Raw genomic sequence first — 72089 nt, forward strand, 5'->3', positions numbered from 1 at the left:
TTTTGGAAATTTCGAAGGGGGGGGGGGGGGGGGGGGATGACAAAAGAAGAAATGGATATTTGTTCCAGCCTTCTAAGAAACAAATTAAGGATCAGTTTTTTTTATTTCATGTAGATTTATTAGCTCATCAGTGATCAATGATTGAATACACTCAAAATTCAACCCAACTTCATTTCAAAACTCATAAACATCATATTACCAAATCTAGAGGTGACAGACAAAATCTGACAAAAGATGAGAGTTCAGGGCACTAAAATCTACCAAATTTTTGAAGTCATAAGCTCAAATTTCCTTTAGTGGTCAATAAATTCATAAGTTTTTGAAATGTCAAGAAGTATTTATTAAAAAATTTCCTTCTGAATTGTTAGAAAAAAACTTATTCTTTCATTTTCATATTTTGTTTTGATTTTCAAAAAAAATTTCCGAATTTTATAATATCGTTTTTTTTTAGTTTAACCGATTTTTTTAAGCCAGACTTTTTTTTATTTTTTTGTAATATTTTTAATAATTTTGTCTTTGTTTTAAAATCTTGAATTTTTGTGTTACAAAAATAATTTTCTCGGAAGCCTTTTAATCTTCATTTATAATAAGAAAAACATAATTTCTTTAATTTGTTCTAGGACTCAATATTCCAAAAGACGAGGACAAAATGTTCAGAGCTAAAAAATTTAAACTACAAAACTCTTGCACAAAAATTGAAAATGTTTCACTGTTTTTTTTTATTATCAAATCATCTTTCTTGAATCGATTATATTTTTTAAAATAATCTATGCAAAGTTCGTAAAATGAATTCGGAATTGCAGCTGTAAATCTAAGAATAATGGGCAATGTTAAGCAAATTAGTATTTGATTCGTGCTCTCAATATTTATTACACAACTGGGATATCCTCATTTATATTTTAATCAGTTTCTTATTGCACAATTCAAGGAAACCGATTATCCAACCTGTACATTGTCAGATTAATCTTTAAATGATTAACGGAAGTCTGAAATTTATTTTATAATTAGGTTTTGATTTCTTTTAAAATCTGGTGTTATATTCTATATACTCTATTTCTGTGCACTGATTCTTATGTCCGAAACTTTTAATTCTAGTTTTATTCGAAATTTCAATTCGATTTTTTTCTGCTGTTTCTGAAATTTTGATTCCAATTATGTTAACTATACTGCTTAAAATTTATTTTGTAGGAAATTTCTAGTATAGAGTAAGGATCATCATTTTGAGAAATTTATCAATAATATATCGGAAATCGCAATAAATTAAAGCATTGATTCTAATTGGTTTGGAATTGTATCACTTTATTTTAACATTTTTTCTAGTCAACGATTGTATATTATAGGTATAGAATATTATACCTAGCTGACTTTAAATTTCGGAACTCCTCTCACAACCCCCTCCCCCTCCCCTTGCCCCCCTGGACGGGTCCTTCGCACGGGCCTGATTAAAGATATTATTTCGCTGAGGCTTAGTTATCTCACAAATAAGATTTCAACACCCATGTACTCCTAGTATCCGAGCTTTCTCAATTACCTTTTTTGTCAAGATTATATTCTTTGAACATTTCATGTCATTCCTGACCTCATATTTCCAATGAAACTGGATGACATGCCCGAACTCGAGACTCAAATTGTTAAGAGCCAGAGTAGGTGATAAATATTTAAAAAATGTCTAGTCCTTGTTTTCAGTATACATTATTTTTTTTTTTTTACATAGTATTCCGTCTCACGACATAACTTGACGAACATAATTCCTAAAATTCACTCGGTCCATGGCAACCGTTCTCCAATTCCTCGGGCACCCCACGTTCGCCAGATCACGCTCCACTTGGTCTAACCACCTCGCTCGTTGCGCCCCCGCTCGTCTTGTTCCTACCGGATTCGTAGCGAACACCTGTTTTGCAGGACAGTCGTCCGGCATTCTCGCAACATGTCCCGCCCAGCGTATCCGGCCAGCCTTCACCACCTTCTGGATACTGGGTTCGCCGTAGAGGCGCGCGAGCTCGTGGTTCATCCTTCGCCTTCACACTCCGTTCTCCTGTACGCCGCCAAAGATGGTTCTTAACACTCGTCGCTCGAATACTCCGAGTGTACGCAGGTCCTCCTCGAGCAATATCCATGTCTCGTGCCCGTAGAGACAGTATACAAGAAAACCCAAAATCCCACCAAAATTAAAGCGGCAGATTCAGGATATCAGGATCTCAATTTCGGATACTGGAAGCTTCTACGTTCAGGCATTCGCTACCATATAATATTCAGTAGGTACCAATTAGTCGGTCAGTCAGATTTTTTTTAATTTTTTTAAGTTTAAAATGAAGTAATTTGTTTTTCTATATTTTATTAACCCATACTCTAAACTCTATTTCAACTCTCAACTGTATCCAGAGAAAAGGTAAAACTACTTTTGGGCTATTTTTTTCACCCTTCTCCGTGCGAATATAGGCAAAAATTGATTCGCAAAACGGGCTTGCTCGCCATTCCGTCGCTCCAAAATACTGCCCCTTGAGGTTTGAGCTATTTTGATTGACATTTGCCCAACTAACTGGTAAACCCCTTTAGCACACCATCAATTATGATCGATCGACATCAGGAGGAAGGAGCTAGAGCTAGAAGCTTATTTGTAATGTACATACCTTTTGGATGACAGTTTATCCCATTAGTCCCCCGTTCGGAACCGTGAAGTTGTGAGATGTTGATTCTTGTTTGAGGTTTTTTTTTGTTTGTATGGGGATAAAATCATCCCAAAGCACGCCCCATCTTACGGTGGTCTTACTGTATGAATCAGTGCGGAATGTTTCTTCTATCCAAACAGGACAAATGTGGATGGATGGATGGATGGATAGTTTTTTTTTCGTTCTCTACTAAACTGCCCTACGCAAACATCTGAACCAGCTGACCTCGGAGTCCGTTCAGATTTTGCATCGCTCTAAGGAAAAGAGAAAAAAAAATAACCGATTGAACCAACTTATGCGTCCATGGTGTAACCTGTCATGTTCCGTTGATTGAAGGTGTGCGTGATGCAGTTATTGGCATCGGAGTAGTTATGTTCCGCAGGACGAAGAAAGAAGGTCGATGCTTGGGGAAGGTGTGATGGGTATGTGGCTGGGTTCAACTCACGGCTCACGGATGACAAGAACTGTCGATTTTTTTTTTCATTTTTCATACCATCTGTGGACGGACAGCCTCTCTAGAGCGGCTGTGGACAGGATGTCGACGCAGACTTCAAGTTGACCCACGAGATTTCAACGCACCGAAAGACACCGTAATCGTCATTAAAGTTCCTTCATACCTTAGCTCAGCCACAGGTCGAAGAGGTTTTAGGCTTATGCTTATGCTCTCGAAGGAAAAAAAAACCTGACTTGTCAAGTAAGGAGCGCGCCCTCAGATCCGGACCAAGAAACATTCACACGTACTCGATGGCTGCCGAGCAAATTAATGAAAATCACCCTCATTTTCAGGGTGAACGAGATGAAGTTTGCAACCGGGTACACATTGATATGAGTACGTACAGAAGACTTCTTTTGATTTTTTTTTCATCCATCCATTGAGGCGGTTGTTTTAATTTTACTTTTGCGACTTCTGCAGCGATTTTTTTAACTCTCAAACTGGACATAACGGAACGGAATGAGGTCCGTTCTGCCGATTATGGTCACGATACGGTGGCAACGCGAAAACATCTGGGAAGTTTTTATGGTCAGTTCTTTCTTCCGAAGTGGTCGTCCTTGAGTGACAACAAACCCTGCTCCGCGAGAGTCATCAGGGCAAGTGTTTCTGGTTATCGATTCGTCAGAGGGCTGATGAATTGGTGTGATATGAATCAAATATGTACATAATTTCTCTTCGTTCGTTTTAAGGAAACAAAAACTAATGCAGGATTAGATAAGGCAATCTATTCTAAAATCATTTCTAATATCTAGTATGGCGCCGGTGCCACTTTCGAACTCTTTCTTAAAACCCTTGCCGTCCCAGAAATTTGATTCCAATAAGGCCAGCAAAAATTGAAATTTTTCTTTTGTCACTTGGAGTTGAAACATCACGAGGGGGTTTAGAAAAAATTAGCCAAATTAAAAAAAAAATGGAACAAATTGGACACAATCTTGCATGCAATCAACTTCCATACAATCTGACATATAAAATATCGAAAAATTGAGTTGTTTTAGATTGAAAATTAGAAAATATCTCGAACATAAAACGTGATACAATTCCCTCCTTCAAAAGTTTTGATTTTCGCTCTTTGAAATGTTAATAAAATACCTCAAACTTTGTTTATTCCCTCCTTTGAAATATTTAAAAAAAATCGAAAGGGGGGGAGAGGGTGAAAAAACAAGAATTTGATATGTGTTTCGGCCTAATGAAGTATTGAACAAAGCATTTGAAGGATCTAAAAAATTAAAACCTTAACGAATAAAACACATGAAAGCATTATTGTGAGATCAATAATCTCAACAATTTTGAGTCAATGGATAATAATTCTTATTTTGAAATAAAGTTATAATTTTGATTTTGATTGGTTCTAAAATGTATATTTTTTTTCTTTTCTTTACAGGTACCGTTGGAATCCGAATGTTTATAAGGAACCATCATTATAGTAAGCATATTTTTGAACTCAAAGACCGTTGAATTGAAACACTAGAAATATTCCCTTTGATTCAACCACGGTATAAGAAAAATTCAGATACCGGTATTTCGATAGCAACTTACAATCTTCTTCAGTGAGTGTTCTGGTTGGGTCACAACACATATAAGAGTGAACTAATTGGCTCTCATAGATGTAGATTTTTCCTCAAATAGATTTGATTTTACATGAAAATTCTCTATTCAAAAAGTTTTCCAAACCAAAATGGAGACATAAGTTCTAAAATTGTTGTAACATTTGAGATGTTTTAGTTAATTGCTGAATTAGCGCTACGAGTTTATATTTTGTTCGGAACATTGTACTAACTTTTTTTTTATATATTTTGTTTACATTAATTTATGCCAAAAAACCAAATAGTACCAATCACTATTTTTTCAATTTTAAGTTGGAGATGGCAGCACTATCTTTCTGTCAAACAAAGTTGAGGCCCATTTTCGACTATCCGGGATTAATTAAGATGTGCTGGGTGATTTTTGTCTAGAAATAAGTCCTTAATATCGCGTAAACGCATTGGAAATTCTGTTGAGATAAGAAGAAACTTCGGCAGTGGTATACTCTTGTGGTGGTTAATTTTTGCAAATCCAGATAAGCTTTTTTCAGGCTGAATGAAGGTTGACGAAAAAAATAAATTCTTAAATTCTGTAATTTGAACCTAAAATTCTGTTACGGTTTTCTATGACGCTATTTCTATGAAGTTAATTGAAAAAAAAACAAGTGGTACATCAACAAATTAGAAACTACTTACAGTTTTACAGCAATTTACATTTTTTTTTTTTCATATTTTCATGAATTAAAGTCAGAAATAGAAAGTCCAGAGTGACAAAAAAATTTATAATTTTGGAAATCTGTACAAAATTTAAAAAATCTGTGAATTCCTTGAAAATTTTAAATTCTGTGACACAGATCCTGTGAGGAAATTTTACTCAGTATTCCGTGATAATACAGATATTTTCGTAATTTCGGCAACTTTGCCCTGAACTCCAATAAAATAATGATAGAAAACTACATCAAAATGATGAAGATGGGCCTTAATAAATCCGAAAAATCAATATTGAGATTTAATTTGGTTTTAACTGCAAGATAAGTGCTGTCATTTACGACTTCAACTGGAAAAAGTGTTGTTTAGAAAAAAAAATGTATCATCATTTCACATCATGTTAACAAAAAGAAATTAAGTAGTCTGATAAAGAATTATAGCTCAAATGTTAAATCTCTTAAAAATAAAAAACGCATAAAAATGCTGTGATCTATTCAAATAGTTTGTAGAAGCATTATTATTCACTTTTACACAGTAAATTATAAGATATAATTTTGATTTTTGTAGAAAAAGATAAGTTCACTACATTACCATTCTTATTTCGAACCTCACAATAAAAATGTTTATTCCAATATGTCAATCGTTAGTTATAGTAAAATCTCAATATTTTAAAGTAATCAGTTTTTCAAAATGTATGTTATGGGTTCAATTGTTCCCTTGAGTCTTAAAAGCTACATAAACTCCTTGACCTGATATATTGTAATTTTACAAAAAGGTAATCGTCACTGAATAAAGAAGCAATCACAATAACATTTTTTCTTCTGAATAGATATTGATCATCGCTAAGCACGAAATTATTGATTTCTATCCTATAATTTACGGGTAGAAAGGACTTCTGCTTTCATCTAAAATAAGAAACTGCTCATCAAACAGGGTGGCTAGCGGACCGGGAATAAGAGGAAAAACCAGGAATTCAAAATGGAAGCGGCAAAACCGGGATAAGACCCGGAATTTCGAATCATAACCGGTAAAGTTTTCAAGGGTCGTTTTTCCCGTAGTAAAACCTATTGAATTTTAAAAGTTATTTTTTTATAATTGTTTTCTCAGAAGCTTTTGATCATATAAGCATCTTTCAGGGTGACTACTTATTCGGAAAAAAGCGAAAAAAAAATCGGGATTTAAACTCCATTGGGAGTAACATAATGAGAAGTCGGGATTTTTTTTAAGCGGGATTATTGAGTTCGGCGCATACATTTCAGTTTAGTGAATAGCAAAAATGGTCTTGAAAATGAACAAATAAAATTGATTAAACATGAAGCTTACAGGGTGACAAAAAAGTCCTGTCACACTTTTTTGGGGTCGCCTGTAGCCTACACGTTGCATCTCTCTGGTGCCATCTATATGTCAAATGAAAGGGCTAACTTCGCTGCCCAAAGTGGCAGAGTTTCGTTTCTGTGCAGTTTGTTTACATTGAGTTGTGAGCTATGGCAGAGTTTAGAGCAGCTGTTATCGCTGAATATGTGAAAGGGTTCAAACCCGTACACATATTCAAACATCTAAAACCGCTCGGAATCAACCGGAAATTCGTGTACCGGACCATAAATCGGTACCTAGAGACCGGAGGCACCGAGGACAAGGCACGATCTGGACGACCAAGGTCTGTGAGAACTCCAAGGCTGGTAAAGATTATTCGAGACCGGATTAGACGGAATCCCGCCCAATCTGCACGGAAGCTGGCCAGGAACCTTAAAATGAACCGAGAATCAATCCGCCTGCTTCTGCGCAAGGATTTAAAACGTACACCGTACAAAAAACAGGTGGTTCATGGGGTTACCAAAGCTACAATGGACAAAAGGTACCAACGGTCGCGGGAATTGCTCGGTTGGCGCGCAGATGACGAGATCATTTTTTCGGACGAGAAGCTGTTCGTTTTGGAGCAAATAGTCAATCGTCAAAATGATCGAGTTTGGAGTGTGAGCCTCCAGCAAGCTCCTGCGGACAAGCTGAACGTTTCCCGGTTCCAAAATAAGTCGTCAGTCATGGTTTGGGGAGCCATTTGCAAGAGAGGTAAACTGCCTCTTATTTTTATCGATAATGGGGTCAAAATCAACGCAGCGTACTACTTGGACACGGTTTTGAAGAAAAATGTTCTGCCTCAAGCTGAACTATTGTTTGCAGACGATTACTACTGCTTCCAGCAAGATGGTGCCCCATCCCACACCGCAAAGGTTGTTCAGGCGTGGTGTGAGGAAAATTTGACAGATTTCATTCCAAAGAATGAATGGCTTCCGTCGTCTCCGGATCTGAATCCACTGGATTATTTCGTGTGGGAATATACGATGTCGAAGCTGAACGACTTTAAATTAACAAATTTGGAGCAATTCGAGCGAGTTATCAGGGAAATCTGGGACGAGATGCCGATGGAGCACGTGCACGCCGCCTGCGACGACTTTCCGAGTCTTCTGAAGCTAGTTAGATCAGAGAAAGGTGGTGTAATTCCAAGATACCGTCTGTGAAGTATCTTTGTGAGTTACTGAATAAAGCTATGAAAACCAGATTCCGATTTTCTTCTTATTCTTTGAAATATTAAGATTTGCGTGTGTGACCGGACTTTTTTGTCACCCTGTAGGTACATTAAGTTTTGGAAATTAACTTTTATTGCGTTGGTTAATGTAAGAATATAATATTTTGCACCTTAGTACACTTTTCTTCGAACCTCAGGAAAAAATAGACCTATAAGTTTAGATGAAAAAATAAGTGGAAATAATGATGTGTTTTTAAAATATTGCAAGTTGTAAATTGTGATGTGAATTCATACGCGAAAATCAGTTGATTTTTAACTGAAATCAAATCTCGAATACTAAGATAGACGCTTAACATCTTCTTTATATTTGGAATTAATATATTATTTACTAACCCAGAATAAATGTTGTTCGATTCTTCACCAGATGCTCATTTTTACAGAAAATACATGTTATGATATTGAATTGAAACTTGAGGAAATGAGCAGAAATAAATCAAAAATATTTAAAATGAACAGTTATCAATTTGAAGTTACCGACCAAAAAAATCGATTTAATTTGTGAATCCCAATCCTAAATATTCTGTAGGTCAACAAACTCTAACAAAAAGCAAAGTGTTTAAATATCTTTTAACCAAGGGTTTTTTTTAATAAAATGATTTAAAATAAATAATTTTTAATAAAATAATTTAAAATAAATAATTCAAATTAATGATTGCAAACGAGATTTTTTTCGCAAATTTAATTATTTTCGGACATTTTGAATAGGGTTTCCGAAAGATACTATTCATTAAAAATCACAATACTCAATACACCTTTTAGTCCCAACCAAGTTTCCATTTTATAAAAATATTTTTTTATTGGAATTCTAAAAAAGTCCTTGTTTCTTGGTTTGTGTGATGTTTGTACATATCACACTGAAATTTTTCAAATAGTTTAAATTTAGCATTCAAGGTATTTAAAGATAGTAGATGAAAAAATAGGAATGCATTTACATTTTGGAACGTGGTTAAATTTCGAATAGTTAACCCGAAAAAAATGCTCATTGCGTGTCAAATAACCTACGACACTTCAGTTTTCGGTTATTCAAAGTCTATGAAAAAAATCCGAAAAAACATGCTTCGGCTGTAGATCAGCTCTTGAAAAATTTCACTTAATTCCCAAGAAATCTGAAGCTAGAAACTACACATTGCACATAAGTATATAATTTAACACAGTCCTAAGGAAAGAAAATTCAGCAGAATCTGTTTTTCAGAATTTCAGAGGGAATATTAAAATTACAATATTAGTCAGAAGCAAACTTTACCTGAACAAAGTATCACATGGCATCATGTATCAAAACCATATTTATCAAATCCAACTTAATAAAATACAGGAGTTTCCTTTTCAGAAAAGAAGTCAAAGACTGAAAAAAGGTGACATACTTTACTTTCTGTAGAAATCCCTACAAACATTGCCAGTATCTGAATAACCTTTGAATTGAAAAAAAAAAGTTCTGACAACTTTTAACCCTTTAATGCATAGTGTTGTTTTAAAACAACACTAACCAAAATTCAAATATCTCGAAAACGCGTGGATATTTTTGAATAATGTATTCACAAAAAATATTTTAGAGATTAAAAGAATTTAGCTCACGGTATTTTTATTACGATATTTTGATGTATGTGTGAGATATCGAACAAACTCTGCAAAAAAAATGGCAAAAATCAAATTTATTTATTTTTTTTTGAAAAAAGTAGTTTTTGGAAAATCGCTGTTATTAATTCAGAATTGCAAATTCTAACAATTTTTTCAATTTCAATGAATCACAAACACCTTCCTGCACCCAATTAATAAGGTTTTGAAGGAATTAGCAAACCGTATTTAAATGAACTAAGAATTTAAAAAAATATTTTTCAATTTTGATGGGCTTTAACTTTTGTAATACTAAAAATTATGACCTCAACCTTGTTGAGTTTTGTTTTTCGAATCAAAATCTTATTATTCCGCTGAATCAATATCAGCAATTCTCATTGTAAAAAAGTCATGCATTAAAGGGTTAAGTTCAATTTGAATTTTAACAAATAAATTATGGAACAAAAATTTTATCTTTAAACCACAAAAATAAAAATATCTCAATCGGGAAAACCGAGAAAAAACCGGGAATTCTAAAATGGAAAATCGCTGGCTGACACTCAAGAGTGGATTAGGGTTAAAACAGGGTGCTTTAACCCTAATCCACTTTTGAGTGTCAATATGACACTAATGGAAGTTTGGCGGTTTGTAACTCTATTCGGGTGCATTCCAATAAAAAAAAAGCTGCGAGAACCCTCAATGAATTTTCGAAATCTTTAATTTGGCATCATTCCTTTTCAAATGGACGCACCCTGACAGCCCAGAAAAAGCTTCCTAATCAGACCTTGAGTGTCGATTTGACACTCCTCGCTTAAAATCGCTATAGCTCTTGTTTTTAAACCGATTTTTAGAAAACTTATAGTTTTGGAAACCTCGTGATGTAACTTAAATATTATTTTCAGACATCATTCACCTACGACACTTCAGTTTTCGGTTATTCTAAGTCTATGAAAAAAAATCCGAAAAAACATGCTTCGGAATGATGATTGTAGATCAGCTCTCAAAAAATTTCACTTAATTCCCTGAAGTTAGATACTATACAAGTTAGAAACTATACATTGCCCATAAGTATATATTTTCCAATCAATAAACCGTCAAAATTCTTTAAGGGGAGAGTAGGGTCTAACGGGTAAAAAAAACACCACTTTCACGATTTTTTTTTAGAGCTATTGTTCAAACAAATGTATTCAAATTTGTTGCATTATACAAAGCATTGTTAAAAGAACATTTAGTAATGTTTTCGTAGAAAAATATTGAAGAATGAGCCGGTGACGGAGCACTTTCGAGGATGCCTTTTAGAAAACAGGATTTGCGGTGGACACTGTATCTCAGCACAGAATCATCTGAAGTCAAAAATCAGAGCAAAATATTTTTAATAGATATTTTTCTGGACCCCAACGAATTTATTTAACTTAAAAAAATTTTGATGAATTTTTTGTGGCTGTTTGAAGTAAAAACTACGATTTTTCACGAAAAAATCCGCCATTTTTTATCTGTAAAATCTCCCCAAAGTAAAAAAAAAACAGAAAAACGTTGGGGTTTGGTATTTTATATGTAGAAAATATGTTCCAAATTTAAAAAGAATCGGTGAAGTAGTTTTCAATTGACGATGTCCACTGACTCTAAAAATGTGCTTTCGAGAAAAACGCGTTTGAAGTTTCTGCTCTTGCTTTCTTGCAGTATTAGATAAGAGGAGATAAAGGCCTATCATTTCTACAGTTTTGCTTTGATTGACTTAAAAATTTGACACAACATTCTTGAAATGTTTTACAATAAGATCGATTTTTTTAAAGTGTTAGACCCTACTCCCCCTTAAGGTAAAATAAAAAAATCATTAAATGAAGGGTTAAAACCGCTACCGTTTTTTTTTGAGAATTTCGTAGCTGATCAATCTTTTTTCCGAAGCATGTTTTTTCGGATTTTTTTCTTAGACTTTTAACGCCGGAAAACTAAAGTGTTGTAGCTGAATATCGCCTGAGAAAGTTTGAAGTTACATTACGAGGTTTCAAAAACTATAAAAATCGGTTTGGAAACAAGAGAGATGTATTGGTTTTAGTCAGGAGTGTCAAATTGACACTCCAAGGATTGTAACGGATGAGGGTTAACTATGTGATAAATAAAGGTTAGTAAACGTACTTTTAGAATATTTTTTTTTCTGAAACTTATAAGCTGTGAAATGAGAACTATTATGGTTTGATCTGAAGAATAAAAAAAATAAGATGAATGCAATAAAATATTGAGCCAGTTTGCGTAAATTTGACAGTTCGATGCTAAACTCAATGTTGTCCGGAAAGATCTAAAAAATTGTAAAAAAAAGCTTTGGTTTAGAATATCATTCAATCCAAAAAAATATGAGGTACCACAGAAGATTTTAAGTATAGAAAAATTTTTCGGGCGAAAATTTTACTCTTCCACTTAAAAGTTACATTAAATTTATGAAGTTTCTTAGCCACAGGTATATATAATGGGGGCGTTAATTGCTTTTTGTTATGTAATGTCGATGAAGTTTCTTCATCAATCTGATTTATCGAATGCTTTTGATTAGTTCTTATGAAGCTCAAATAGAATTATTGGTTGTTGTTGATACATATTATAACTTTCCAAGATTGTACTAAGGTTTTTCATTGGTTTCTAATTTTTTACATGTAAATATTTCAACCTTACCAGTAACGTAAAATCACAGTTTTTTGTATTTTCAAATAAAAAAACAACTGTAAAAATATTATTTCAAATAAATGATATTCATTATTTTCTCCATTTTTTTTCGTCCTAATGATATTTACTGCCCCATTTTAATCAATTAATATGTCAGATTCCAAATCTTGTAAAAGACAATAGGATTGACAAGCAAAATGGTCGTCCATAAATTCTGATTTTTATTTAATCCAATATCGTCGTGAAAAAGGTGTCCCAAGCTCATTTTAAACACAAACTCAACTAGTTATGAATGAAATCTGGCGAAGTCATTTTTTAAACTCAACTAGTTATGAATGAAATCTGGCGAAGTCATTTTTTCCATGGATGAGGGTATTTTTTAATTATTTATTTTTGAAGTTTGTATAAGTGTATGTCTTAAATCGAAACGAGCAATATTAACATATGAATGGTAGAATACTCGAAACACTTTAATACATCGATCATAATATGAGATTACTAACAAATCAAAAAAACCTTACATTTCCTCTTAGAAAACGCAACAGGTCACCTTCCGTCGATCGATCGATATCGTCGATCTGTGCCCCGTTTCTTGGTTCACAAAGTGCAGTTTCGAATCGATCAACGGACGGACGTTGGTAATATTATTTTTTCGTGTTGTTGTCGCTGTTTTTTTTTATTCACTTCCACTTTTGAAAAGTGGCGTTGTTGTGTGCCTTGACATCGATTACGGGACGTCAGCTTCATCGAAAAAAAATCAACAACAACAACGCCAAGCAACAGCATCGTGCGTGCGTATGTATCGATTCGATGAAATATTCGCGAGTTGAGCTGAAGCTGAGCTTTCCTAGAGGCTTAAAGGAGGCAGCAGCTTCTCGTGCCGATGGAATTACCTACCTTTTAAACTTGCTAAAGAGGTAAATTGCTTCTAGTTCCTTCCACTACTTAAGGCTTTTCCCCTTTCTTGAATCCATTCTACCTTCCACAGATTTCCGTTCAGCAGCGATAATAATAATAAGTAGTTACCCCGAGTCGCTGGACCACTTCCACAACAACCGGTGTGGTGCGTAATTGCTGCCATTTTTCTTGAATTTTATTAATTCGCTTGGATTCTACTTCGTCAGAGGGGGATTCAGGGACATATAAAATACAAATTTTGGATTTTGAAATCTGAGTTCAAAATTTCAGTCGATAATTCTATTAGTTCTCTAGCTTAGATTCCATCTTGTGGATTCTTGTCTAAAATCCTCAACATTAAGAAACGTTACATTAATCACGCCTCTGTTCAATTAACACCTGAAGGACATTGATCCAAGAATGAGAGTAAACTCAGGTGCGTGTGCGTACCCATATCTGAGTATCTGAGTTAGAGGAAGTGGGAAGGCAAAAAATTACCCTCTTTACTCTTTGCTTCTTGCCTCTCCAAGACAGAACTTGCCCATCTCTACTTATATGAACATATCGTATCGAAACGGGTTTTCATTGAGCTAAAAATCGTTCACACTTTGAGTTGACGATCAATTCCAAATCTCGAAATCAACCTCCAATGATCGATTCACAACCAAATCGAAAACTCAGAAAGGTGATTATTGATTTCCGTTATCGTTAAAGTTGGCTGCTGTTTTTTGAAAATTTTCGACAAGTTAAACAATTTGGAAAAAATTTGGCAAAATTGACTGTTTTAAAATTTTTGAAATATTTAATTTTTTTTTTCTTTTTGAAAGGAGTTTAACCCGTTAAGAGAAATATTTAAAATTTTTGAAATTGTTCAATATTTGACGGTTGAAATACATTTAAAATTTTTGAGTAATTTTTCCTACATTTTTTCCATTTTTGTCATTTTTGTCATTTTTGTCATTTTCTTTGTTTTTGTCACTTCTTATCATTTTTGATATTTTTGTCATTTTTGACTTTTGTGACATTTTTCAAATTTCTAAAATTTTTGACATTTTTTTCACTTTTTGACATTTTTAACATTTTTCATATTTTTGATATTTTTAACATTTTTGATATTTTTGACATTTTTGACATTTTTGACATTTTTGAAATTTTTGACATTTTTGACATTTTTAACATTTTTGACATTTTTGACATTTTTGACATTTTTGACATTTTTGACATTTTTGACATTTTTGACATTTTTGACATTTTTGACAATTTTGACATTTTTGACATTTTTGACATTTTTGACATTTTGACATTTTGACATTTTGACATTTTGACATTCTTGACATTTTTGACATTTTTACATTTTTGACATTTTTGATATATTTGACATTTATGACATTTTTGACGTTTTTTGACATTTTTGACATTTTTGTCATTTTGACAATTTTTGACATTTTTGACATTTTTGACATTTTTGACATTTTTGACATTTTTGACATTTTTGACATTTTTGACATTTTTGACATTTTTGACATTTTTGACATTTTTGACATTTTTGACATTTTTGACATTTTTGACATTTTTGACATTTTTGACATTTTTGACATTTTTGACATTTTTGACATTTTTGACATTTTTGACATTTTTGACATTTTTGACATTTTTGACATTTTTGACATTTTTGACATTTTTGACATTTTTGACTTTTTTGACATTTTTGACATTTTTGACATTTTTGACATTTTTGACATTTTTGACATTTTTGACATTTTTGACATTTTTGAAATTTTTGACAATTTTTACATTTTAGACAATTTTGAAATTTTTGACAGTTTTCACTTTTTTATCATTTCCGACATTTTTGACATTTTTGACAATTTCGTTTTTTTTTTTACATTTTTCACATTTTTTTTCATTTTTGACATTTTTGTCATTTGGACAAATGGTCAAAACCATTTTGTCAATTTTGACAATTTTGAAAATTTTGACAATTTTGACAATTTTGACAATTTTGACAATTTTGACAATTTTGTCAATTTTGACAATTTTGACAATTTTGTCAATTTTAACAATTTTGACAATTTTGACAATTTTGACAATTTTGTCAATTTTGACAATTTTGACAATTTTGACAATTTTGACAATTTTGACCATTTTGACAATTTTGACAATTTTGACAATTTTGACAATTTTGACAATTTTGACAATTTTGACAATTTTGACAATTTTGACAATTTTGACAATTTTGACAATTTTGACAATTTTGAAAATTTTGACAAGTTTGACAATTTTGACAACTTTGACAATTTTGACAATTTTGACAATTTTGACAATTTTGACAATTTTGACAATTTTGACAATTTTGACAATTTTGACAATTTTGACAATTTTGACAATTTTGACAATTTTGACAATTTTGACAATTTTGACAATTTTGACAATTTTGACAATTTTGACAATTTTGACAATTTTGACAATTTTGACAATTTTGACAATTTTGACAATTTTGACAATTTTGACAATTTTGACAATTTTGACAATTTTGACAATTTTGACAATTTTGACAATTTTGACAATTTTGACAATTTTGACAATTTTGACAATTTTGACAATTTTGACAATTTTGACAATTTTGACAATTTTGACAATTTTGACAATTTTGACAATTTTGACAATTTTGACAATTTTGACAATTTTGACAATTTTGACAATTTTGACAATTTTGACAATTTTGACAATTTTGACAATTTTGACAATTTTGACAATTTTGACAATTTTGACAATTTTGACAATTTTGACAATTTTGACAATTTTGACAATTTTGACAATTTTGACAATTTTGACAATTTTGACAATTTTGACAATTTTGACAATTTTGACAATTTTGACAATTTTGACAATTTTGACAATTTTGACAATTTTGACAATTTTGACAATTTTGACAATTTTGACAATTTTGACAATTTTGACAATTTTGACAATTTTGACAATTTTGACAATTTTGACAATTTTGACAATTTTGACAATTTTGACAATTTTGACAATTTTGACAATTTTGACAATTTTGACAATTTTGACAATTTTGACAATTTTGACAATTTTGACAATTTTGACAATTTTGACAATTTTGACAATTTTGACAATTTTGACAATTTTGACAATTTTGACAATTTTGACAATTTTGACAATTTTGACAATTTTGACAATTTTGACAATTTTGACAATTTTGACAATTTTGACAATTTTGACAATTTTGACAATTTTGACAATTTTGACAATTTTGACAATTTTGACAATTTTGACAATTTTGACAATTTTGACAATTTTGACAATTTTGACAATTTTGACAATTTTGACAATTTTGACAATTTTGACAATTTTGACAATTTTGACAATTTTGACAATTTTGACAATTTTGACAATTTTGACAATTTTGACAATTTTGACAATTTTGACAATTTTGACAATTTTGACAATTTTGACAATTTTGACAATTTTGACAATTTTGACAATTTTGACAATTTTGACAATTTTGACAATTTTGACAATTTTGACAATTTTGACAATTTTGACAATTTTGACAGTTTTGACAATTTTGACAATTTTGACAATTTTGACAATTTTGACAATTTTGACAATTTTGACAATTTTGACAATTTTGACAATTTTGACAATTTTGACAATTTTGACAATTTTGACAATTTTGACAATTTTGACAATTTTGACAATTTTGACAATTTTGACAATTTTGACAATTTTGACAATTTTGACAATTTTGACAATTTTGACAATTTTGACAATTTTGACAATTTTGACAATTTTGACAATTTTGACAATTTTGACAATTTTGACAATTTTGACAATTTTGACAATTTTGACAATTTTGTCAATTTTGACAATTTTGTCAATTTTAACAATTTTGACAATTTTGACAATTTTGACAATTTTGACAATTTTGACAATTTTGACAATTTTGACAATTTTGACAATTTTGACAATTTTGACAATTTTGACAATTTTGACAATTTTGACAATTTTGACAATTTAGACTATTTAGACTATTTAGACTATTTAGACAATTTAGACAATTTTGACAATTATGACAATTTTGACAATTTTGACAATTTTGACAATTTTGACAATTTAGACAATTTTGTCGATTTTGACAGTTTTGGCAATTTTGACAATTTTGACAATTTTGACAATTTTAACAATTTTGACAATTTTGACAATTTTGACAATTTTGACAATTTTGACAATTTTGACAATTTTGACAATTTTGACAATTTTGACAATTTTGACAATTTTGACAATTTTGACAATTTTGACAATTTTGACAATTTTGACAATTTTGACAATTTTGACAATTTTGACAATTTTGACAATTTTGGCAATTTTGACAATTTTGACCATTTTGACAATTTTGACAATTTTGACAATTTTGACAATTTTGACAATTTTGACAATTTTGACAATTTTGACAATTTTGACAATTTTGACAATTTTGACAATTTTGACAATTTTGACAATTTTGACATTTTTGACAATTTTGGCAATTTTGGCAATTCCTACAATTTCCACTATTTTCCCAAGTTTGACAATTTTCAATTTCAATTTCCACAATTTCTGTTCGTTTTGACTCTTTTTTTTATTTTTTGGTTTTTTTTTGCTTCTTTTTATCTTTTGAATTAACTTGTCATCGGTTTTTAATTGTTTTGATTGTTTCTGTTTTTTAGTTTAAAGTTATTTTTTAAGACATTTGTCATGATTTTGTTGATTTTGTCACTTTAACTGAAAATTTTATATAATTTTCAAATTCATCCTTTTTTCAAGTTCTTAAGTCCTTCTTTAGGAATAAATTTTTCAATGTTGTTTCTTCGAAAAACTACAGCTTCCAGTTAAGAAAAAACCGAATTGTAACATGGTCGCCAACACGATGGGTCATAATTTTCCACGCTGTCATGGCGCATTGACACTACTTACGCCGTCAAGAAACGGGAAAAGAGGAGGGTCAACAACGCGTGCCCTCAAGGGATCATCGTTTGGTACTAAACGCGGCTTTTGGATGCTGAGAAAAAGTGAAAAAAAAATTCAAAACCAGAATGTCCCCTCGCAGATCGATTGGCCAACCTGGGGCCGCCTGAGGAAGCATCGAGTGTTAATTATACTACTTAGTGATTGGTCGTCGTCGAAGCAGCTGAGCCGCACGGAAGGCAGTTTTCCTATAGATACGTAGGTTCGATTCCGAGATTATTACCTGGTGTTATTGCTCTGCCCCTCAGGCTGTGAGAAGGTACTTCAAGTACTTACCCAAGGAAAAAAACCTAAAGTGAACTCATTCTGTCACCGGTCGGCCAGATCGGGTGAATTTATGGGTTGTGATGTTAAAATCTGTTTATTGCAGGTTAGGTTCGGACGTCAGGTTCAGCCAGCGTTTTTCGCTTTGGCAGCAGACGACGATACGAAAACTAGCTTAATGGAAAGTAATTCGCCTATGTTGAAATATTGGCCGATGACAGTAGCTGAGAGTCGGTGTGACAATTTTGTGTTCTGCTTTCGGTTTTATTAGATTTTAGGGCAACTTAAAATTAGATTCGGTCAAAACAAGTGTAATTTGACTCTTGTAATAAAAACCGTAATTGATCCAATAAAAAACTTGCTTGGCAAACGTTTTGGCAGCAGAAACCTGTCTTACACTCCAGGAAATCTGAAATTTTGGTATTAAATATGATATTTATTGGATAATTTCGAATGGCATAAAAAAACATCATATTCTACGAAAATAGCTATCAAGGTTTTGTTTTTCTGAGTATTTTAAATATAGAGTTAATCACTATAATGAATCACCATCAATAATCCAAATATGTTCAAGAATTGTACTAATCGTTGGCATTTTCCGGCATCTCGCAGGGTGTCAGCTTGAGTAAATTTCGCATGTATTTATTGTACAAGCTCACTAGTTCTGACGATCGGCGACATTCCACCAGCTGCTGGCTGAAGCAATCTCTCATTGATACTATGTCACTGCAAGTCAGAAAAAAATATTTTTCTTAAATTGAAGATAATTTAGATAACCCAATCAGCAGAAGGAACTTACTGGCATTCACGGAAAGAGAACTCTTCTAACCGGATCGTTTGCATTTTCCCCAGTGTATTGGCACAATCATTTCCGATTGGGCTCAAACCGGCTGCACATCTCCATTGTGGGAAAGTTAACATGAGCTCTGCAAAAAACGTTGAACATTTTAAAATTTTTAGTATTCATTCCGCAGTTTCAAAAAGTTCAACCTCGATTTAATGTTGGTTCTTACTGAAATTGGAAATTTCAAATTTGGATCTTTAGTTAAATTTTTTTTTTGTCAATTTTTAAAAATTTTAAAAATTGATAGAAGAAAATTAAAAAATATATATAATGAAAGTTTGAAAGAAGTTAAACCGGACCTCATTTTCATGTTCCATATTCATTTTTCATATATCTTATATATAAAAATGGAGGCGTTTTCTTTGTGATAACATCACGTATGAATGGTCGGTCGGAATGAAGTGAAATTTGGTATCCGAGGGTTTTTTGGGTCAGAGATGGTTTGTATAATAGCTTCAAGGATCTCACTTTTGATGATAGGGGGTCCCAATACAAATTAAAGCTTAGTTCTTTTAGAAATGGGACAGTTACGAATGCGTGTATCTCAAAAACCATTAGTTTATTCAAAATACTTTCTGTGAAGGAAAAGATGGTAATCTTATTATAATTCATGAAAAAATTTGGAAAAAAATATTTATCGTTTTTTGTAAGAAAAATGTCTACTTTTTTCTTGGTATTCCCTATCTGCCAGCGCACACTTTTTTTTAGTCATGATATTGATAAGTTTTTTTTAACTTTTACTTCGTCTAATCGGTATTCTAGGTGACTGCATCCTTCTCCTTCAATTTCTGATACTTTTTGGTTCAATACTTCTCTTTTGATAGAAACTGAGGGCATTTTGGGGGATACAGCTGTTTCTAAATTAACAAAACTTGATTATTTTCGAGCCACTTGAAAGCGTTTTTAATAGAATTTCTGCTGGTAAAACCATGCAAAAACGAAGTAAATCCATCATGAGATGAATATCAAAGTATAATTGATTAGTAAAGATTGTAGATTGCGAAGAGTATACATCAGATAACTCTTTTTGGGCTTTAAAAAACAGAAAAAAACAATAATTTAAAATTGTTGTTTTTTTTTTTTTACAGGAGCAGAATCTTGGCCTATCTTTATATTTTCTACAAAACAACCAGCAAATACATTCTTTAATATGCTAGGGACCTTACCACGAGCACACATGTTATGGGATTCAAACGCTAGAATTTGTTTGATATAGGGTTTTCATAAGTTTTGTCGTCCATCAGAAATCATCTGTCTCATAGCTTCGGTACCTGCTATACAGCTTACGAGCTCTGGAACTAGCAAAAGTTTGTGGTTTGAGATTAGGTTTGCATGACTCATAACGAGGCATCACTTTCAGCATATCGGAGAAAAAATTTGCTGGACATTTCAGCGATCTACACTTAGTTTTTTGCATATTAAAAATTAAAAATTTTGATATGACACTTGACTTCCCTAATGACCCTTAACCGTAGTTGTCGATCATGTGCTCCACCAAAATGCTTGATTTGAACTTTGTTGACATTTTTGACAGTGTTTGCATACTTTTCCACCACTTACACCCGGTAATTCTTTGAATAATCAACGGTTTTGTCAGCTATCAATTTGAAAATGATGGTTTTTTAAGGAAACTGTGCAAAACAATGTTTTTCTTTTTCTCTTGCATCGTCAAAATCTCAAAAACAAGTGAATAAAAATTTTTGAAAAAAATAGGTCTGTTAGTACTTTTAACACGCAACAAAATACTGTCAAAATTTTGAATGTACGATTACACGTAAAAGAGTTATCAGCAAAAGAAAGTGTCCCATTTCAAAAAGAACCAAGCTTTAAACTTTATTTGTTACGATTTCCATAAGAATCTATTGGCGAGCACAATGCAGTTAAGGACGTGTAGATGAAATTAAACATTTATTACGATTTATACTTTAGAAGGTAAAACGAAGTTTACCGGGTCAGCTAGTTTATTCATATATTCATATATTTAAACGAACATAAACAGACACAAGATGATCTCAATGAAACTTATGTTTCCTCGAAGAGATTCCTTTTTACTTAACTCGATGCGTACATCTTCTGCGGATATGATGGCTAGCACCTTACAAATGCTTAAACCAAAAACCCACAGGAATTACTATATATGCCTAAGGTTGCCAGATTGCTCGGTATTATCGAAGTTTGCCCGGATTTTAATATAAAATTTTGAAAAAGTCAAAGCCGGCCCGGTTGCCCGGATTTCATTGGAAAAGTCCCGATTTTGCCCGGGTTTACTCTCTTTTTCATTCTCAAATCACACTCTAAAAATCAAATTGAGTAACAAACTTTTTAATTTTTTCGTCTTTTTTTCTTGATTTTGGATGAAGAATTTCTAGGTTTTGACTGAATATGCCCGGATTTTGCCAGGGTTTTGGTCGACCATTTTGAAATTAAATGCCCGGTTTTTTAAATAAAAATAACCTGGTTTGTCCGGTCCGGATACTTGCTGAAAAAATTCTGACAACCTTATGTATGCCGTAACCGAGATTCGATCTCATGACCGTTGGTTTAAAAAACACGAACGCTATCCTCTAGTCCACGGTCTGCGGCTTCGAAAACTGTTGTAAATTTCTATCTTTAAGAAACAAAGGGTTAATACTCTAATTAAATTCTTAAGTCCGATTTTGATCTATTGATTGGTGTGTCGATTCAAAATACTCTGCATAAAAAACGTACAAAATTTTTAGTATACTCATGTATAAAAATTTAAACCAAGAAAATTTCTGAAATGTTCCATACAAAACTTTTTGTTTTGAATCTGAATTTGAAATCTGGTTTCGGATGCTGAGTACATCGATTTTCCATTCCCCTAATCCTGAAAAGTTTACGCAGATGTTTTTCTCCGGGATTTTGACAGAAAGAATTTAAAATTCTTATTATTTCGTTAATACTGGATTTTCGCGTTATTCAAACTTATAAGTTATACTAATTCTAATTTGAAAAAAAAAATCTATACTCAAACAGTTTTATGGATTGTCTTCAGTAGAAATCCCCAAATTTTTGTAATTGTAGATTTTTCAGACTAACAATTTGAAAAATACAAACAGATAAAATTACCTACAAAAAAATAACTAATTTTCTCACTGTCGTTTAGCATGTAAACTTTCATATTTTTGTTTGCAAACTTTAATTCTAATTATTGCAACTCTCTTGAATTTATTATCTTGGAACTGAAAGGAACCCTTAAGAAATGCTATGGTAAATATATTAAACTTATCGATAAGTGGTTGAAATTTTGATTGCGCACTTTCCAAAAGCCAAAAATTGTTGAGCCTTTTTTTATTCTTTTTTTTTATCAAAATAAATATTTTGAGTTCAAAATTTGTAATCTGTATCCAGTTTAGAATTCTTGATTCAATTAGGATCATCATTGACACATGATTCTAAAGTAAAGGCTGTTTCGTAATTTTGGTTCGAAATTGGTTCATGATCCATGTTGAAAAATTCATTTGTATGTTCAATATTTGATTGATTTTTTTCGGAAAAGAGAAAAAAAAACTCAATTTAAAATTTTTATTAAAATATTTCTACACATTGTGATATCATTTCGAATTTTTTTGCACATTTCAAACATGAAAACAAAAAAGGAAAAAATATTAAACTAAAAATTCAGAGTTTAAATAAATTTTTTCATTGGGGGTTATGACACAAATTGCGATTTAAAGCTGAGGAATTCGGGATTTAGATTTGAAAATTGTATTCAAATATGAAGCTCTTGTTTGGGATTAAGAATCAGAAATAAGCTCCACTTCTTGTTTGAGTTCTGCAATCAATTAACAGTTTAGATTCACATTTCAGCTGAAAACCACAAATTTGGAAAAATATATTATTGATATTGATTGAAGATTTTGATTTATGCTTAATTTCTATTTCGATTTGAAAACATCAGTTACGGAATTTCAGTTATGAAATTCAGTTTTGAGGATCCAGTCCTCTGCTGACAAATAAACAGCAATCTTCAGATGAAGCACTGTGGTCAAAAATCAATAATTCAACGGTTTTTTTTTTAAACTTATTTGATCGGTCTTCGACCAGATTGAACCGATAGCCACGAGAAAATTGAAGAATTTTAAAGAATTTAAAGCGGATATGATCGTCTAGAATGCTTTTCACATTATAAACTACTTATTTGGTTCAAACAAAAAAGTTTTTGTTTTTTTAAATGAACCAAATTTTCATCCAATATTAATGAATTTACTCAAAATATGCCAAATCAAATTAGTTTGATAAAAGTTTGGACTTTTTTTGTTCGTTGCATAACTTTTTTGCATTTTTTTTAAATATCCTTAAAACAAAATTTGCGAAAGGCACGGGTGCCCGGAAGGCGTTAAAAAAGCTTGTATTTTTCCAGGATTTCACTAGCTAAAACCAAGAACAAATCTCAAATTAAGTTAACAATTTTTTTTATTCTTGCGTCAAAATTAAATTTTAAGATTTACTTTTTTATTAAATAAACTTTGACCATTTTTGGAAGCTCAAAATACGATTCATTATCTGCTAATGCGCTTCGATAAAAAAAATGTTGCGAATGTTTTTTTTTTTTGTTTTTGTTGATATAACCCAAATCAATTAATTTGGCTTAGTGTCATTTTGATGTTCCCGGGAATTCCAGGGATCCCGAGAAAAATTGAAAAATAAGATTTTAACACTCTATGACTAACGAAACCTTATCTATATGGGTTTTTTTTCTGTTTTAAAGTAGAAGTATTGTAAAACATTTCAAATTGTTTTCAAAATTCAATACATAATTATAAAACTCAAAACATATTCAATAAAATTTTACTTTTTTTTACACTAAAAATATTGAAAAAAAAAATCTTTTTGGGATTAATTTCAAATTACCGGTAACCGATTTTTTTCAACTTCTCTTAGAATTCATATTGACTGCTTCTTGCTGCAGAAATTTGAATTAAGTTGTAAAGGTGTTTTACTATCGATAGTGGTTGGTTTGCTAGATTTCAAGTTATTCTTCGAATCTCAATTATTTTTAGAACACTATTCATTTGTTTCAACTGTCAACTATTTGCGAAAAGGAAGCTCGTAATGATGACTGTTGCAAAATTGAAAATTCCTATTCTTTTCGTAGGGTTTCTTATAGGAATTGTTTGGTTTTACAAATTATTTCCTGTTTTCTACTTTTTCTCTAAATCGAAATTGTAAAAAAAATAATCAAATTAAATTTATTAACCATTATTATTATTTTATTTTCTTGTTGAATTAAGGACTAATATTTTTTTTAGAAATGTAGCCTTATTTATTGGGTTTGAGAATTCCCGGAATTTTTCACCAATCTCCGGGATTTGGGAATTCCCGAAATTTTTGGTTTCCCGGGAATTCCCAGTCGGGACAGGAAACTCTAATTTGGATACACACCGGATGAATTAAGAATAGTAACTCTTTGTGTTTTGATTGTGAAAATATGAAAAAATAAGCAATTTTTTAAATTTTCTTCTACAATTTCTTTTTTCCCGATGATCCAATTGGCGTTAAGTATCTAAAGTATGAAAAAAAAGTTCAAACAAATAAAGCTCCACTAATGCATTTCTTCAAAATTAAGAATATTTCTCAAAATTTACTTTACAAAAGGGAAAAATAATGCTTCTTGAAGCTTTTTGAACAGATAACTGTAATTTTTGGCTATTTCTTGTATTCCAATAAGTTTAAGGGTGTTCATACGAGATTTTTTTTTTAAATTTGCTATTTGAACTGTAATTCTTCATCAAACTGCTTAGTTTCTTCCTTACCCTGACGTAGAATGATGATAGATTTTGCGTTGGATTTGAATCCAAAAACAGACTTCACATTCAAAAATTCTGATCTAGTTTTAAGCCGCAGATGCGAGAGCTTTATCTTGTATTCAGCCTCAATTTCCAACAAAAACATGTTTCTAAATGTTTTCAAAACAAATCTCACATTAATTTAGCTAATGAATGTTTAAGCTATGATTTTGATGCAGTTTGAACAAAATCTCAGCTCAAATTCCAAGCCTGAGAAATACATACCTAAGCAAATGTTATAAATTCAATATCAATTCAAATGCCGAATCCACTTTGCTCTGGCCAATTGAAACAATCGATACGCGTGTTTTATACACTGAATATCAATCTGATTTTACAAAATTTGTGGTCCAATTAAGTGTTAGTGAATTCGATGAAGAAAAAAATGTAATTTTTCACATAAAAATGAAGCTGGTTTTACATATATATCTATGCGGTTTGAAAACATTTTTTGCTGTTAATTTTATTTTAACATGATGTAAAATTTTCCGGAAAAACCGGTTTTTCTACCATTCAAAAATCAGACGGATAGACTGATAGACTGCTTTAAAAAAGCAGTTTCGGATAGACTGGTTAGATTAAGGTTGCCAGAATTTTTCCAGCACGTCTCCGGACCAGACAAATCCGGGCTATTTCATCTAAAAACCTGGCAAAATCCGGACAGTTGATTTCAAATTTGTCTACCAAAAATTCGGCAATATCCGGGCAAATTTGGGAATCCGGGCAAAATCAAGGAATGATTCAATAAAAATCGTGAAAAAAAACTTGAGAAAAAATGTAAACTTTTCAGCAGATTTTTAATCGTAATTTAAGCTTTCCCCATTTATCATTATTATTATTATTATAAAACTTATTTATTTGTTTACTTGTTTACTTGTTTACTTGTTTACTTGTTTACTTGTTTACTTGTTCACTTGTTTACTTGTTAACTTGTGAACGCTTGAATAAGAAAAGTTTACAACACAATTTGTGTTTTTTTTCTTTGGTATAGCAAATAAAGTGAATTAATCTGGGCTAAATCCGGGCTTTTTCAATGAACTCAGGACTTTTCCCAAACTTTGTATCAGATATCCGGGCAACCTTAGATTAGACCACCCTCATTTTTATTGAATAAATCATGGGTTTTGCCCAAATTTTCCCGGATATTGCCTGGATTTTGGGATGAAATTTTTCAAAAACACATTCCCGGATATTGTCATGGTTTTAGATGAAATAACAAGGATTTGCTCGGCCCGAAACATTCGGTGAAAATTCTGGCAACCTTAATTTAGAGTCTTCCATTGTGTGTAAATGTAAAGATTAGTTCATTTAGAAAATGGGAAATGCGATACCAATAGTTTGATCAAAAAGCTTTAATAAAAGGAAATGAATGTAATCCTATGATTACACTAGTTTACAAAATTAAAAAAAAAATCGTGAACTTTATTGGCTGACCTGTGTTTTTAATGAGTAATCGGGCGCTAATTCCGGAAATTGAATTAAAAAAAATACAGTAGAAAAGTTTTTAAGTTATGCTCCAAATATGAAATTTGAGAAAAACTAAAAAAGTACTTGTACTCAGAAAGAAATATCTGCATAACATTTATTCGGAATCTCCTTTCTGCATACTAAAAGCGAATAAATTTGCTATCGATCATCTGAACTTTATTTTTTCCTACGATCAACAGTATTGTTGATATTAGTGACTTTATGATAGAAAAAGTTATTATAAACACTTATTTTTTAAAGAAAAATTCGAGCCGCAATAACTTTTTTGTTTCAATTTAAATCGTGTTGCAGTCTTCAAGTGAAATATTTGTCTCAATTAAGACTTGAGGAAAACTATTCTTAAAAAGCAATAGGCTAGTAAAAAAAAAGTTATTAGATAAAAACTAGTATTTTTTACTCCTCTCGAGGAAAATACCTTAAAATCTTATTCACGTTTGAGACCTTTTCCCATGGTCAGATCGTTCTGAAATTTGGGATTTTGGAATATTTTTTAAATGTTACTTTCAAGCATTAACATTTTTCTGAAACAAAATTCCCTTTAAAAAAATACTTTTTGAATAACTTTTTCTATCATGAAGCCCCTAATATCAACAATACTGTTGATCATACGCAAAACTGTAGTACAGATGATGAATAGCAAATTGGTTTACCTTTAATATGCAGAAAAGAGAATTCGAATTAATTTTATGCAGTCAGAGATATTTGAAGTACTTGAGTACATTTTTTTTTATTTTTCCAAAATTTCATATTTGGAACATTACTCAAAAACTGTTTCACTGAGATTTTTATAACTTTTTTTCTCTCAGATTCAGCTCCCAGTTTCACATTAAAAGTAATCTTCATTTCACCTAGTTTAAATATGCTGTTAACTAGTATTATTTCTGGAAAAAAATTTAAAAATTTCAACGTTTTTAATGTGAAATATATATATTTTATTCTTGGTATCTCCCATCGGTCGGCGCACACTTTTTCAGTTATTATATTGATCAGATTTTTCCTCTAAAATTTAGTCTAATCTATATTTCAGGTGACTGAATCCTTCTTCTTAAATTTCCGCTGCTTCTTATTTGACAGAATTTTTGGACAATTTGTTGGATTCAGCTGCTCGGAACTTAACATGTCTTGAATGTTTGAATTATTTTGACTGGAATGTCAACTAGCAAAATCTGACAAAAAACAGTGAAAACATCATAAGATTTAATCAAAAGTAAAATTGATTAATGAAAACCGTAAGTTTCGAAGTACTTAAACAAGATAACGCTTTCAAAATTTGTCATGTCCGATCACATCGCTATCACCAAAGGAAATTATCCCATTTCTAAATGAAGTAAGCTTAAAATACTTCTAATGTTTGTAACATGAGAGTTCATTTCATAAGCCACCAGAATTTTGTTTTTCTCATGACTGAGTATTGAATTCGGGATACATAATAAACAAAAGTCATTGCTATTTTGTGTATGTTTTATTCACTTGTTGAAAGTTAAGTGAAATTTTTCTGTAATTATTTTCAAAATAAGATCATACATGAGTAAATGTATTTTTAATGCTAGGTTTTAAGGTTTGTTCAAAGTGATAGTCAGTCATATTGTTCTCTAGATTTGTAGCTACCTAGAAGTATAAATTTCACTTTTCTACGTATATTGATATTTTGCATTCCAAAACTTTTCGAAAACTAACTTTTTTATTATTATTAGCACGGATTGCAAAAATGCTCAATAAAATTATTTCGAAATTAGGTTTCACTTTGTTCAGTAATTTATTGAAAAATTTCTTCCCGTGTATTAATCCAGTTTTCAAACTTACCTGTTGAATTCCGGCGATATTTGTAGCAAACCTTTTCTTGAATGCCATGCACAGCCTGGAAGAAATCTGTTATCGGTTCCATCTCAGGTAAACAAACAAGAATATCGGCGACGTGTTTTCTAATACACTCGGCAGATGTCGACAGTTGACGACAGTATCTAAAAATTTAATTTCTGATAGATTTTTTATTTTGAAAAATAAATAGCAAAATTTACTGAGCATTATTGTTGATGGCCAGAAGATTCACATATTGCTCGTGGCAATCGCTCATATCCAGCACCACTCGATTGATCGCGAATCCAATACCTTTCCTTGCCAAAATGTTACAATTGAATCTCGTGTTTCTTGGGTAATCTTCCGGCAAAATAGTCAAAGCGCCACCTGAAATAGATATACAACCAATGAGAGTTATAAACGAGTGAAATTATTCGAACAACGTGAGTCACCCAAAGTGGTTAGAAAAACGATCAACAAAAGTGACTTCCGGAAGTCATCAGCCATAATTTTTCCTCCGACGAAGGTCAAGCCAAAAATATCAGCTATTTTAAAATATTACCACAATTATCGGAAGAATGAAAAAAAGTAAAATACTAAAAGCACTATTAAAGATCAAAACAACTGCACTCTACACTCACTTTTTCAATGTGGCACCGAAAAATCACAAACCCGCAGCTCATTTGCGACACTCAGTCCAGTCAATGAATGGAGTCGGGTCAATTACGGCCAGATCCATTGAGCAAAGCTGCTACACCGCAAATCTAATTTGTCAACTCAATTCAGGTCCACTTTTTCCATTGTCCATCAAGATTCACGCTCCCTCTGCTCTGGTTTGGCGCGGATCAACTGATCGCATTGTTGGAAGATTCACTTTTTTGTTGGGGCGAGATCACGCAATTTGCGAATCGTGCGGCTTTAGAATGATTCCGGATTCGGTCACAGCCATGAATATATTAGTTCTGAAACCGTCCATCGGAGCAGTCGACTTAGCAGGATGTTCCGGTTTTCGTTCAATCTTTCGAAGGGATTCCTTTGGAGAAGCTTAAGCTGGTTTGGTTTAGTTTTTGCCTTTGCCTCGGCCATGGAGACTTCAATCCTGAAACAGGTGGACTTCATGCACGACATCCAAGAGGAATGCGCGAATGCTACCGGAAGTGATCGAGCCTACCAGGAACTGATCCAGGTGCTGAATCAGGAAATGCCTCGCTGCTTCGTGAAGTACGTTAATATGAGCTATCTCCAGGCTCCGGTTGATGAGTTGGAAAAGCCGGAACAGACCAAGATGTTGACTGAGTAAGTTGACTGTGAAGTTTACTTTTGTCAATGGAATGAGTTTATTCCATTTTTTCTTAGAATTTGTGATCAAATCGGGAAATCGCTGACCTGTATCGATCCAGTGGTGGAAAAACTTAAACCGTGCATAAAAGATAGTGACGACTTGGACATTCTCCAGAAGATTGTAGATACAGTTCCGGAAGCTCTGAAGATGATCTGCAACGGAACCGGGGAAATGCTTATGAGTATAATCTTTTCTTTTTTTTAACGGAAGAGGTTATCAAATTATTTAAAAATCTTCAATCTAGAACTTCGAGAACCGGTGTCCAGATCTTGTGCTGTTGAGCTTGCTCCAGCCATTGACGAGTGTATGGATTTGATGAGCAACAAAACTATGGAGATGGATCTTAAGAGCTACTCGCAGCAGGAGTGCAAGTAATCACTGCAAATTTTGTACTGTGTCCTTTGTAAAAAAAATCGGTTTGTTTTTAGGGAAATCTACATGATGCAGGGATGTTTGAGTGCCAAGATTCAGGACTGCGGGGCCGAAAGTTACTTGGAGCTGTTCGATTTGTTCTACCGTAATCTGTTGGCGTTGACACCCTGTGGATAGTCGATTTAATAAAAATGTTCGTATTGTTGGCTGTTGTCATGAATCTTCAAAGCAAAAAGTGCAGGTTAAACTTTGTCCAGCTGCTTGTTAAAATGAGCACAATTTTTTCGAAAGTTACTTGTCACATGTCTTAATCTACAAATGCTGGTGTGTTTTTTTAAATTTCTGTACTAGAGCTTTTCGAAATTCGATCAACTTCAAAATTACCACCAAACACATCAATCGTTTCTACAACAACTATTTGTTTTTTTTTAATTATTCAGGTTTATTATGCTTGAAAATAAACAAAAGTTTTTTTATTTGAAATATTTTATCCCTGGTTCTATTTTTACAACTCTTGCTAATGAAATGACTTGAAGCAATACTTTATTTCTGATTCAGCTCTCAGTTTGATGATCGAGAGATTTATTTCTAAGATTTCAATGAAAAAGAGAACTTACAAAATTGAACAATTTTTGTAAATTTCTGAGGATAAAAATCAATGAGACTCAAAAATCTTTCATCTAGGAATGGAGTCAGCATATTTTCAACGATATGATAGCTCTCAAGTTCTAAAGTCATTACCAAGAAAATATATAAAACTGGTCCAAATTTGTATAGGATGATTTTTTAACAATTTTTAAACCACGATTTGATTAAACACAACAGGGTTTGAGTTAGGCTCAAAACATAACATTCTGTAAAAAAAAACTTGTACATAAATCCATATATCTCGAGCCACATGTACAATTTGAAAATAATTCGCCATATTCAACGTAAACAAACATTCATATTTTCAAAAAATATTGACAAATAACCTTGTGAGTTGTTTTAAATTTATTTTTAAGGTCCAAAGAAATAAAAATTAAAATGTGAAAATTTATTCTAAATCCGTCGCCAAAATTAGAAGTTTTTTTCGATCATTAATCGACGAACTTCAACAATAATGTCAATCGTACGCAAAAGTGACACAAATGAATGATAGCAGGTTTATCCACGTTCAGTATGAGGGAAACAAATTTCAAACTGATGATATGTAGCCTGAAATATTTGGATTTATTTTCAAGTACGTTTTTCTTAAAGTTAAATGTGATATTTTGAACATAATTTAAACTCTGCTCGGATTTTTTTAAATTTTTGAATTCAGCGCCCGATTTCACACCCAAAAAATGGGTCAATCAATAAATTTGCGATATTTTTTTAAAATTTTGTAATCCAGTGTAATGCACCCCTTACATCATAAAATCACACATTCAAGTGTGAATATCTCACCTCCATAAACTAGTTTCGCGTTACAATCTTCTATAAACTTGTACCTTATTGTTTAAACTATAAATTCTGCAGTTCTGAGCTTAAAAAACATACTGGAGACATATTTTAGCACATAAATAGAGAAAGTATGTTGATTTTTTCTTACATTTCGTCCAGAATCTGCATATAAATTCGAAGTCGATAGCGCCAGCTTGTGCTTCAATATTTGAGCTAAAAATTTCAGAAAGTCATTTTTTCACCTGATGGGAAAAATCTGAAGGATGCCGCATTGAAAAAAAGTATTTTTATTGTTATGGTCCAGTTTAATGTATATAGATATGAAAGAAAAGAAGCACTTATAAAGGTTATTCTTGTTTTTTTTTATTTTGGTTTTCTGAATGCTTCTTCTAAACATGATTCTCGAAATAAACATGATTAACAGGCGTTATCTTCAAACTTTTGATAAAAAATTTAATAAAATAATAAGAAAAGATTATTTGGGAAATTGAAAAGATCTTCAAACATTCTGAGTCTTTGAACCTAGTTTTTTTTTAATTTTTAAATAGGGGAGAGTGGGGTATCGTGGGCCATGGGGAAACGTGGGCCACTTTTAATAGCTCAGATGTGTGTTGAGATAATAATCTCAAACCAACTGTCATCGTCGTCGCTTTGCGTGAGCATATATTCCTATATGTTGTTGACTGAAATACGCATCATATGGTTCTTTTATTTATCAAGCTAAAAAAAGTTAGAAAAATTTACTTACATAATTAAAAAAACACCCGCTAATTTCATCGATGGGGAACCTAAAGTGCATAACAAAAATATGTTCATACGCTTATGATCTTAGTTTTGTCATGATCTTTAACGTGGAAAGGGAATTTTCGATGAAACATCAATAAGTCACACAAACGCAACCAATTTGCAAATCATAGCTTGTGGAGAATCGTGGGCCACACATCTTGAATCACCTATATTTTTATGTTTTTATACACATTCAGAACTAAAAAACGTTTTTTCTATCTGTAAAGTTTTCTTATGCCAGATGAAGAGTTATGAAAAATATTTTGTCCATCCTATATAAGAAATTTTGCCAAAACATTCGCGAGGCAGGTTTTGGAATCTATGCGATCATGCACAGCTCTCTTTTCTATTTCATCATCTGAAATTGCTTCAATATAACGAAATTAGTTAGGAAATCACAGTTTTGGGTCAACTCATAAACTTTGCATGTTATTTGGTCAATTTGGATTTGGTGGCTCAATTCTCCACCATTTTTCGAAATCCAAAAAATGTTGCTTTTTTTTCAAACAATCAGAATTTGGGGAAAAAATATTATTAAAATTTAAAAAAAATACCTTATGATACCTTGGAAATGTAGAAAACCATAACATTTTTTATTTTCATGTTAACGACAAAACGACATCAAAAACAATTTGAGAAATTTAAGAAAAACGCTGTAGAAATGACATCAGATTTGGCTTGAAACATTAGAAAAAGATTTAAAATTGATTATAATCAAAAATGAATCTTATCTCAGTCTAAAGAATGGAAAATGCATAGTTTGTTTTTAAAAATGAATATTTTTCAAAAATACCACAAAATACGTAAGAAAATTTTTAAAAAAGCATATCTATCAACGTTTTTTGTTAAGTTGTATAAACTTAGAAATTCATAAAAAGAATATTATGACGAAATATGATCAGAATCATAAAAAAAGGCTAACAGTTTCATTAAAAAATGTAAATGAAAAATACTCAAAGGGGATCCTAAAACTAAGAAAATAGATGACTTATAAGAAGATTAGAAATCTCAATCAAGTTCTCCAAAACTTAAAAAAAATTAGCTGCTTGAAATTATAGTTTTTTTCGGAATTTAGTTTAAACCCAGTACAACTGGTTTGAAAATCTGAACATTCGAAAAATCATCACGAAGTTCGAAAAAATCGCTTGAGTGTCAATATGACACTATTGGAAGTTTGGTGACTTGTAACTTTATAAGAATGCATCCAAAAAATAATTGTTTTTTTCGGAGACCCTAATGAATTCTTGGAATCTGTAATTTTGCATCATTACTTTTTTATGGATGCACCCTGAAAGCCCAGAAAAAAACTCCCTAATCAAACCTTGAATGTCAACTTGTCACTAATCGCTCGAAACTGCTATATCTCTTTTGTTCCTCAACCGAATTTTACAAATTTTACAGTTTTGGAGACCTCGTAATCTAACTCACATATTTTTTTCGAACATTATTCACCTGCAATGCTTCAGTTTTCCATTATTCAAAGTCTAAGAAAAAAAATCTGAAAAAACATGCTTCGAAAAAACGACTGTAAATCAGCTACGAAATGCTCAAAACAACTTTCAATTTGTTTCCAAGAAATCTGAAGTCCGAAGCTATACGTTGCACATAAGGATACATTTATTTAATTTTTTTTAAGGTCATGACCACATAAAATGCAAAAAATAATGGTGTTAAAAAAGTACTTTTCAATCAACCGTCAAAATTGCTGGAATCACTCTTGATAAATTTCGAAAAAAGGATTGCAAAGCTGACGTAAATTGGCACATTTTTGCATTTTCAGATTGTTGAAATACAAAACAATGAATTTTTGACGAATTTTTAAAGGTAGTTTTTCGAACTTTTTGTCAATTTGCAATTTCTCAGATTTTATAACACTGTTATTCAACTTTGCACTGGATTTTGAGTATGTTTACGCTGGATTTCCGCAATAAATATATTTTTACCAGGAATATGATTCCAACCAATAAAAAAAAAATATTAAAGCTTTGGCTGGAATCGTTAAAAAATCGCCCAAAATGTCGATAATTACGAAAAATAATTCAAATCAGTCAAAATCGAGTGAATCGCTTATATAAAAATTTAAATACGGGCCATAAAGAGAAAGAAAGAATAGAAAATAATAACAAATTTATGTCGTGAGCATTAAAAACTCAGAAATGCAAAAAAACAATTCCAAAATTTGGACAAAACGTTAAAAATGAAATTTAATATCTGAATCTATCGAAAACTTTGAAATTTAATTACACAAATCAGACATTGGCTCTTTAAAACCTACGGTACAAGCCGTTTCAAATAAACGAATTGAAAAAAAAAAATTTAAAGCTTTTAAAGCACAAATAAGAAGATCATAAGAAAGAAATTTTTGTGGAAAAACATTTGGAAAAAACCCAAAATATGAAAAAAATATTCCACACGAGAAAATTACGAGCCTTCTTCGAAATCGCTAAAAATAAACAATCGGAACTTTTGAAAAATTTCCATTTGAAAATTGTTTGAAATTTAGTTTCAATCCTGTACACCAATGCTGAAAAAAATTGAAAAAATTATAAACAAATTCATAAAAAAGTACAAAAAAAAACCTTTCAGCAAAATCCAATCGGCATCGATGAAGAAAACCATTGCAAAGGCTAAAAAATTTTAAACTAAATTAAAGATAAAAATGTAAAAAAATTGATTTTGAAAATAAGGGAATGTGGCTGAAAACAAGTTCAAATGCTTAGAAAAGCTTGAAAAATTGTTTGAAGAATGGCAATAGAATTATGACAAAAAAAATCTTAGCGTGTTTTTGATAATCATTAAAAGAAACAAAATTCTATCAAAATCGCGAAAACCCCTAAACAGTAAAATTTAAAACGAAAACTTAAAGAATGCTTATTAAAATCACAAACAAGTCAAATAATGCATAACAAAGATTTTTAGGAAAAAATAATCATAAAAATTACGAAAATCGCTTTAAGCGCTTTGGTGTGCTAAACAATAATTAAAAATAATTAATTGTGCGAAGGAAAAAATGGAAAAAAATTAGAAACAAAAGTATAGAAAAATATTAAAAAAAAAATGAAATAAGTGGAAAATAAGTGAATGTACCTGAAAAAAGTGTAAATGCTCAAAAACGCTTAAAAAATTGATTGGAAAATGACAATAGAGTTACGACAAAAAAAATTCTAAGCATGTTTGTGATAATCGTGAAAAAAATACAAAATTTAAAATTTAAAAAGAAAACTTAAAAATTGCTTATGAAAATCACAAAAAAGTCAAACAATGCATAACCAAGATTAAAAGAAAAAATAACGATAAAAGTCACGAAAATTGCTTTAAAAGCTTTGGTGTACTATACAATAATAAAAAAAATTAAATTGTGTGACAAAAGGAAAGTATGGCAAAAACTAGAAACAAAATCAAAGAAAAAAATTAATTTGAAAATGAGTTAATGTGGCTGAAAACAAGTGAAAAAGCTCAGAAAAGCTTAAAAGAATAATTGATAAATGACAATAAAATTACGACAAAAAAGTTAGCATGTTGATGATGATTGTTAAAAAATACAATATTCTGTCAAAAACGAAAAAAAACTCTAAAACACTAAAATTTGAAAAGAAACTAAAAAAAGGCTTATACAAATCGCAAAAAAGTCAAACAATGCAAGTTTAACCCACATTCAAAAAAATTAATGATAAAAATAACGAAAATCGATGATCGAAAATGATGTGCTGAACAATAATTAAAAATAATTAATTGTGTGATAAAAGGGCAGTATAGCAAAAATGTGTAACAAAATTGAAAAAAAAAAATAATAATAATTTAAAAATAAGTGAAAGCGGCAGAAAAAAAGTTTATATGCTCAGGAAACTTAAAATAATTTATCAAAAAATGACAATAGAATTACGCCAAAAAAAAATTCTTAGCATGTTTATGATAAACGTTGAAAAAAATACAAAATTCTATCGAAATCGATAAAAAAACCCTATAACACTAAAATTTAAAAGCAAAACTTAAAAAATTGTTATAAAAATCACAAAAAAAAAATCAAACCATGCATAATCAAGATTGTTAGAAAAAAAACGAAAATCCCTTAGCCAAACCTTTATTATGGTGTGCTAAGCAATAATATCTTAAAATATTTAATTGGTCGCTAAAAGGAAAGTATGGCATCGAAGTGATAATATAATCATCAGTAAAAATAGCTGAAAAACGCCAAGAAATATTGAAATGAAATTTTCATGGTGATGGATGATTTAAAACAAAAATGAGGATCAAAGAAAAGAAAGAACTTAAGCCGAAAAAATCATGAATTTCTCGAAAAAGATACAACGACTCACAACCGCCATTTCCGCATTATTTTTTAAATTTGATTATTTTCAGGTACAAAATGTACCAAGACAGAATCAAGAGATTTGATTTGATTAAAATATTTTTTTTTAAATGGTCGTCCCTTCGTTTCATAAAGTAACATATTTGCAACAATTAATGTATGGAAAAAGTGAAAAATAATATTTTATTTTTAAATTTTTTCTTGATGTACTCATCATTACCAACTGTTAAAAATGATTTCTAAGGAAAAATAAAAAGTCATGAAATGAAGGGTTAAATCCTAGAAAAATCAATTCTTGCCTCAAACAATAAAAACAAACTAGAAATTTTGTCAAAAATTTTGATTCAAATCGTTGAATAAGATTAAAAATAACAGTTAAAAACATTCATCAGGATATCGATTATGAAAAGTCCACAAACGATATTGATTATGAAATTCCAAAAAATTTCGATTTTTTTTTTTCAAATTCCATAGAACTACTAGAAAAAAAAACGCTGAAGGGAATTCGGTCAAAATTTTAAAACTGCCTTCAAAACTCAAATATGCAAACAAAGGTTATTGAAAAGAACATTATCTCGAAATTTAATAAAAAGAAAAAAACCCTTGCAAGGCTTGAAACAAAATATGAGAAGCAAGCTGATCATAAAATCAATTAATATCACATCACATGCGTCTAAATACATGTGAAAACAAAAAATTGGAATTTCGTAATTTGGTTAGACTTTTAGGAACATATAAATTAATCACGAAATTGGATTGAAATGGAAACGAAAATTATGTAAATTTATTAAATAGGTGATGACAACTATGATTTTTTCCGCAATATTTCATGTTTTTGTTTGCAAAAAAGAAAATATCATAAAATTTGGTCAAGAATTCAGACCCAGAATAACCTAAGAAAGCTTACACATTTTTGAAAAAAAAAAATAAATGTATTACACAATTCGCTTAGAAATGGCTTCAAAACCACGGTTTTCGAAAGAGTTTTTTGGAAATCAAAGAAACTTTATATAATAAGTACTAGAGAAAATCGATTTTTTTTTAAATTAATAACAGAAAATAACCACAATTTTACAAAAGACAAAAACCAAAAAGAAAGTTGTACATTAATGAAGGAAAAATTCCATTTCAAATCTTAAAACGCACTATCCGCAGTCTTTGTATTGCTCGGGAGTTAAATTTTTTTTATACAAATTGATCATAAACTACGATTGCGAACTACAAACTGAAAAACGCTTTTGCAAAAAAGGTCAGTGCAACTTTTTTTGGAGATAACTAAAAGTTTCAGTATGTGATAACTGACAACGATGAAGAATAATGTTTTTCGATCACGATTTGATTTTTGATCACGAGTTGATCACTACTTGATCTATGTGGAAAAGGCAAGAAGTATTTTATGTGACTGGTTGAAAACCTCAAACCGTATTGAATTGTGAAATTTGTAAGCGATTCTAACAATCAACTGATTCTAAAGACTCCGAAATGTCTCATTTATTATCTATCAGTGGAAGGAAAATCAATCTTTGAAAATACCTTTCGTGTACTCAAAGAAATAATTTTTGTAATCAACCTTCTAAATCAAACAAAAAATAAAAAATAACTAAATTGAAAAACAAAACTTTAGATGATTTTTTTTAATAAGATAACTAAACATAACCAGAAACAAAATCTGAGAACAAATTAAATTCAAAATTGAACAATTCAGAGCTACTAGATTGTTTCCACATCTATAGAACGGGGGCCGGACATTCGGCCGATGACCGATAGGCCGAAAGATGTAAGGCCGAAGGTCGCTAGGCCGAATGGATTAAAAGGCCGACGGATATTCGGCCGAATAGGACAATAGGCCGAATGGGACATTTGGCCAAAGGTTATTTGGCCGAATATTGTTTGGCCGAATGGTTGTTAGGCCAAATGGTCATTAGGCCGAATAGTGATCAGGCCGAATGGACGATAGGCCGAATTGTCATTAGGCCGAATGGACGATAGGCCGAATGTTCATAAGTCCGAATGTTCGTAAGGCCGAATGGTCATTAGTCCGAATGGTCGTCGGGCCAAACGGTCATAAGGGCGAATGAGTGCTAGGCCGAAAGGTCATTATGCCGGGTGGTCGTAAGGCCGAATGGATGCTAGAAGGTCATTATGCCGAATAGCCACTAGGCCGGATGGTTGTTAGGTTGAATGGTCGTTGGGCCGAATTTATGCTAGGCCTATAAGACATATTATCGCTTTCATGCATGTTAGGCCGATCAGTAGTTAGGCCAAATGGTCGTTAGGCCAAATAGTCATCAAGCCGAATGGCCATCAGGCCTAATGGATGCAAAGCCGAATTGTCCATTCGGCTTTACGACCATTCGGCCTGTCGTCCATTCGGCTTTACGACCATTCAGTCTAATAACCATTCGGCCTTGTGACCATTTGACCAAATGACCATTCGGCCTTATGTACATTCGGCCTAACAGCCAATCGGCCAAACGACCTTTCGGCCTAGCATGCAGACAAGTGTAAAAGATTTCTTATTGACCTAGCAACCATTCATTCGGCTTTACGACCTTTCGGCCTAGCAGCTATTCGCCCTTACGACCATTCGGCCAAACAACCTTTTGGGCTAGCATCCATTCGGCCTTACGAACATTCGGCCTTACGACCTTTCGGCCTTACGACCTTTCGGCCTTACGACCATTCGGCCTTGCGACCATTTGGCCTAGTGACCATTCGGCCTAGTGACCATTCGGCCAGATGACCATTCGGCCTAATGACCATTCGGCCTAATAACCATTCGGCCTAATAACCATTCGGCCGAACATTCTTTCGAGCTTGCGTCCTTTCGGCCTAACAGCATTCGGCTGGATAACCGTCGGCCGAATAACCCGTTCGGCCAGATAGCCTATTCGGCCTAAAGTCCATCGGCTGAATGACCTTCGTCCAAATGGCTTTCGGCCTCATGACTTTCGGCCGAATGGCCCAGTCTATACTTTCCTTTCAATTTCTGAAAACAGATTCCGTCATTAGAAACAAAAAAATAAAAATACCAAACCGGAGCGACTTGCAGAATGTAATACGAGTTAACAAACATAGTGAAATTCAACAAAAATTACAACCACAACAAAAAAAATCCGTGTTTCATGTTCCTTAAATTCACAACATTCTAAATATTGTCAAAACTTTCAAAATTGTCAAGTTTCTCAAAATTCTCAAAATTCTCAACATTGTCACAATTGTCAAAATTCGAATTAGTCAAAATTGTCAAAATTGTGAGAATTGCCAAAATTTGAAACAATTGTCAAAATAGTCAAAATTACTAAAATTTTTAAAGTTGTCAAAATTGTCGAAATTGTCAAAATTGTCAAAATTGTCAAAATTGTCAAAATTGTCAAAATTGTCGAAATTGTCAAAATTGTCAAAATTGTCAAAATTTTCAAAATTTTCTGAATTTTCGAAATTGTCAAAATTGTTCCAATTTGTTCAAATTTGTCAAAATTGTCAAATTTGTCAAAATTGTCAAATTTGTCAAAATGGTCAAAATATTAAAAAGTGGCAAAATTTTTTAAATTTGTCAAAATAGTCTAAATTGTCAACACTTCCCGATTGGGTTTCGTGCGGGACCCCAAAACCCGTCCACTTCAACACCTGAGAGACATATGCGCGCCCACAAACGTGTTGAGGTGCCTTCAAGTGCGTACCTTCTTACAGACAGCACTCGCAGCGATCACTTTCAAGTTTTAGGAACCGCGACAACGACGCTACTCCGATGCAGGCCAAATCTCGTCGCCATATGATCACTTTTATTTATTTTTTCCTCCCCGTGGCAGCTGAGCAGTAACAGCTGAAAAAAAAGTTGACTTTTAAGACGACGCAATGACTTTTTTGTGTTTGAGCGGAGATTGGCATGAATTAATTGTTCAACAATCGACACACACAACGGGGACGTCGGAATAGTTCGACTTGGGGTTCAGGACACATTACTGCGAAACCTATTGACAGTTGGGGTGGCGTTTCCAGTCAGAGGTCTTGCGCGAAGGGTCGAGACTCTGCAACACTTTTGGCGGGTGACCTGAACGCGTATGGTTAGGGTACTCATTCCACACGCTGAACGACTTCGAGACGGCCCATTCACCTTTTGCGCATGGAGCTTAGGCCTAGTAAACCCTTGAATGCATGCATCTGAAGCCGGAGATCGCGGAGAAGACTGAAAAGAGGGATGACTAATGGTGCCGACAAAGATCGGCCCACATTTTTTCGCCAAAACGTGTCCATTAAATCATGTTTGATTTCTGTATCAGGAGGGTTTGTGTGAAAACAGACTTGCCAATCTGGATCTGGAAATCTATGATATACGCAATAGTTAATCTAGATATTATATCCCTATACTTTGGAATGCCCATTGGCCATCGTTATTGATCGTTAGGTTTCTCGAACGTTCAAAGTTCGTGTCAGTAGTTTTCCAATCACTTAACTTTTTGTACAATTTCGAAAATATTGACAATTTTGACGGTTTTGACAATTTCCACAATTTTGCCAATTTTCGAAATTTTGACAATTTTGACAACTTCGACAAGTTTGACAAATTTGACTGATTTTTACAATTATGAAAACTTTGAAATCAAATTTCCGGATTTCGCCAGATTTTTAGATAAAATAGCCCGCCCTTACTCTATCTGCACAAGCCTTTGAATTTTCTTCTATCACTACTGGGTATTGTGTTAAAACTAACCCATCGTCTACCTTTGAAAAGCGTAGTTAGAAATTGCACAAAAACGCCCCATTAATCTTCCAGTGGGTAAACTAGTCACATTAATGTTGCTTCCGAAAATTCTTAAAAATAGGTTAACAAGCTATTTTAAATCTTGATAATGTTATTTTTTTTGGTTATAAGTCGCCATCTTAAATTTACATCCTTTTCATAAACGTCTTGCATTCAAGCAACACTGCCAAGCAACGACTTCAGTTCCAGAGGGGACTTCAATAAATAAGCTTCAGCCAGTGTGCACTGCCTATATCGCAGAATGAACGCGCAACCTGGTTTTTTGTGGTTGTAAAGCAAAAAAAAAAATGGAAACGCAACTCGCCAGGAGTAGAAGAGAGGTACATGAACTGATCAACTGATCAAGCTAAGTTTAAGTAAGTGCGAGCGCTTTACATTACATAACCTCACACAGAGTGCGTTCGTTCCTTCGTCGGTAGTTTCGAACGGCTCTAGCTCTAGTATCAGTTGGAGTTCTTTCTGCTTCGATTTCTGATATATTTATTTTTCCATTTTTATTTTTGGTGAATGGAACTCCTTGGATAAAAAGAACCCTCCTGACTTAAACGCTGATCGTAATGAAACCTGCAACTCGAATCCAACGGAGGCTGCACCTTCTCCATGAAAGGCGAAACTTGTTTCAAAAAATGAAAGAAAAAAAAAACAGCTGAAAACCGGCAATAATGTTATTTTTCAACCCGGTGTGTGCTAAGAATGTGCGTGATTTCCGCGTGATTTGCAGCTTTCGCGAAGTCGTTGCTTGTTTATGGAAAAAAAAAACAGAAAAAAAAACCCGAGCAAGAATTTACACTTTTTATTGAACCGGTGTGGAGCGCATTTCGATGCGAAGAGAAGGGACCTTTTGATGGTTGTTTTTACTATCTGTAAGATACCTTAAGAGTTCAACTTTTCGTTTCTTTGAGAGGGACTTTTTTTAAGCTGACTGAAGCGAGTGAGGTGGTGATATAATCGAATACACCTCCCCCAGATGTTTTTCGCAGTTCTGATCGATCTGATTTGATTATGTCTCCGGTAGATATACTGGGACTGGTTCAGTTGCAGCTTGTTCTATGATATGCGATCGATATCTCAATGAATATTAAGTGGTTGTTCGAATGCAGCTCAGGGATGTTCGCTGTGTGTCAGCAAGAAAAAAAATCTAGATGCAGAATTTTTTTTGAGTAAAATTTTAAACATATCAATATAACTGAAATATGAACAAAGTTCACATTAAAAATTAAAATTTCATCATTTGGTTATAAATTTACAATAAGATTTGAAATTTAACATCTGATTTCAAATTTAGACATCAGATTGTGAAATCATGTTAAAAACATCCAAACCTTGATTAAAATTGTTCGAAAGTGTGATATTAATAAAATTGTCAAAATTGTCAAAATTGTCAAAATTGTCAACATTGTCAAAATTGTCAAAATTGTCAAAATTGTTAGAATTTTCATAACTGTATAAATTGCCAAAAATGTCAAATTTTTCAATAAAGAAAAAATGAAAAAAATGTCAAAATTTTCAAATTTTCAAAATTGTTTAAATAGAAAAATTGACAAAAATGACAAAAATGACAAAAATGACAAAAATGACAAACATGACAAAAATGACAAAAATGACAAAAATGACAAAAATGACAAAAATGACAAAAATGACAAAAATGACAAAAATGACAAAAATGACAAAAATGACAAAAATGACAAAAATGACAAAAATGACAAAAATGACAAAAATGACAAAAATGACAAAAATGACAAAAATGACAAAAATGACAAAAATGACAAAAATGACAAAAATGACAAAAATGACAAAAATGACAAAAATGACAAAATTGACAAAAATGACAAAAATGACAAAAACGACAAAAATGACAAAAATGATAAAAATGACAAAAATGACAAAAATGACAAAAATGACAAAAATGACAAAAATGACAAAAATGACAAAAATGACAAAAATGACAAAAATGACAAAAATGACAAAAATGACAAAAATGACAAAAATGACAAAAATGACAAAAATGACAAAAATGACAAAAATTACAAACATGACAAAAATGACAAAAATGACAAAAATGACAAAAATGACAAAAATGACAAAAATGACAAAAATGACAAAAATGACAAAAATGACAAAAATGACAAAAATGACAAAAATGACAAAAATGACAAAAATGACAAAAATGACAAAAATGACAAAAATGACAAAAATGACAAAAATGACAAAAATGACAAAAATGACAAAAATGACAAAAATGACAAAAATGACAAAAATGACAAAAATGACAAAAATGACAAAAATGACAAAAATGACAAAAATGACAAAAATGACAAAAATGACAAAAATGACAAAAATGACAAAAATGACAAAAATGACAAAAATGACAAAAATGACAAAAATGACAAAAATGACAAAAATGACAAAAATGACAAAAATGACAAAAATGACAAAAATGACAAAAATGACAAAAATGACAAAAATGACAAAAATGACAAAAATGACAAAAATGACAAAAATGACAAAAATGACAAAAATGACAAAAATGACAAAAATGACAAAAATGACAAAAATGACAAAAATGACAAAAATGACAAAAATGACAAAAATGACAAAAATGACAAACAATGACAAAAATGACAAAAATGACAAAAATGACAAAAATGACAAAAATGACAAAAATGACAAAAATGACAAAAATGACAAAAATGACAAAAATGACAAAAATGACAAAAATGACAAAAATGACAAAAATGACAAAAATGACAAAAATGACAAAAATGACAAAAATGACAAAAATGACAAAAATGACAAAAATGACAAAAATGACAAAAATGACAAAAATGACAAAAATGACAAAAATGACAAAAATGACAAAAATGACAAAAATGACAAAAATGACAAAAATGACAAAAATGACAAAAATGACAAAAATGACAAAAATGACAAAAATGACAAAAATGACAAAAATGACAAAAATGACAAAAATGACAAAAATGACAAAAATGACAAAAATGACAAAAATGACAAAAATGACAAAAATGACAAAAATGACAAAAATGACAAAAATGACAAAAATGACAAAAATGACAAAAATGACAAAAATGACAAAAATGACAAAAATGACAAAAATGACAAAAATGACAAAAATGACAAAAATGACAAAAATGACAAAAATGACAAAAATGACAAAAATGACAAAAATGACAAAAATGACAAAAATGACAAAAATGACAAAAATGACAAAAATGACAAAAATGACAAAAATGACAAAAATGACAAAGACAAAAATGACAAAAATGACAAAAATGACAAAAATGACAAAAATGACAAAAATGACAAAAATGACAAAAATGACAAAAATGACAAAAATGACAAAAATGACAAAAATGACAAAAATGACAAAAATGACAAAAATGACAAAAATGACAAAAATGACAAAAATGACAAAAATGACAAAAATGACAAAAATGACAAAAATGACAAAAATGACAAAAATGACAAAAATGACAAAAATGACAAAAATGACAAAAATGACAAAAATGACAAAAATGACAAAAATGACAAAAATGACAAAAATGACAAAAATGACAAAAATGACAAAAATGACAAAAATGACAAAAATGACAAAAATGACAAAAATGACAAAAATGACAAAAATGACAAAAATGACAAAAATGACAAAAATGACAAAAATGACAAAAATGACAAAAATGACAAAAATGACAAAAATGACAAAAATGACAAAAATGACAAAAATGACAAAAATGACAAAAATGACAAAAATGACAAAAATGACAAAAATGACAAAAATGACAAAAATGACAAAAATGACAAAAATGACAAAAATGACAAAAATGACAAAAATGACAAAAATGACAAAAATGACAAAAATGACAAAAATGACAAAAATGACAAAAATGACAAAAATGACAAAAATGACAAAAATGACAAAATGACAAAATGACAAAAATGACAAAAATGACAAAAATGACAAAAATGACAAAAATGACAAAAATGACAAAAATGACAAAAATGACAAAAATGACAAAAATGACAAAAATGACAAAAATGACAAAAATGACAAAAATGACAAAAATGACAAAAATGACAAAAATGACAAAAATGACAAACATGACAAAAATGACAAAAATGACAAAAATGACAAAAATGACAAAAATGACAAAAATGACAAAAATGACAAAAATGACAAAAATGACAAAAATGACAAAAATGACAAAAATGACAAAAATGACAAAAATGACAAAAATTTCAAAAATGACAAAAATGACAAAAATCGACAAAAGATGACAAAAGATGACAAAAACGAAAAAAAACGACAAAACGATTTAAGCAACATAAAACGACAAAATGTCGAAAAAAATACCTCAAATTCGACAAAATTTCTTAAGAAATAAACAAAAGCTACACAAATATTAACTTAAAATTGCACAACAATTTAATAAAATTACACAAAATTACACAGAAAATGCACATTAACTTCGCAAAAATTACACATAAATTACACAAAAACTACATAAAACTTAAATTAAACATTACATTAAAAATTCATAATAATTACACCAAATTTGATATTTTTAGTATTTCGAAGCTTAAATTAGTTCTTGGTTTTTGCAAAACTCAAAACAAATATAAAAAGGTTTTTTTTCCTAACTCGTTAATCCCAAAAAGAGTAACTGGAAACTGATCTTCGCAATAGAAATCAACTAACATATCAAATGCATGACTTTCCCAGCCATAAATCTGTCAATTACTGTAGACTACTGGATCAATACCAACGGAAAGTTTGTCACTTCTTTCAGTTCTTTTCCCCCTTTTTCGGATTTATTTCGTGACCGACTCTTTGTCATCCCCAAATCCGGTGCAATAGAATAAGAAATCAAATCCCGTCGTTCCCGGTTTTCCTAATTGGACAGCTTTTTGCAGGTTCAAGTCAGTGTCCATTCATCTACAACCACACATTTGGTGGAATCCTTAGAGTTGCAGTTCCTCTGAAGCAGCTGAACCAAAATCGTAAAAGACCGACTGCCAGAAGGTTCCTCTTGAATTTTTATCTCTTCTACCTTCATTTCTTCCCCTTATGTTCCCATCAAAAAGTGGAAGATACTCCGAGAAACATTACTCATTCTGGGGGTGGTTTTGAGGGTTTTTATCTTCACCGCGGCACTATTGCTTTTGTTGCCCCATTTTATTTTTTTTTTTTTTTTGTTTTTCACTTTCTGTACCATCGTACTTTTGGGGTGTATTAATCTTTTTCCCCCGTCGTGTTCTTCGGGAGAAATTTACTACCAAACTTTGCAGACATTTCTTCCTTCCATTGGTAGTCTTGGTAGAAAGTCTGCAATGCTGCAGTTCGAATTGTTTCTTAATTTTTTTTCGGCTTCTGTTGGTCTTGGTTGTTTAGTTAAAGCATTCGCTGTTAGATGTTCTTGCAGCCAGCAGCAGCTATTTCTAGTTTGGTGAATCTTTTGCGCACTTTCCCGAAGTTGATTTTCCTTTACCCCTCAGGGGGTTCGAGTTGATTTACTTTCAAATCTAATGATGCAATTTTTCCCTTCGGTTTGTTTCGTTACAGGTGAGCTCAACTGGTGGGCCAAAAAGTGGATCGATGGACAACATTTTGTAAGCTTAAAAATCTTGAAATTTGATAACAATTTAAATTTGTGGAAAAAATGTTTTGTTTTTGAACAGTCATATTTGTCATTTTAATAATTTATTTTCATTTTCATCATTTTGGTTTTTTTTTATTTTCATCATTTTTGTCATTTTTGTCATTTTTGTCATTTTTGTCATTTTTGTCATTTTTGTCATTTTTGTCATTTTTGTCATTTTTGTCATTTTTGTCATTTTTGTCATTTTTGTCATTTTTGTCATTTTTGTCATTTTTGTCATTTTTGTCATTTTTGTCATTTTTGTCATTTTTGTCATTTTTGTCATTTTTGTCATTTTTGTCATTTTTGTCATTTTTGTCATTTTTGTCATTTTTGTCATTTTTGTCATTTTTGTCATTTTTGTCATTTTTGTCATTTTTGTCATTTTTGTCATTTTTGTCATTTTTGTCATTTTTGTCATTTTTGTCATTTTTGTCATTTTTGTCATTTTTGTCATTTTTGTCATTTTTGTCATTTTTGTCATTTTTGTCATTTTTGTCATTTTTGTCATTTTTGTCATTTTTGTCATTTTTGTCATTTTTGTCATTTTTGTCATTTTTGTCATTTTTGTCATTTTTGTCATTTTTGTCATTTTTGTCATTTTTGTCATTTTTGTCATTTTTGTCATTTTTGTCATTTTTGTCATTTTTGTCATTTTTGTCATTTTTGTCATTTTTGTCATTTTTGTCATTTTTGTCATTTTTGTCATTTTTGTCATTTTTGTCATTTTTGTCATTTTTGTCATTTTTGTCATTTTTGTCATTTTTGACATTTTTGCCATTTTTGACATTTTTGACATTTTTGACATTTTTGACATTTTTGACATTTTTGACATTTTTGACATTTTTGACATTTTTGACATTTTTGACATTTTTGACATTTTTAACATTTTTGACATTTTTGACAATTTTGACAATTTTGACAATTTTGACAATTTTGCCAATTTTGACAATTTTGACAATTTTGACAATTTTGACAATTTTGACAATTTTGACAATTTTGACAATTTTGACAATTTTGACAATTTTGACAATTTTGACAATTTTGACAATTTTGACAATTTTGACAATTTTGACAATTTTGACAATTTTGACAATTCCGACAATTTTGACAATTTTTAAAATTTTGACAATTTTGACAATTTTGACAATTTTGACAATTTTGACAATTTTGACAATTTTGACAATTTTGACAATTTTGACAATTTTGACAATTTTGACAATTTTGACAATTTTGACAATTTTGACAATTTTGACAATTTTGACAATTTTGACAATTTTGACAATTTTGACAATTTTGACAATTTTGACAATTTTGACAATTTTGACAATTTTGACAATTTAGACAATTTTGACAATTTTGACAATTTTGACAATTTTGACAATTTTGACAATTTTGACAATTTTGACAATTTTGACAATTTTGACAATTTTGACAATTTTTACAATTTTGACAATTTTGACAAATTTGACAATTTTGACATTTTGACAATTTTGACAATTTTGACAATTTTGACAATTTTGACAATTTTGACAATTTTGACAATTTTGACAATTTTGACAATTTTGACAATTTTGACATTTTTGACATTTTTGACAATTTTGACAATTTTGACACTTTTGACAATTTTGACAATTTTGACAATTTTGACAATTTTGACAATTTTGACAATTTTGACAATTTTGACAATTTTGACAATTTTGACAATTTTGACAATTTTGACAATTTTGACAATTTTGACAATTTTGACAATTTTGACAATTTTGACAATTTTGACAATTTTGACAATTTTGACAATTTTGACAATTTTGACAATTTTGACAATTTTGACAATTTTGACAATTTTGACATTTTTGACAATTTTGACAATTTTGACAATTTTGACAATTTTGACAATTTTGACAATTTTGACAATTTTGACAATTTTGACAATTTTGACAATTTTGACAATTTTGACAATTTTGACAATTTTGAAAATTTTGACAATATTGACAATTTTGACAATTTTGACAATTTTGGCAATTTTGACAATTTTGACAATTTTGACAATTTTGACAATTTTGACAATTTTGACATTTTTGACATTTTTGACATTTTTGACATTTTTGACATTTTTGACATTTTTGACATTTTTGACATTATTGACATTTTTGACATTTTTGACATTTTTGACATTTTTGACATTTTTGACATTTTTGACATTTTTGACATTTTTGACATTTTTGACATTTTTGACATTTTTGACATTTTTGACATTTTTGACATTTTTGACATTTTTGACATTTTTAACATTTTTGACATTTTTGACATTTTTGACATTTTTGACATTTTTGACATTTTTGACATTTTTGACATTTTTGACATTTTTGACATTTTTGACATTTTTGACATTTTTGACATTTTTGACATTTTTGACATTTTTGACATTTTTGACATTTTTGACATTTTTGACATTTTTGACATTTTTGACATTTTTTACATTTTTGAAATTTTTGACATTTTTGACATTTTTGACATTTTTGACATTTTTGACATTTTTGACATTTTTGACATTTTTGACGTTTTTGACATTTTTAACATTTTTGATATTTTCGACATTTTTGACATTTTTGACATTTTTGATATTTTTGATATTTTTGACATTTTTGACATTTATGACATTTTTGACATTTTTGACATTTTTGACATTTTTGACATTTTTGACATTTTTAACATTTTTAACATTTTAATTTTATTTTGACATTTTTGACATTTTAAACATTTCTGACATTTTTGTCATTTTTGACGTTTTTAAAATTATTGAAATTTTCGAGATATTTCGCAGCTTTTTAACCTCTGGTTTCACATAGAGATCCACTGAAATTAATTACAAATTTTTTTTTAAACAATTTTCAACTGACACGTTTCTGGTTTTCCATTATTTATTCTTTTCAAGGCTTTTTTCTCAAATGTTTCAATTGTTGTCCTTTTTAAATAAGATTTCATGTTCTAAAATTTTGATCAATTCTAGGAAAGAATCTCTAACAAAAAAAAAACTTCTGGCTGCTAAAATCCGAATATGACTAAATAGAAGAGACTGAGACCGATTTCTTCTTTCACTCTTTAGTCACCAATAACTCACATGTCATGCGAAAAAGTTGAAAAATTGACCGATTTCCAAATTTGCAAAATAGCTATGTTTACAGTTAAAATATCTTAAAACTGTTTCTACGTTTAAAACCTTCAAATTGAAATTAAAATAGGAAAACTTTGGTTTGTTCTCGGATTTTTTTTTTTGCTTTCGTTAAAATGTATTTTCAAAATTCTAAAATGTCTTTTTTTACGATGACTCGCCACCAAACAAATCTCTCCTGATGAAATCAAAGTACTCAGAATAAAACGGGTTGTTATATGTGAAAGTAATTTTTTTTTCTTTGTTTGATTATTGGTCAGGTGTTTTTCCTACTGTTTTGTGAGAAATTTAGGTTTAAAAAACAAGCAAATTTGGCAAAAGTAAGTCTCAAATGGGTAGGAACCCTTTAAAATAGTCAAGTTTGAAGAAAAAAGAAAATCGGGATGGTGGGAAGGACCAAGAAAATTCTTATATAGGCAAAATTTAATTTTTCATAGCAAAAATAAAACATTTAGCAATATACATAATTTTTTTTTCCTAGACTAAGGTTGAAAGATTGGCCGTTTTATTTGGGTTAGCCCGGATATTTTATGTAAAATTTGGGAACAGTTTGGCTTGGGGTCCAGATTTCATTGAAAAATCTTCGGATTTTGCTCAGATTTACTCACATTGTTTCATCATACAACTTTTTTTTTTATTTATGCCTCCAAAACGAAAATTTTTGAGCAAGGTTTATAGAAATATTCATTAAAGGTTTTTTGGAAGCGATACAATTTAGAATATGTCGATAAATTTTGATGATTTTTTTTTAATTTTAAATATTTCCTTGATTTTTTCTGAGAAACTTCTGGGTTTTGACAAAATTTGCCCGGATATTGCCCGGATTTTGGTTATCGATTTTGAAAGCAAATGCCTGGATTCAATCAGATTTTTATATTAAATTGCCCAAATTTGTCCTACCCGGATAGGTGCTGAAAAAATTCAGGCAACCTTACCCTAGAAGTATGCATCATTATTGTCATTCTTTCGATTTGAAAAGTTTAGAAAGAAAACATTGAAAAGCAGTTTGGTCTAAACCGAAAATTACTTACTTCTCATCATTTTTTTGCCATTGTTACAACTTTGTCGTTATATGGTAAAATTAACATCGAGCGAATAGTCTAAGTTTTGTATATGCTAAAAACCCGATTTAATACACTTGACAGTGGATTGTAGCCTTTCTTACAGCCTGTCAATTATCACAAAATTAATTATGATTAATAAATTTCATACGCAGTAAATCCAAAAAGAATTTAGGAAATAATAATTTAAAGTTTTTAAAAGGATAAAAGTATTTTTAAATAATCATAATTTTCATATCAATAACATTATTTGCAACTAATTGGAGATTTTGGAATGACAAGATTCTGGAATATCTTGTATGATATCGTTTCTATGACATTATAATCTTACTCAATTTACTCCTTTTCGAGTTATAGCATATGGTAACTTCAAAATGAAAGGGGTATAATAATTAAGAATACAATTTGAAAATGATGCCTGACCATGTATTTCAAATAATCCAACCTCTCAAGTAATGGAAACAAATACATAGATAAAACTATTGGATAAAATTTCAATTGCTAAAGTAAAATACGATACCGAAACTTAGTAAATCGGTAGGATAAATTTTGAAAATCAATAATTATGAAAATATTGATATCGCAATATTTTTGATTTTGTAAGTTTACCATTTTTTTCAATTGCCAAATTTTTCAATTTTGTCAATTTTGTCAAATATGTCACTTATGTCAATTTTGTCAGTTTTGTCAATTTTGTCAATTTAGTGAATTTTGTCGATTTTATCATTGCCAATTTGGCCAATATTAACAATTTTTTTCAATTTTTTTCGCTTTTGTCAATTTGTCAATCTCGTCAATTTTGTCAATTTGGCCAATTGAGTCAATTGTGTCAATTTTGCCAGTTTTATCAATCTTGTCAATTTATGAATTTTGTGGATATAGTGAATTTTGTCGATTTTGTCTTAGTCAATTTTGTCAATCCTGTCAGTACTATCAATATTGTCAATTTTATCAATTTTGTCAATTTTGTCAATTTTTTCAGTTTTGTCAGTTTTGTCAATATTGTCAATTTTGTCGTTTTTGTCATCGTCAATTTTGCCAATTTTCTTGATTTTGTCAATTTTATAAATTTTGTCAATTTCCATGATTTTGTCAACCTTGTCAATTTTGCCATTTTTGTCAAATCAGTGAATTATGTCAAGTCAGTCAAGTTTGTCAATTTCGTCAATTTGGTCTATTTTGTCAATTTTTTTTCAATTTTGTCAATTTTGTCGATTTTGTCATTTTTCTATTTGGTCAACCTGGCCAAAATGGTTAATTCGGATAGTTTTTTCTGTTTCTTCAATTAAACTTTGTCAATTATTATTATTAGCTTTTTAGCTTTATATGCATGTTCCAAAAAAAAATCTCAAACGCTTCAAACTCTTCTATGGAGGGCTTGGTGGCGCTACTGTTTGGTTGTTATTTTCCATTTTTGCTAGACAACAACCCCAACAACAACAACGCAACAATTGCACAGGTTTTTCGATGCGAACGAAAAGTTTATCGCGCAACGTTAGATCTAAAGAGAGGAAGAGGAAAGGGAACAAAAAAACTATCCCGAGAGCTTAAAGCTCGATAGGATTCAGTAGCATTTGTCTTATTGGATTCAATTTGCTTCCTCGGGCGAAATTCTCTCCTGTCGTTCGTGCTTAGAAAAAGCTCCCTGAGCACGAACGGCACGTGAGAAGATGAGATGATGTGCATACATCGTCCACGTTCCCGTATCGTTTTCCCCTTCTCAGAGCAATCTGTGCTTGAGAATCTATCGTTGGGCGAAGGACGGGACCCATCACTATAGAAATAAGCGATGTGAGGGTCTAGTCCTTAGGCCTGAGTCAACCTTATGGTGCAATCCCTTATCATTAATTTTAATTAATGGATTTCAATACTAGTATCAATTTCGGAATTCGAATGTGTAATTATGATGTACATTTTCACCATTTCTCAAGTGGACCATGAATTTCATACATAGCCTTTACAAATTCGATGATTACGCGACAATACAAGATTGTATGCACGCCCACACACGATACAAACATATTACACGCTAACACAAACGATTGCTGACGAAAAAATTGCTATAGTTGCTATAGTTGCCTCAAATTGCTATAGTTGCCTCAAAAACTTGATTTTTAAAAAACTTTTTCAAAGCCACAGAACAAAACTGTGTTGCAAATACGCGCCGCGATGTATTCAATACGCGCCTAGCAGCCGAACACACCCGAAAGCAACCGAAGACCGAAAACACACCAATACTTACAGACACTTTGACTGAAAAGAAATCAAAATGGACTAATCAAAATTTGAAAAAATTATAAAAGTAGATTTTTTAGGCTGAATTAACTCTCAAAATCAGGTTTCAGACTTTTTGTTCATTTTCAATGAAAATTGGTCTTTTTGAAAAATTAATGCTATTTTCAGCCTACTACGATTGGCGCGTTATAACGAGCGCATGGACCGTGATAGAACATATCCATAAAAAGCATACCTTAGCGAGTTCGGTATGATTTTTTTGCATTAAATCATAGTTTAGATTCTCCTCTATCGATGTGTCAGAAAAAAAGTCTTATTCGTTTTTCTCTGCTTGGTGACACCTTATTGAAAGTGTTCTAAGATTTAGATCGAAATGAAGAAATACCTAAATTGTGAAATTATCACGACACAGGAATATTTTAAGGAAAAAATCATACTTGCCATGACCAATCACAGCATTTAGAACAAATTGGTAATTTTTTGCAGGCTTAAAATGTTTCAGATTCTTCAAAACAAAGGTGGCGCGTATTAGCCACATGGGGCGTTAAATGAACTTTTCCCCTACAAAATATTTCGATCCCGACCGATTTTACTCAAACAAATCGTGTTGACAGCGACAAAATTTTATCAAATTTCATTGAATTTCAACGCATTTGTACAAATGTTGCGTAATCTGTGGCCCGCTTAACAATAGGCATCAAAAATAGATGGTTATTTAACAAATGAACGTAACCAAAACGCGATTTCTCTTAGTCAAATATGGTATTATCGTCCTTCAGGAAAACCGGTTGAGTTTTCAATGTTTTAATTTTGAAAGCTAACCAGTGGAGGCAGGTAGAATAATTTTTCAGATTTCGCACTGATTGTTTTTCAATCTCTTGAAAATCCTAAATAAAAGAAAATTTAACAATGTTTTGAAAATTCATCTTCCAATCTAGGTTCAAATAATAAATTTCACCTAAAATGTATACATGTTCAATAGTGACATAATTTTTCAAGTCTGCATTCAATTTGATAAGGTTTTTTATTGTGACTTGTTTAAAAACACTGCAGCAATAAATTTGAAATTTGTCGATTTTGTGATTTATGTCAATTTTGTCGATTTTGTCAATTTTATCTAATTTGTCAGTTTAATCAATTTTGTCAATATTGTCAATTTTGTCAAGAAGTGAATTTTGTCGATTTTGTCATTGTCAATATTGCCAATTTTCTTGATTTTGTCAATTTTGTAATTTTTTTTCGATTTTGTGTAAGAATCAAAGATAATCAGGAGGCCACGAGTTTGTTTTTGATAATCCGATCAGATACTTTCGAGATGTCAAACAATAAACAATTTGATTGATTTTGTCAATTAAGTCAATTTTGCCAGTTTCATCAATCTTGTCAATTTTGTCAATTCTGTCAATTTTGTCAATTTTGTGGATTTTTTCAATTTTCATGATTTGGTCAATTTTGTCAATTATGTAAATTTTGTAAATTTTGTCCATTTTTTCAATTTGATCAATTTTGTCAGTTTTATCAATTCTGTCCATTTTGTCAATCTAGTCAAATTTGTCAGTTTTATCAATTTTGTCAATTAAGTGTATTTGTCGATTTTGTCATTGTCAATATCAATTGTCGATTATGTCATTTTTTCAAATTTGTCAATTTAATCAATTTTGGCAATTTAGCCAGTTTTATCAATCTTGTATATTTTGTCAATTTTTTTAGTTTTGTCAATTTTTTGAATTTAGTGAATTTTGTCGATTTTGTCTTAATGAATTTTGTCGATTTTGTCTTAGTCAATTTTGTCAGTACTATCAATCTTGTCGATTTTGTAATTTTGTTAAGATGTCAATTTTGTTAAAAAAATTAATTTGGGCAATTTTGTCAATTTAGGCAATGTTGTCAGTTTTGTCAATTTTGTGAATTTTTTCGATTTTATTTCAATTTTGTCAGTTTGTGCAATTTTGTCAATTTTATCAATCTTGTCAATTTTGTCAATTCAGTGAATTTTGTCTATTTTTCGTCGTCAATTTTTTCAATTCTGCCAATTTTCTCGATTTTGTCAATTTTATAAATATTATCAATTTTTATGATTTTTTTCAGCTAAGTGAATTTTGTCAAATCAATGAATTAAGCCAAGTTTGTCAATTTCGTCAATTTTGTCAATTTTGTCGATTTTTGTCAGTTTTATCAATCTTGTCAATTTTGTCAATTCAGTGAATTTTTCCATTTTGTTATCGTCAATTTGATCAATTCTGCCAATTTTCTCGATTTTGTCAATTTTATAAATTTTATCTATTTTATGATTTTTTCAACTAAGAGAATTTTGTCAAATCAATGAATTATGTCAAGTTTGTTAGTTTCGTCAATTTAGTGAAATTGGTCTATTTAATCAATTTTTTTCAATTTTGTCAATTTTGTCGATTTTGTCATTTTTGTATTTGGTCAACCTGGCGAAAATTGTTAATTCGGAGTTCTTTCCTGTTTCTTCAACTTTGTCAATAATGATTATTAGCTTTTAAGCATTATATGCATGTTCCAAAAAAAATCACAAATGCTTCAAATTCTACTATGGAGGGCTTGGTGGCGCTACTGTTTGGTTGTCATCTTCCATTGGCTTCAGCAAGTGAAAGTTCAGATTGACCTCCAAGCCGTCATCGTTTTTCTCTAGACACCAACCCCAACAACAACAGCGCAACGTTAGATCTGAAGAGAGGAAGAGAAAAGGGAACAAAAAAACAAGCCCGAGAGCTGAAAGCTCGAGAGGATTCAGTAGCATTTGTCTTATTGGATTTAATTTGCTTCCACGGGCGAAATACTCTCCTCTCGTTGCTGCTTAAGAAAAAGCTTCGTAAGCACGAACGGCACGTGAGAAGATGAGAGGATGTGCATACATCGTCCGCGTACCCGTGTTGTTTTCCCCTTCTCAGAGCAATCTGTGCTTGAATATAATGTTGGTTGAAGTCTCGAAGTTACTATCGCTTTCGTACCATGCAGTGTGGGCAGGACGTACTCATCAACGACTTTAATAATTTCGGGGTCGTACCCCTTGGTGAAAACCAGTTTAATATTTAAAAATTCGGAGCTTCGGTTCCGAAATTTTTGTAATGGTTCGGTTGCAAACTGATCCATTAATGAAAAAATTTAACGATTAGCCGGGAAAATTTAAGTTGTCGTTTTCCTCCCACACGGTTTCTGTCACGATAACATCAAACCTGAGTGGGAGTGAAGCCTGTCTGTTCTCCCTTCCACACATGGACAGGTCCATACTTTTAGATAGCAAGCGCGTATCTATGACGTCACGTATAATTTGACGTCATATATACGATAATCTTGCTTTTAGTGATTGCTGGTTGTGGCTAGCTAGCCAAATTGACACGTTTTTTGGAGTGATGATTTTTGATATTTACTATGAAAAAAAAGTTTTCAAACTATTTTGTATTTTTTTCTTTCTTTTATAGGTTGAAGAAGAAAAAAAATCAAATTTTTCAAGATAAAAATCATTTTTATTGTACTGCTCAGTTTCACAAAAACGTCGAGAACAAAGTTTACAAAAATTCACACAAATACACACAAATACACAGACATCATCAGAACTCGTCGAGCTGATTCGATAGGTACCTATAAAGGTATATCTAAGACCCATAATTAATGATCTCCCAAATCGACCGATAACTATACCTTTCTGTAAGAAAGGCAAAAAAGGTTCCCAACCACACTCAACCAAATCGAGCAATAAAATTCATTGGATCGTTTTAATAGCTTTTATTTTAGGAAGGATGGATATAAAGTACTGGAAAATCCAATAAATTTTATTATAAAAGTCAATAGATTGTACAATTATTTTTTGGCGCTGATGTATCTAGAGAAAACTATTCAAAAATCTAATAAATTTTATACGTTCGCTCTGCAATACTACACCAAATAAAATATATCTGAAAATCTTATAAATTTCATAAATATGATTAGGTATAGTTTTTAGTAGATGTGGTTTACATTCAGAAACAATAATGCTGGGATCAGGCTGTAAATTTTCCAAGAACGGCTGCCCGTTCCAATTGTTCCATATTTGTATTGAAACCGGACTATCATTTAGTGAAGGAAGGAAAAAGCACGGGAAATTAATGATTATTGGATTGTGAAGCAGGTACGTAAGTAAAATGTTTCATTTTTTTCCAACTATTCGAATCCTTCGTATCGCTTTCTCCACAGCAAAACTATGTTTCGGTTGTGTAATAGAAGCGCACCAACCAGATCAATCGAGGAGATTCTTCCGGAGAAAGAACTTCACCTGAACGGGATATTCAAATTACGATCAAGATTTTCGTCGGGCATCAGGTAAGAATAAATCATATCCAACATTTTTGTTCAGTAGAAATATGTCTTTCTTTTTTATTTAAGGTAATCAATTTTCGCCTCCGGAACGCCAACCCAATACCTCGGCACGCGCGATCGACTTCCGGAACGATGCTCGTGTGCATCAAGCGGCAATTTTTATCAATTACGGTGGATTAGGAGCAGGTTCCAGCATTTGAAAAAGGAACGTCGACCACTTTCAGCTGAACATGTTTGTTTAAACCATGCACACGACCGCCATACCTAAATAATTTGTCAATAAAAAAATCAAAACTCAAATCGCAATAAATCATTTAAAAGAAATTCGAAAAAAAACGAAAACATTTATTTCATTGCATTGAATTGTAATTGAAATCAAATCGAAAAACTATAACATTCATTGGAATTTCCAATAAAGAAAATCGGTACGAAAATCTATGCATTTCATTTTGTGTATACAGTTGTAAAAAGTATTGGATTTTCTTTTAGTGCAAAATCACTAAAAAATCTGATAAAGCTTATAGCCAGATTTCGGTCAGTGCATGTGTTTCAAATAATTCAACATTTTTCTGGGTAACCTATGGAGTCAAGACAGCAAGAATAGAATATGATTCTAACATAGAGTCCAATGGTCGGTTGAAAATATTTTCAAATTTGTATCTATGTTCATTTTTACAATTTTCAGTTTAGTAAATGGAATGTCCGCCTGGTCTACTCGCATAGGTATGTGTATCGGTCAGAATCAATGTATAAGGCGAATATAACATAACGAATACAATATCTAAAAATTTGGCTTAAAAAGTTTTCTCTTCAATAAGCTTCGAAAACGATGTTTTTTCACTCCTCGATAAAATGCGTGCTTCTTCAAAATGGATCACTTTGAAAATGGCAACGAATGAAAAAATATCTCAATTTCAACTTTTTTAACCATTTTATAATTTTGGCATGAGAACTACCATCATGATTGCAATTTTTCCAAAAATTGATTTAAAAGCAACAGTATTAAATTATTAATTAAGTAACCATATAAAAGGGTTAATGAAAATAAGCGATGAAGAAATTGATATGGTGTGCTTCGTTCTCCCGCACGCGCCCCTTCGTCGTTTTGTCCTCCACAGAGCAACCTGGATATAATGTTATGGGAAGTCTCGAAGTAACAATCGCTTTCATACCATGCAGTGTGGGCACGACGTACTCATCAGCGACTTCATTAATTTGGGGGTCGTACCCTGTGATGGTTTGAATCATTTGACTTAATTTTGAATCATTTGCTTATAACTTCTTTTGAAAACATTTTTCCCAGAAATGATGTTCTAAACTTTAGTAGAACTAGATCTTAGCTGCAACTTTTGTGACCAACACAAACCTGTATCTCTTATGCCTTATGAATGAGAAATCGAAAAGTTTAAATTTTTGAGCAATGATCGTAATCACAATCATTTGGATTAGCGGGTTGGATTAAATCCTACAATTCATACCACATTGAAGATACATATTTATGACATACAAGAAAGTTGTAGCTTAGATCTGTATCTACTAAAGTTTAGAACATCATTTCATGGAAAAATGTTTTCAAAAGAAGTTATAACCAAATGATTCAAAAATAAGTCAAATGATTCAAACCATCACTGGTCGTACCCCTTGGTGAAAACCATAAATATGTTTAATGCATCGGAACTTCGGTTCCGATGCTTTTTTGGATTGGTTCGGTTTTTAACTGAACCAAAATAATGAAAACAATAAACTTTGACCGGGAAAATATGAAACAATCTTCTTCCCCTCACACGGTTTCTGTCATGATGACATCAAACCTGAGTGGGAATGAAGCCTGTACGTTCTCCCTTGCACACTTCGACAGATCCATACTTTCAAATAGCAAGCGCGTATCAATGACGTCATGTATAATTTGACGTGATATTATCGATCATCTTGATTAGTGATAGCTTGACATTGCTGGCAAGCCAAATGGCCACGTTTTTTGGAGTGATGATTTTTGATATTTACTATGAAAAAAAAATTTTCAAACTATTTTGTATTTTTTTCTTTCTTTTATAGGTTGAAGAAGAAAAAAAATCAAATTTTTCAAGATAAAAATCATTTTTATTGTACTGCTCAGTTTCACAAAAACGTCGAGAACAAAGTTTACAAAAATTCACACAAATACACACAAATACACAGACATCATCAGAACTCATCGAGCTGATTCGATAGGTACCTATAAAGGTATATCTAAGACCCATAATTAATGATCTCCCAAATCGACCGATAACTATACCTTTCTGTAAGAAAGGCAAAAAAGTATCAAAGCTAGTAATGGCAAGGTTTGCTCGTAAATTTCCAAATTTTGATTCATTTCATCTGTTTAAAATACGATAACTGTTGATTGAAAATGTAAGATGAACAAAATTATTGGCGAAAAACGCCACAACTTTATATCGTTGTTCGGTATTAAAAGGATTGTTTGGTTTTGAAAATAAGCATTTTTTTTCTAATATCCAGGAGAAATATTGAAAAATATAAGAGATATCGGTCAAAGAAGAATTTTTCTTCCGTCGCATAAGGAAAGCTTTTCCATCCCATCTGCTCGGAATCCGAACCCTGCAGCCAAAACCCGACAACGACGATGCGACAATTCCCTTGGGGTATTTTCGGCTCTCTTTCTTTCTTCGTATACAGATTTTTCGCACGCTCCATCTTATTATCCCGATCCACCCTGCTCCCCACATGCATTTACTCAACGACGACGCCATGACACAACCCGCGCCGCGGTGGGAAATAAGAAAAATGGTGGACCCGAATCGAAAAAAAAAATGACGAACGAATAAAAAACACACTCAGCAGGCAGCAGGCGACGCTCGGCTGCATCAACCGACCGCTGATTGGGGTAGGCCATGTTCCCAGATACAACCTACCTACTATGCGCTCCGCCACGAAAAAACACGAACCACACAAAGCTTACGTACGATGACGACGACAACACGATGGCGTTTTTTCTTTTCCGTCTCTTCCTTATAGGCTTTGTGTGTGTGTCTGTCTGTGCATTGAGACTTTGAGACAGTGTTTTTATTGAGTGGATCAATTCGGAAAAATCGGCCTACTGTCAATCGCAAACAAACTTAAAGCTGATATCGATGCATCCGATTGGGGTTTGTTTTGTTTTCGATCGAATGCATCCATGTGGCACAAGAAGAGGTATTTTTTGAAAGACGCATACAGTATCGAGTATTCAATGAAACCCATTTCCAATTACATGATTCTGACCGTTTGGTAATTTGAATCTAGATAAGCTAATAAATTGTTATACCATAGGGCAAAAAAACAAAAATATACGTGGTTTCAACCAAAAATATCATGGTTGAGATTTCCTACATAATTCATACATAAGAGCTATCTTAGGAACTTTCAACTACCTAGTAAAGAAACTGTCCCCAGTAGAAGAATTCCTCCTCGACACGGGAAACTGCAAACCATTTCCTTTTCCGAGGGAGAGAGCAACGAGATTTTTCCGATGCTGAGAGTCATGAAACTTCGTACAAATACCAGCAAACGATGGCCCTAAAGAATAAGGACAACACCCCGAACGAAAGAGAAAGCATCAACCCAGACGCTTTCGCTTTCCATTTCGTTCTAGTAAGTAACTAAGGTTGACTGAAGCAGCCCAAGGTTGGCTCAAGGACGCGACACTCCTGATCCCGACAACGAACGGATGGGCGATTGTGTTAGTGTTGGTGTTGGGGTTTTCCGTCTGGTACCTTTTCGGGACGTGGTCGTCGTCGTCGTCTCCATCGTCTCGGGACGAATCGAAGCCGCAATGTGGCCGTCGTTGTCTGGCAAAAGTTCCACCCAACTTCCCACTTGCTGAGGCAATCGGCCGAGGGTGGAATGAGGCAGACTCCGTACACTTTTGCCAAACCAAGGTACTCGGTTGTGTAGGTATAGGTGAAAAAGCTTTTCCTCTCAATTCTAACGGAAAGTGGGAAGCTTTCAATTTCCTTTCGATTTCGTCCGGTGTGTTGCTGTTTGGATTGGTCGTTTCTGCTGACAGCACTAGGAGAAGCGCTAATCTCCGGGGAAAGTTTTCCGAATGTACATCTTGGATGCTAGTAGAAGCGCATACATACGTTTTCTTAAATAGGGAAGAAGTGCTATTTGTTATGACCGTTTCTAGGGATTGTAACTGCTTAAACTTGTTAGGCATTATTATATTATTTCTCCCTTAAAATTCGAAAATGCGTATTATTTTTTTTTTTTTTTTTTTTTTTTTTTTTTTTTTTTTTTTTTTTTTTTTTCCTTTTTATTTATTACAACCTTATCTTAAAATAATTTGCTTATAATTCTTATAATTCCTACTTGTTTTCAATCCTCAACTTTCCTTATTACATTGTTAACAGATGTTCAAAAAATTTCTAAAATGTTTATTAAATATTTCCTTACTATTCCAACGTTTATCGCGAATTCTTTTCTGAAACTCTAGCAATCGATTGATGTCATTTTTCCCATGGTTATTTAAGTTAAAACACATAGCCTCAACAACTAGCCATAGTGCAGCCTTTAATTTACAACTTTTTTCACCAATTACAGTTGATATTAAAACGTCTGGATCAAGAATGTAAATCTTCATCCGATTTCGGATGATATCCGCTATATAATTCCAAACAATTTTTGAAGGTTGACATTGTTTTATTCTGTGCTTGATTGAGTCTAGTTCTCCACAAAAACAATTTGGAGAATTGATCCTTCCGATATTATGGTTGAATAACTTACTATTTGTTGGAATTAAGTCATTGAACATTATGAATAGTGCCGTTTTTCCATCACTAGAAATACAATTTTTCGAAAAATTGTCATACATGTTCGCCCACATCATATTTGGAAACTCGTTCATAACTCGCGGGATTATATTCATTTCGTTCAGAAAATGATCATAAAATAATTTGGATGTAAAGAGGTGAGTAGACGGTTTTAAATTGAAAGCAACAGCAATCCATTCGCGAGCATTTCTTGTTAGATTTTGGTTATGAGTTTGATCTAGCATAAAAGAATCATCATTTGGCTCTGAGTACTTATTTTTAAATAGAATATTTTTTATAAACAGACTTAATTATTCAGATATTAATTCATAAGAAAAAAAACTGGACTGTAAAGTTTTACAAAAAATAATTAGTTAAATAAATGGTTCAATATTATGAACAAAGCTGGTTATCTTAATTGCTTTTTCTATTGAGAGATTTTTACATATTTTATACCGCTTCAAACTTTGTATGAAAAATTCAAAATATATTTTTTTACAGCTCCCATGTAATTTTTTATCGGTATTTTTTAAAGTCCAAAAATCTTTGAAAATTTAAAAACAATTCATTTAGTTTTGATAAAGCGCAACGAGTTTAAATTTTGTTAGAAGTACGTTTTGCAGAAAAAAATGACCCATTTAAAATCACCAAAGACGTACTGGAAGTCTCGAAAAATATAACTTTGAATTATAATTAGGCCTTGGCATGGCCGTAGGAACGGGAGGGGGGGAGTTTTGGGGGTTAAACCCCCCCCCTTGAGGATCCAAAATGGCAAGCGAGGTATTCTAAATTATGATAAGAGAATAAGGTCAATCAAGAGCAACAATCTAGACGAAAAACTAAAGCCAAAACCTCAAAAACCCATCCCAAGTCCAGAATACTGCCACACTTTTTAGAAAAAAAATCATCGAAATTCAGGTCTGAATATTAAATTTCAAATTAAATTAAACCCATTTTGGAGGTTCTGGTTCCATTTTCTAATAACCGAGATTGTATTCCTATTTTTGTATTTCAGATTCTGTATCTAGTTAAGAATTTAAGATTTTCAGTTCGAATAATCATAAGAAATTAGAATTGAAAAGCTGCTTTGAAATCTTAGTTCAAATTAGGTTTAGCATTTCATGGTTTTCGAGATCATCGAGATCGAGTTCTTAAACATAATTCTTTCACAAAATTCAAAAATTTAAAGCTTTGAAATCGTTATACAAAATTAAAAAATCAGATTCATCTTTGTTAATTCATATTTTAACTCTGATTCACAGTACAGATTAACAATAAATAATTGAAATAGCTAAAGCTTAGTTCTTTTAGAAATGGGACACTTTCATTTGCTAATAGCTCGTTTACTGGTTATCGGATAATCAAAATTTTGTCAGCATTTTGTTGCCTGTGAAAAGTACTATTCGACCTATTTTTTTCAAAATTTAAGATTCACGCATTTTTGAATTATGTACGATGCAAGAAAAAAAGAAAAAAATAATTTTGCACAGTTTCCTTTAAAATTCGTCATTATCAAATTGTTAGCTGACAAAACCTTTGATTTTTCAAAGAATTACTGAGTTTGTGTGGTGGATAAGTATGCAAACACTGTCAATAATGTCCACAAAGTTCAAATCAAGCATTGGAGTGAAGCACATGATCGGCAACTACGGTTGAGGGTCATCAGGGAAGTCAAGTCTCTTACCAGTATATTTAATTTTCAATAAGCGAAAAACTAAGGGTAAATCGCTGAAATGTCCAAAACAATTTTCTCCGATAAGCTGAAAGTGTTGCCTAATGATGACTCATTCAAAACCAACCTCAAACAACCATTTTTTGCTAGTTCCAGAGCTCGTAAGCTGTAAAGCCGGCCCCGAGGCTATGGGACTGGTGATTTCTGATGAACGACAAAACTTATGAAATATCCTATTTTAAATAAACTCCAGCGTTTGAATCCTATACCATGTCTGCTCGTTGCAATATCCCGAGTATATTAAAGGATGTATTTGCTGGTTATTTTGTATAAAATTATAATGATTTGCCAAAATTCTGCTCCTGCGAAAAAAAAAACAAAAATTTTCAAAACGAAACTTTGGTTTTCGCTATTTTTAAAAGCCTAAAAAGAGTAATCTTGTATGTACCACCTGCAACCTACGATTTATACTAACCGATTTTTTCTTATTATAACATCTTATGATGGTTTCACTTCGTTATTGTCAGATTTTGCCAGAAGAAATTCCATTAAAAACGTTCAAAAATGTGGTCAAAAATAATCAAATTTGTTCATTTCGAAACTACTGTATCCACTAAAATGCATCCAGTCTCTTTTAAAAGAGAAGTATTGAACCGAAAAGTATCAGAAATTGAAGAAGGAAGGTTAAGCCACCTAAAATATAGATTTGACGAAGTATAAGTTGGAAAAACTGATCAATACCATGATTGAAAAAAGTGTGCGCCGGCCAATGGGAGATACCAAGAATAAAATAGAAATTTCTCTAACCAAAAACGATAAATAATTTTTTTTAAATTTTTTCATGAAATATCATAACATTACCTTCATTTTCTTCATATAAAGTATTTCGATCAAACGAATGGTTTTTGAGATACACGCATTCGTAACTGTCCCATTTCTAAAAGAACTACGCTTTAATTTAGATTAAATATGAACTACAGAATTTGAATAATAGATTCATAAATGAGGGTTCTAAAACTTGGCTCATAAACTCTGATCTGGAATAAGATTCGGTAATCGTATTTTTGTACATTTCAGCAATCGTATGTAAATTTGGATACAGACTCAAAGGGCAATTTTTGAATTCAGGTTAAAAATTCAGATTCAGAATGCAGATTTAAAATTCTGAAAAGGATAAAGCTTGTAATTACAATAAACATAAACTGTTGAGGAATTCAAGAGATCATGAACTCAACACATTGCGGACCAATTACGAGATATCTCGTTTTTATGCTTGCCATCAGTGTCGAAGTATAACTGGAATGGACTGAATTTAAGTGTTAAACTTTAGTCGACAAAATTAAGCACAACATTTGCCGTAACTTAGAATGCTTAATTTGTGAAGTTTAGTCCAGGGGTTTCTGAGATATAGAATGCCGAGTTTCGGTGTTCTCGTCATAGATTATTTAGGTCTTTTGTTTGTGAAGATTGCTTGTCAATTCAATTTCCAGAATTCAAGTTTTTAAACAAAATTAGTTTGTAAACACAATTCAGCTGAAAATCACAAATAAAAGGTAGAATTAGAGTTTTTTGTTTTATCCGAAAAACCCCAAATTTTATTTTCAAAAAATCACCCACATGATTATCATCATGGAAATGATTCTTTATGAAAAATATTTGCTCTTAAAGAAACATCTTCATCTGAAAAATCTGCACAAACTTCTATATTTTGCTAGTGTATTGTTGAACGTTATTAACACATTAGGACACCAAAATTCGGCATTTTAAGTTTCAGAAACTAAAATTCTGCTAATTAAATAAAGATTTTTGAGTTATGGGAAGTGTTGTGTTCAATTTTGGAGAATGATTTTTCATTATTACATTCATAACCTTTGAATTATGCTTTTTAATGAAGCATTCTAGTGGCAAGCGAAAAAATGAGATATCTCCTATTTTGCCTGCAACGTGTTAATATTCCAGTTTTTTATATTAAAATGTCATTCTAAAATCATGAATTTGGTTCAAGTTTGCATCCAGAAAATTTGATCCGAAAATCTGATGATTTTTATCTCTTACTTTTTTTTAATTTGATTTATTTTCATCAAAGGTTCCAAGCTTTGAATTTGCAAACTTGTTTGGAAGATTGGGCTTGTATGATTTGAGTAAAGAATAAGTTTTTTTAAGAAAAGAAAGATTCTTTTAAAAAAAGCCGGATCAGACTCTTAAACAAATTCAAAGATTTTAACCATCGATGAAAAAGAAAACTTTTAATGTCAAAGTACTTCAAAATTTAAAATCATAAAGCTACAAACATAATTTGTTTTATTTTTTTTTGTATTCGTACATTGTTGGGCAAAATATCACAGGTAAAAATCAGTCACCAGTGAGTCGATTCTTCCTTCGGCCCTGGGCCTTGGTCCCTTCCTTACATTTTATGCAAATAAATCACCAATCTTACTTGTACTCTACAAAAAGATGTTCAATGTTTACCCAAAAAATATCATAATATTTGGTTTAAATTTTTAGCCCCTCTAACTGCTTAGAAGCAAGGTGAAATTAAAAAAACGAAAAGCTTCTTTGCATTGCCAATAAGTTTGTTTGTTCATAGAATTCAAGCAAGGTTCTAGAATAACGTTGCCAGGTTGCCCGGATTTATCCAGGTTCGCCCGGATATTAAATATAAAATTTGGGAACAGTCCGGCCCGGCCTGGTTGCCCGGATTCCTTTGAAAAATGCCCGTATTATATGCGGGTTTTTCACTTTATTTGGCAAATCAAATGAAAAAAAAATGTGTTTTAAAAATGTTTCATTTATGCCTGCAAAACGAAATTTTTCGAACAAGTTTTATTAAAATAATCATGGTAAGGTTACTGGAAGCCTTTAACCCGATTAAAAATTTGTCAAAAAGTTTTAATGAAATTTTTTTAAATTTTTTTCTTGATTTTTTTTGCGTAATTTCTAAATTTTGACCGAATTTATCCAGATATTGCCTGGATTATTGGTCTTCGATTTTGAAATCAAATGGATTTTGCCAGGTTTTTGTATAAAATTGCCAGTACTCATCCGGCTCGTCAACCTTATTCTGGAATAAGCTTGCCTAGGTGCCTGGTGTTATCCGGGATTAGCAGGTATTTAATTAAAAATTTGAGGAAAATTGAGGAAATGTTGCTCAAATTTTTCATTTTAGTTGCTAAATCAAACGAGAAAAAACAAGATGTGTTGTAAAAATGTTTTATTTATGCCTAAAATTAAATTTTTTGAGCAAGTTTTATAAAAATTATCATATAAGTTTTTTCGGAAACCTAAAATACTGTTTTAAATGTGCTGATGAGTTTTGCTAAACAAAACTTTTTTTCTAATATTTTTTCTTGATTTTTGTAGAGTATTTCCTAGGCTTTGACCAAATTTTCCCGGTTATTCGGTTGACAATTTTGAAATTTAATGCCCAAAATTTGCTAGGTGTTTAGATAAAATAGATTTTCCTGCCGGATACATTCTGAAAAAATTCTGACAACCTTACTTTACAAACTTTATAAACACATTCCATGAAATTTGCTGCGAGTTTGCCTTCTTTCGATTTTTTTTAACTGATTGTAACTTCTTTATAAAATAAGAATAAAACTCATGAGTTTGGTAGATTTTTGAAAAAAAAATGTTTGTTTCATTTAAATCTACATATGTTTATTTCAATTATCTGCAATTCAGCTTTGGAAATACAGAAGTAAACCTGCAATCAAGGTTGCCGAAAAAAAATCTGTGTTTTTGAGAAAAAAAATCTGAATTTCTGTGATTTTAACCAAAACTTCTGTGATAGTTTTCTGTGATGCTTTTTCCTTAAATTTCATTGAAAATTCATGATCAATTGGATTTATTTCACATTAAAGTTGGGTAAAATCAAATAAAATTACCAACCTTGAAGCTCTTTTTTAATTCAAACTAAAAAATCTAAACTTTATTATGTCCAAAAAAAATCAAAATTTTGAAAATCCATTTAAAATTCAAAAATTCAATTTTTCAAAATTCTGTGATCTGTGACACAGATTCTGTGATGAAAATTTGCTCAAAGCTCTGTGAAATTACAGATTTTTCTGTGATTTCGGCAACCTTGCCTACAATATTGCTTCGACAAACTTGCCCAATCGATAACTTTTAAAAGTTCTCCCTCCAAAGCTGATGTCTGCCTCGGGGAAGTTTAAGCTGTAGATTGTTGGCGATCCCCTGGCAGCAAATGTTGACCGATTTTGTTGATTTGAATTTTGTGTAGGTAATTGATTAATGTTTCTTCATATTAAAAAATAATTCGATATGTTTTACCACGATATGCTAAATTGGCTCCGATTGAAAAAGTTCTGAAAAACAATTTAATGATTTAAATATTCAGAACCTTTGACAGATTTGTTATATTCAAGTGATCAATAGATTTTTAAAACTGTTAAGAATAAACCTTTTCAACGATATATATGTTGAGGTTTAACGTAAGTTTTGACTTCTATTTAGGGTCTTCCAGTAGAAAAAAAATCCTACTTAAAAAAACGTCATTCAATTTTTGATTTGCTTCGCTGTATCTCATTTTTTAATTAACCGTTTTCAAAACTCAAATTTCAGCTGTTTCTCATTAATTTGATTATCATATTTATAGAACATACTTAGTACCTCAAAAATCTCAGTTCTTCAGAGTATTATTAGAATGATGATTATTATGATTGAAATTTGCGCTTTGGCGTATCTTGACCCGAACAGCTTTAGCCTTGTGTAATTTATCAAAATTTTTAAACGATTTTTTGTAAATCGAAACTTTAAGTTAAATTTTAGAGAATTAAATAGCTTTTAAATTCCGTGCACCTCAGGAATGTAAATTTTTTGGGCTTCTATAATTTATAAAAACCTTTTTGAATGTGATGAAGTAAATGATTTTTTTGTTTATCAAAATTTTCAGTAATTTAAGAAATTAGAGGATACTGAATTTTTTTATTGGTAATTCTGATGACCATTATAAGTGGTTACACACCTGTTACATGGCTTCCAACTTATTGATGTACTAAATTAGAATTCGATAAATTAATATTGAAGAAATGGATAGCTTCATACTCTGAATTGGTATTGTTAATCAAACTTCTTAATCAAAACACATTATAAAGACGAGGTAGGGTTTTTAGGCACAGATCTGCTGAAGAATTTTTTTGGAAATGTTTTTTACAAGTTTTTTTTTCTTGATTGTTGTTGAGTAATTCAAAGGTGAATCATATGGTCAAATTTCTCCGGGTTTTTAGATAATATAGCTCAAATTTTTCCAACCTTGATACGTTTTGAAAAAGTTCTGGTAACCTTACGATAGAACTTTTCGAAAACCTTTCATACGATAAGTTTATTTTTCAAAAAACATTCTGCGAAATTTTAATAATTTGCCTTGCGCTCTTCTTGAGATATTGCAATTTGTATAGCAAAAATCGAAAAAGTACCATTTTTGTAGAATAGTTGTTTCTCAGGTCAAAAATATTCTAGAAACTACAAACTTCGTGAAATGATAGTATGTTATTTGATCTAAAAGTTAAAAAGAAATTAGAACGAAAATAATGATCAGAGTAAAAAAATGTAGCTGAAATGACAGTGTGTTCATGCATTTTATTTCTACACAATTCTACCTTCAGGTAAAGTTGTTTAGAGAAAGTAATCAAAACTGGATGATTGAAATTTGTTTTGAAAACTTGAATACTCAAATGATTACGAATCAACAAAATTAGAAGAAAGAAACTTATTTCTGGCTTGAATTCAATGAAATGTTACAGAATAATTTCTCCATTCCAAAGTTTTTGCACCGGCTGAATAGCTCTAACATGTTTAACTGAACCAGAATCTTATTGGAATGCTAAGAATTAGTTATCCAATCTTGTGTTAAATGAACTGTTAATAAAGATAGTCATATTTAAATGATTTTCAATGAAATTGAATTTAAATTATTACCGATTTTGGTTTCTTTCAGTGTAATTTATCGAATCTTCAATAGTTTTTTAAAAAAAAAGGGGGCATTTTAGGAAAAAGCGTTTGGACAAAAATTCAAACAAAATGTTTCATGAATTGAGATGGATTATGGATAATAGATTGGCAGCGAAAAAGGTCATGTCGAATATCAAAAAGGAACCCTAAACATTTTGAAAATAACTCAAAAAAAATTATCTGTGCGAAGTTTTAACTAACACTGAGATTATTCAGAGTTTTTTTCCTTAGAAAAAACCTCAGAGGGGATCAGATCAAATAAGAGAAATTGGAATTTTTATTATTATTTTTTGTTTATTTGTGACACTTTACCAACGTTTTGGCATTCGTGTCATTGTAGTTTAAGTTTTACAGTGTCTCATAAATTTTACATTTTTTTTCAAAAATTGTAATAGTGATTTGTCATGCGAGTCTTCGTTTTTCAAAATTTCAAAGACAGTTCCATTGATGTTGTGTTCCTCTCGGGCCTCTTTAAATCCGCGGCAGTCAGTCAGAATGTGTTGGACGGTTGTTAATACACCACAGAATTGGCACATCGGTGCAGAGCTTTTGTCGAATAAGTAGGAATGTGTCAATCTGGTACGACCTATACGTAGCCTTGTAAGAAGACGTTGATCTGAAAAACAGAAACTGAAATTTTTATGTTCATTATGAATGACTTAAAATGCATAAAACATCGAGGTCTGACGGTATTTCGAAAAAAAAATTTGGTCGAATAACGACTTCCTGGGATTAAGCCATATTTCGTAAAACCAGTGGCCATGAAATTCCATGGATTCATATGGAATATTTCAGGCATGCCTTGAAACATAAATCACAAATCGCTCCTAACAACATGTTAATGATTTGTGGCATTCTCAACGTTGTTTTTCACTAGGAACTATTTAGAATAAAAAAAAACAATTTCAATGACAAATGTAAATGTAAATTGATGTAAATTGAACGAAAAAATAACAAAAACTATAAAAAACCTTGTTTTTATTCCAAAAAATTTGAGATTTGGTATTTTTCACAGCGTCAATAATTTAAAAAAAAACTTATTCCAACAAAGCTTCAATTAAAAGTTCCATTCGTGACATTGGAGAAATACGGTTTCAAGCTATTATGGTCTCTAACTATTTCTTAGTTTTTTCATCAAATTTTATAGTTGAAACGCGTATTCTTCTTAGCCCTGGAAGAAGACTAAATTTGATAATGGCAAAACTGGTTGATTCGAAGATAATCACTCCAAATTGCACAAAAGACTCTTATAACTTTCAAAAGCTGATTTTAATTAATCTTTTAAAAATGCTACAGCATTTAAAAAATGAATGTGTTTAAGGAATTAGTTGAATTAGTTTTAAAATTCAAGAGAATGTTTCTCATATAAATCAGTTGGCAATCAGCTTACAGCCTAGGGGTTAAAAAATACCACCCGGTGGCACTCCGAGAAACCTCACCTTGGTTTTGATTCTAGGTTTCCGGTCTCTCAAAAGCTTCCACGCGTGTCTGGTCGATAGGATTGAAAACCACAGTCATAAAGAAAATAAATCTCGACCAAGCCCCAGGACGAACCACCCACTCACCTGCTCGCGGACAAATTACCTCGCCAAAAACCTTTACTGCCCGAAGAGTGTTTCCTCAGTATTTTTTCTTCCGCTATCGCCACAGGATGTTTGAGTTTTTTTTTCGCTCCACTTCCGTTCTAACTTTCCTTCCATACTTTTTATCATCCTACCCACCCACATTTTCAACCGGTGTGTGCTTTGGGGCGGAAAACTCGGCAACATTCACCAATCCATCACTTTTGAGGAGGATTGTTTTGGCAAATTTATTGCTGAACATCGAAAGGGCATATGGGAAAGGGACTATGAATACAATTTTTTTTAAAATGTTGAAGAATATTCAAAAGGTTTGGTTGTACTCAGT

The 72089-nt window shown here is 31.4% G+C and overlaps 2 protein-coding genes across 3 annotated transcripts; one reads left to right on the plus strand and one right to left on the minus strand.

The window, feature by feature from the left end:
- Positions 1-18840: 18840 nt before the first annotated feature.
- On the minus strand, positions 18841-29140 carry LOC129757952 (uncharacterized). 2 transcript variants are annotated; one of them, XM_055755366.1, is made up of 6 exons: positions 28947-29140; positions 28758-28850; positions 28527-28692; positions 28312-28469; positions 19166-19292; positions 18841-19092 (listed from the first exon to the last, which is right to left on the minus strand). In XM_055755366.1, exons 2-6 carry the CDS (start codon positions 28810-28812, stop codon positions 18948-18950), a joined length of 651 nt encoding a protein of 216 aa, XP_055611341.1. In that variant the 5' UTR covers positions 28813-28850; positions 28947-29140; the 3' UTR covers positions 18841-18947. The 2 variants fall into 2 exon arrangements, with proteins under 2 accessions (XP_055611341.1, XP_055611343.1); XM_055755368.1 differs by lacking the exon at positions 28758-28850 and having other exon boundaries at positions 28947-29136.
- A 107-nt stretch (positions 29141-29247) lies between these two features.
- On the plus strand, positions 29248-30504 carry LOC129757951 (uncharacterized). The gene is made up of 4 exons (XM_055755365.1): positions 29248-29601; positions 29662-29828; positions 29892-30018; positions 30076-30504. The coding sequence occupies exons 1-4, from the start codon at positions 29303-29305 to the stop codon at positions 30194-30196; spliced, it is 714 nt and encodes a 237-aa protein (XP_055611340.1). The 5' UTR covers positions 29248-29302; the 3' UTR covers positions 30197-30504.
- The last annotated feature ends 41585 nt before the right edge of the window (positions 30505-72089 follow it).

Source organism: Uranotaenia lowii, chromosome 3, assembly GCF_029784155.1.
Source record: "Uranotaenia lowii strain MFRU-FL chromosome 3, ASM2978415v1, whole genome shotgun sequence".
NCBI classification, from domain to species: Eukaryota; Metazoa; Arthropoda; class Insecta; order Diptera; family Culicidae; genus Uranotaenia; species Uranotaenia lowii.

What these genes read in the sequence shown, in the direction of transcription:
- LOC129757952 (XM_055755366.1), bottom strand. Translation starts at nt 28,812, where the DNA reads ATGGCTGATGACTTCCGGAAGTCACTTTTGTTGATCGTTTTTCTAACC. An exon ending in ATATCGCCGGAATTCAACAG is followed by an intron (nt 19,293 to 28,311) that starts GTAAGTTTGAAA and finishes CGTTTTTTGCAG; the next exon opens with AGCTCATGTTAACTTTCCCA. An exon ending in TTCTCTTTCCGTGAATGCCA is followed by an intron (nt 19,093 to 19,165) that starts GTAAGTTCCTTC and finishes TCTGACTTGCAG; the next exon opens with TGACATAGTATCAATGAGAG.
- LOC129757951 (XM_055755365.1), top strand. Translation starts at nt 29,303, where the DNA reads ATGTTCCGGTTTTCGTTCAATCTTTCGAAGGGATTCCTTTGGAGAAGC. An exon ending in CAGACCAAGATGTTGACTGA is followed by an intron (nt 29,602 to 29,661) that starts GTAAGTTGACTG and finishes ATTTTTTCTTAG; the next exon opens with AATTTGTGATCAAATCGGGA. An exon ending in TACTCGCAGCAGGAGTGCAA is followed by an intron (nt 30,019 to 30,075) that starts GTAATCACTGCA and finishes GTTTGTTTTTAG; the next exon opens with GGAAATCTACATGATGCAGG.